General features: G+C 40.9%; 2 protein-coding genes across 4 annotated transcripts; one reads left to right on the forward strand and one right to left on the reverse strand.

Moving 5' to 3' along the window:
• Nucleotides 1–6,986: 6,986 nt before the first annotated feature.
• On the forward strand, nucleotides 6,987–14,987 carry CLTA (clathrin, light chain A; the record flags this gene model as incomplete). The annotated part of the gene is made up of 7 exons (XM_009997571.1): nucleotides 6,987–7,037; nucleotides 7,898–7,935; nucleotides 9,597–9,714; nucleotides 10,660–10,771; nucleotides 12,183–12,236; nucleotides 13,466–13,501; nucleotides 14,533–14,987. Coding segments are annotated over 7 exons (581 nt in total), but the record flags the coding sequence as incomplete, so codon positions are not given.
• Nucleotides 14,988–23,657: 8,670 nt separating this feature from the next.
• On the reverse strand, nucleotides 23,658–39,109 carry GNE (glucosamine (UDP-N-acetyl)-2-epimerase/N-acetylmannosamine kinase). 3 transcript variants are annotated; one of them, XM_009997568.1, is made up of 11 exons: nucleotides 38,904–39,109; nucleotides 37,110–37,561; nucleotides 35,844–35,996; nucleotides 35,177–35,389; nucleotides 34,424–34,511; nucleotides 33,154–33,364; nucleotides 29,836–29,965; nucleotides 27,207–27,428; nucleotides 26,384–26,566; nucleotides 25,619–25,735; nucleotides 23,658–24,906 (listed from the first exon to the last, which is right to left on the reverse strand). In XM_009997568.1, exons 1-11 carry the CDS (start codon nucleotides 39,065–39,067, stop codon nucleotides 24,671–24,673), a joined length of 2,169 nt encoding a protein of 722 aa, XP_009995870.1. In that variant the 5' UTR covers nucleotides 39,068–39,109; the 3' UTR covers nucleotides 23,658–24,670. The 3 variants fall into 3 exon arrangements, with proteins under 3 accessions (XP_009995870.1, XP_009995871.1, XP_009995872.1); XM_009997569.1 differs by lacking the exon at nucleotides 27,207–27,428 and having other exon boundaries at nucleotides 24,671–24,906; nucleotides 38,904–39,106; XM_009997570.1 differs by lacking the exons at nucleotides 35,844–35,996; nucleotides 38,904–39,109 and having other exon boundaries at nucleotides 24,671–24,906; nucleotides 37,110–37,548.
• Between the last annotated feature and the right edge of the window lie 13,608 nt (nucleotides 39,110–52,717).

Below are 52,717 nucleotides of genomic sequence, written 5' to 3' on the forward strand. Positions count from 1 at the left end.
CTGCTTGCAAAAGGTTTGGGGTTTCTAACTGAAGTCTGTGTGGAAAGGATGGTGCTGTGCTTCACTGATATTCCAGCACTCCTGGAAGGCTTTGCTTGTGTGTCACTGGGTCTGTAGGAACACATTGTGCTGTTGTGTGACATTCCTTTGTCAATTCAGGAAGATGCTATTCTTACTTGGAGTAAGTTCGGTTCACTTCTGGAATAGTGTTCACATCTTTAGAATTAAGTTTTCGTTATTCAAGCTTATTTCTGTAATTACTGACATATCTTATTTAAGAGGATGCAGGTTCATAGTCTGTCTTGTAATAAAGCCCAACTAGATAAACTGAGTAATGGAAGCCTGTTGCTTTCAGTGCTTGTTCAGTGGTAGCTCAGCCCTTAGAGTCATCTGGTTTGTGAAGTTCAAAACACGCTGACTATACACTTCCTCCTACAGAGGAGGAACTTGCTCAGGCACTGGAACATGAGGGTAGTAATTCTCAGAACACCATCCTGTTTTGATAACAGACATAACTTGACTTCTGCAGTCTACGTATAATCCAGAAACAGGCACAGTGGACACTTCCCCTCTCTGGGAAGCCTCAGACATGTATTGTGCCTTATATGGTCTTTGCATTTCAAACACTCTGGAATATTAAAGTAGCTTTTCGAGGACTAATTTCTGTGGAGAAAGTTCTGATATTAGTCTTTCTCACAGAGTGGGAGAACCAACTAGATTCATACCTTCTCTACATGCATGCAATGTAGCTATTGCAGAGGAATTCCTTGTTAGAAACTCAGCATTTTCAATACTTTCCTAAAAGTAGTTCTTAAGCTGCTTTCGGATTTTTTTCTCAATCTATTTGAGTTCACTTGTCTTGGAATTTAAAACTGTTATTGGAGAGCTTTCTTTAGAAAGAGAGTCATAAAACAATCTGATAATATGATCTGGGAAGTCTAAGACTGATTTCTGGGTAATCTTGCTTTCTTATATGTACTGGGATTGCTTTTGTGCCGTAGCCTGTTAAATAGGCTTAGAAGATTGTGCTTGTCAACTTTTGGTGGTCCCATTTTCTAACAAAACATCCATTTGTGGACTGTCAGAGCCTGTTACAAAGTTCACACTACAGGAGTGCAAAATACACTGGCTCAGGCAGGGTGACAAATGTACTAATGAATTCTGTTACCATCTGTGTTTGACACTTCTTATTATCTGATCTGCTTTGTGATGAAGTTAATAGTTAAATGCAGATTTCTTCCTGAAGCAGTACAAATTCTTACGTAAATCCTTAAGCATCATGGTCAGGGATTTGTGGATTTTCTTTTTTTAACTGTAACCTTTTTGAACTCTCTATTTCCAGGTCTGTTGGATAATTTTGCTTTCCAAATACTCAGCCAAAAGTCATAACTCAGGCAGCTCTCAACTGAAGTTTGAAGATCTTAACTTCAAATATTGTGAGAAGCAGTCACCAACTTACTGAAATATACTTGTAAGAAATGTGGTGTCTCATACAACAGTTTTTAACTTGCAGCCTCTTAAAAAAAAAGATTGGTCAAATACATGGACAGTAGTGAACTCCATGAACTGTTAATATCAGGAAACTGGTATTACTGTGTATTTCTGGTAATTGCAGTAATGGTGGGTACTGGGTGCATGTGGGGAGAATGGCAGAATGTTGCTGGGCTCACATGTTTCACTCAGCATCACTTAATTTTGGCATGGTCTGGATTGGAATAGTGGCCTGAAGCAGCAGGTAATTTATTATGTAAATAGCCATCCTGTTCAGGCCTCTGGGTGTGTGAAAATTAATCTTGCTGCCCTTGAATGATGAAGCATAATGGTTGCTTCAGAAGACAGAACATATTGTTGTCAGGGTTTAAGGCTGGGCCATCAGTTAAGCAGCTGATGGATGCTCTGTGTTAACCGCTGTCCCTTCCCAGAAAGGTTAACCCCCGTCCCTTCCCAGAAAGGGAATGGAAAGAGAAAAAGGGAGAGAGACTTATGGGTTGGAAGCTAAACTACACAGCTTTAGTGAAACAATAATGATTAAAAGGAAAATGATGGAATATGTACAAATATGTACAAAACCAGTATCACGCTCTCTGACAATAACACTCACGTCACCACTGAGGCTGCAGACAGACCCTGGGAAAGTCCCAGACTGGGCTCCTGGAGTCAGCAGCAGATGGGAGCTGGCTGCAGGAACACAGGGATGGGGATCAAAGGCAGATGAACTGATGAGGTCCTCCCAATACGCCAGCCATGATGAAAAGACCCTTGTGATCTCTCAGCTTTACTCCAAGTATGATGTGTGTGGGACAGAATACTTTGGCCAATTTTGGGTCACCTGTCCAGTTAGCTAATTTCTGCAGGAGGGCTGCAGGTGTGACCCCTTTACTCCCTTTTGTTTCGTGAGCATAAGATGTTTTGCAGAACCAACCACTGGCCTTGGTTCTGCATACCATTCTCCAGCTAGAACTATAAACATCGAGCCTCATTGGTGCTAGAAGCAGACATTGTTTGGAAAACATGCTGTTAGTTTCAGCAAGTGCAGAAGGGACTTAACTGAGAAGTAAAATTACAAAAAAGAAAATTGGTTCTGTCCTGGGTCAAAGCAGAACACTGGCATGTGCTGCTGGAGAGCTGCAAAGCTAGGTGTTAGTGCAACTGACTTGATCAAAAACCAGAGAAATGCAGTTACCGAGAAGGGACTTAATTGAAAACTAAAATTCCAAAAAAGAAAATTGCTTCAAATTGATCCTGGCTCAAACCAGGATAACTGAATAGGTCAAGAAATACTGTGTTGTTGCCTAGTTGTTAATAACTTGGTCTTCTATTGCATCTAATTTTCAGTGATAAATCAATTCCTGCATTTATTTACAGTCAAATTCTTAAATTCTGTCCAGTTTGACAGTATTAGATCTTCTGGTTGTAGCAGTTCACTTGCTATGTCTTCTGAGTAGGAGAGTGACTTCAGGTTGAAGTGTATGTCTTCTAGAACCTGTATGTCAATATAAAATCCTTGTGACAGCTTGTCAGGTTGTTTCTTATGGAGAGTTACATGCAAAGACACGTAGTTTTGTGCATTATCAATCATGGAAGTACACACAAGTTTAATGTAGGTTGCCTGGTCTTAAGCATTGCCTTCACAATTTTATGTTCTGTCATTTTTATATAAACTTGAATGAATTATGTTTCTCCATCTTCTGAAAAGGCTCATGAGCCTCTCTTGGAATTAAGAAACTCAGTTGCTTTGTCCATAAACCAGATTTAATAGCCTTTTGGAGACTTAATTAGCTGGAAAATATCATTAGGACGTAGTTGTTTCCTCCTGTCTCTCTAGTTAGCACCACAGACAGAGTTACTTGTTTGTGGCTATTGATACTTTTTCTTGTTTGATCAGCCTTGTTCTGAGGTTTGCCATACAATCAGTATCTCAAGGCTTCAGAGCATGCTCACTGAGAAAGGTATAATAAAGGGATGACTTCTGTTTAACTTGTTTTTGCTGTCTCATGGTGATACTGCATTACTCTGAAGCTCACAGCAGAAATAAATGTTTTCTGCTTACAAGAGAATACTCTGTTTACTAGGAAGTTTCAGAAGGTCTAATGTCACAACATTGTTGCAGATAGCAGAAAGTGAGGCTTTTGTTATGGCAGCAGATTAAAAATGAAATAGGAAAAATCACTCCTCTTGACCTGCTTGTCTTTATTTTGTACACAGGTGTGAGAATGAGTTATGGCTAGGAAAAGTGTTTATTTCTCAGTTTCTTGCATGACTATCTAAACAAAAACTTCAGAGAAGATTCTTCTTTCTCATCCTCTTATGAATGAGAGGTAGGTGAAAGGGAAGCATGCCCAAAAGAAGAAGAATGGGAAGGCCTTGCATGGTGAAATGACTTAACTTTATACTAGAATATATTAAACTTGGTTATATTCTTTGGTTGCTTTAACTATAGCTACTAGTTAGTTTGCTCAAAGTAGCAATGAAGTAGTGTACTTGTTATTTAGAAGAGATGCTGAAAGTAGCTCCTTAAAAATGCTTTAAGGTATGGTGATACTGGGGTCCAAAGCATAGCTGGACAGAAGGACCTTATGGGGAGCTAGTCTATGAAATAGGAAATGGTTGGACTTGTGTTAGAAGAGCTACCTCTGCAAAGTCCTCCGACTGTTCTGATGGCCGTCTTCTTTTGCATTGAGAGTAGGACTTCGGAAAGGCTAGTCAACAAGGCTAAGCAAACTTCCTTTAGCACCAAGCAGTACTGAGTCCAATATCAGTGCCAAGTGGTTGTCCTCAGAGTAGTTGATGATCACAGTGATAAGCCTCTTAAGTCATACTGTGAAGCAAGTTGGCTTGTAGGGCTGAAGTGATGAAATTGTTGTCTTTATCTTCAAGCTACCCAGCACTTTGTGTTGTAAGCTGTAGTACATGTGGAGGGCACTAACTCTAGCTGTCTGTTTCTGACAAGCTTCGCTGTTGGTTGTCTTCTGGGAATGCAGGGTAGCTGATAGGGCTTATCCTCTTTGAACCCTTCCAGACTCTAAAAACTATCTGAGTTGCTCTTGATGGTGACAAAGACAGGTCAGCATGACTGATGGAAGGGAGTGTTTACTGAGTTCATCTTGGTGTGAAGAGGAGTTGGATAGAAGATACTAATCAGAAATGTCTTTAGTCTTAAGTCTAGTTATAAGAAGTAGAATGGCTAGCAAAAAGCACTGCCTACGTGAACTTACCTCATTAGTGTGCTGAAATGCCCTCCCTCCCTTTGGCTGGAAGGACCCTCTATTCATTACAGTTCCCTACCTTCTGAGTATGCGTCGTAAAATGTAGAAGCAATACCACTTTAAGGGAAGGAGAAGGACTAGTTAGTCATGTAGGCAAATTATATTGGTATACTTAGAGATAAGGTGATTTTGCATTTTTTAGTGTATAAAAGAAATCCTGTGTTACAGGGAAGGTCTGCTAGCTTTGTGGATTTACCACCTAGGCCCTGCTTTCTGCACAGAATGAGAATAAAGCAAGTACCTCGATTCTGTGTGTGGTTTGGTATTGCACACTGGGTAAATGGACTCTGCCTTGGGACAACACTGTGAGGAAGATCATTATTACATTGTTGTCAGCGTATGTTATAAAACTATAGGTGCTTGGATATGTCTTTTGCAACAGTATCCTTAGAAATTAACCTTTATTTTAAGTTCAGAAGCAGATACCAAACAGTATGGATCATTACTAACTAGAATAGTTCTAAATGTACAGTGTTGACTTCAGGAGATTCAAGATGGAATACAGTGATGGAGTTGGATTGACTCTGAAGCCAGTAGAGAGATATCATTGTTCATGTCCAGTGAAAACAAGATGATACCAGTAACAGTATTTAGGCTTTTTCCATGGGAAGTCAGGTACAAAACTGCATTTTTTCTGTGAACAAAGACATCTGATACACAGCTAGCGTTGTTTTTTGATATGAAGGCTGGCAAGCAGATAGTTTTTCTAGACTTGCTGAATTATACAAATACTTAGACTGAGGAGCTGAAATGAGAGAACTATTTGTCTGATTCCAGTTAGCATACTTGTATTGGCATATGTCAGCATGCTGGTACAATGCTATTTCCTCTTCTGCATGCAGTATGCTCAGTCAGCATGCTGACTCTGCATCTTAATCTTAAGTTCTAGGGAGCTCAAAACAGATGGAAAGTTTGTTGTAATACTTCTAATGAATCTGACCTGGGTGCCCTCTGGCAACACTTACTTCTGTGCCAATTAGTGACTTTCTTTTCAGAAGAAAAGCAGTCTGAAGATAAACACATCTGTTTTAACTCAGCTGCAGCCCTCAGCAATGATGTTGTTCCTTTTACCTCAGCAGACTACCAGCCTGAGTACTAAAGACCTTAATTAATGTTTTATTTTGTGTAATGAGAAACCATAATCTTATTATCACAGTTCTTGGAAGAATCTGCAAGATCTATTAGCCTCACCTAGCTGGTTAGTCAGTGCTTCCCAAGGCATCTCTCCCATGAAGCAGCTGATTTCCTTATGGAGAAAAGAACTATGTATATTTAAATGGTAGCCTCTCTTGGTTATTGCAGCAATAAACTGCCTCCAGCTTGAGAGACATGTTCTTTGTGAACATGTTAGTTTCTCTCTGCTCTTCCAAGGCAGGCAGAGTGAGCACCTGGCTTATTCAAGCTGCTAATGTCAGTAAGAGTTATAGACCCCAGCTTAGTTTCAATTCCAGCCTTGTCAAAACAAGGTGGACAGCTGCAGTGTGCCTACATAGTGCAGATGGGCTTAAACTGAAGGAGAGTGAAGTGTAAGCATGTTTTCTTTGTGGGCTTTAGTCTTCATAAACCTATTTAGCTGAAGTGTTAACTGTAGTTGTAACTGCCCAAGTCCATGAAGGTGCAGTGCTCTCTACAACTCTGCTTTGAGGGTGTTTCCAAACAGATGTTAAGTGATGTGCAGGGCAGCTCCACAGAAGTAAACAGATGCTCTTAGCTTTGTGTGCCTCTCAAGCCACTTCCTTTTGGCTCCTGCAACTTACAGAGGAGTAGCAGCCCTACAAAGTATCTATCTACCATCTTGCAGGCATAGGAGTCTAGTTATAAAATGCTATGTTCTCGTAACTGAAAAGCTAGTTTTAACTTGAGTTTCCTCTATTGGAGGCAGTAAAAATGTTCTTGGAGACTAGTATCTTCCAGCTGAACTGCCATATTTGACTTGGTGACTTAACTGTTCTCTACATAACACTGTTGATTATTGCTATTCACAGCTTTTAGATAAGGACTTAATACTTGCCTAGTTCCGTGATAAAGGAGTATGGAGAGCTTCCTTTGTGCTATTAACACTAGTGTGAAACTGGGGCACACATACCCACAAAGAAATAGAGGATACAGCAGCATAATGCTCTTAGTTTTAAATTACTTCTGTTTTATTTATGAGGGTCGTGCAAACCTGATTTTTTGCCTGCTATTAGGTGACTTTGTAAGTCTCTTCTTTCATTGAAGAGTGTATTAACGTGCTGGAGACGCTGAAGTTTAACCATGGTAGCAATATGGGTGAGAGACAAAAGTTGTAACATGATTTGTTGTATCTTTCAGCAGATATTATGTATCACTGTTCAGAGAGCTGCCTTGCTGAGATGTAGCAGTTTTAAAAAAATCTTTGTGTGTTTTATCTAGTCTGTAGATTTAAATTCTTTCATAAACACAAATTTTAATATTTTTATTTTTCTCATAACTGACATGTTCCCTGTAGCTGTGTTTGGAAAATAATAAATTTTAGGGTTCTGTGGCAAAGAATCCTGGCTGATCCTGTTGCTGAGGCTCTCCTGCCAGTGTCACTTCAGAGGGAGTAGCACTGCAGCTAAAGTAAAGAGGTATCAAACATATCTTCACAGAAGGTAATAGAAAGGAGACTTTGCTAGGAATGTTAGCTGTAGCTTTTGAGCTAATCAGAAATCAGGAAGCAGCCAAGCTAGGATAAGAATTATAAAGTGTTTGCTGCAGGGTTAATTTTCCAAGTAGATGCTAAAACAGTGAGAGTCATGCTTCTTAACTTCTGAACAGTTGTCTAGTAGTCAGCTTGTAAGACAGGGAGGAGAAGGTGGGAGTGACTTCAGAACACTGCTTCTCAGCAGTATCAGCTCTGCTGTCTGTGTAGCCTGAAGCACCATCTCATGATGAAGGAATGACCTTGTCTTACTGGTTCTGCAGAATAATGGCTCGCTTGGTGTCTTGTGCCTCTCAGGGAAAGTGTAGAGATAAGAAAGTTACCCTGCAGAGTATCAAGTAACACTAGCTTCCATAACTCCCATAGTAGATACTGCAGTGAAGCTTTCCATACAAGTTACTGAAATCAGTAAATCTGGCTGTTCTGTCTTCTTTCAAATGACTAAACTACAGTCACTTCTTTACAGGTGCTGTTGACGGAGTGGTTAATGGAGATGCATATGAGGTAAGGTAGAAGTATTCTGTACTTAGAATGTGGTATTTTACTCTGAGAACTTTAATCTAGACTAATACTTCTCATTTCTTGCCTCTAATGTTCTTCTGTCTCATCTCTGAAGAGGGACTTCTTTTCTGATAGCTCATCTTATAAAAAGCTGTTAATGCTCTTTATGTGCCCCTCCTCTGAACTTACAGGCAACTTAAAGCATCAGTTCCTTTTGAATACGGGGCTTAATAGGATGTGACTGCTGTAAGCAGAGTGACAGACTCTATGGTATGACTTAACATTGACTTGCCACTGGCTAATAAACTGAAAGCATGCTCTGACTACCTAGTTTAAATCTAGTTACTGCTAGTTTAAAGCAGAGTTTTCTAAACTGTTTGTTTTTTATGGATAATTAATGTGGCCTGGTTGTCTAATCAAGATGTGTCTTACAAGGAACTGACTGAAAAGACATTATATACTTCTTAGTGACATAAAGCACGTTAGTCAGCCATGGTGATGACAAAAGGGGGAGGCAGTTGTTTTTTCAAGCATCAGAGAGGTATGAGGCATGCTAAAGCAATCACTGTGTTGTATCTGAACTTCACAGCAGTCTGGCTAAGGCATTGTCATTGCCTGGTATCAGAGTGGGCTGGATAGCCCTGATTAAATGAATGCTTGGGAAGTGGGCAGCATAAGAGCTGTGGAGGACCACAGCTTTAATTGAACACTGAGCTTTGTGAAGACAGAAGCAGATTGCACTCCTACTAACATTTTTATATCCTCACCATTGCTATCAGATTGATGGGAAAATTGTATCTTACAGGCCCTTTGTGCTTCCTTATACAACAGAAAGTAAAAGAAATACCTTGATTTTGTGTTTCCAATTCTAAGTGACCGGCTGCTCTGGTTGGTGGAGCTTCCTCTTAAAGAGGAAGAACAGACCGAATGGGCTACATGTAACTTGTTTTAGCTACTTGTAACTAGTTTGGGTCTGCAACCAGCCAGTTTATTTTGTTTTGGATTGAATGTGAAGCTAATTCCAGCCTAGCTCCTTCTTTTTGCATTATTCCTTTGTGGAGGGCTTCAGGAGGTCCAAAGAAGGGCAAGATGCAAACAGTTTGCATTGTTTTGATGGTTAAATATTGAAATGCCTCTTGTGTTCCAAGCTGTGTACAGCAATCCAAATTCTGTAGGTTAAAGAATTTTAGAATTCTTTAAAGAACATTGGCTTTTAATATCAGTTCAGTTTGCAAATATCCCTGAGGTAATTGTTACAGAGGACACTTTAAAGTCTTATGTACAAAACTGTAAAGAAAATAAATTACTTTCATGGCAAATACTTAAGGTGAAATGAACTAGGCCTACAGCTGCATAGGGAGGTGCTAGGTATTGTCTACTGCTTTCTTCAGGCGTAAATCTCTCGCACACTTTGACTTGCCAGTCAACTTGAATTTGTGTTTGATCCCACCTTGCTAGAGGCAGTCCTGTATTAATTTGCTTCAGTCCTTCTGTAATTTATTGCAAGAAGTTCTTCATGTTAATTGTGATGAAATGCAGTGTAACATCAGATGAATGTGTTATGTGCTTTCTTCATATAGAGTTAAATTTTATCTAGCTTGCAGGCAGTTATCTGAAATACTCAGCTGTCATATATAAATGCTGTTATTGTTCCTTCCTTGAAGGAGAGTAATGGTCCAACAGACTCATATGCTGCCATATCCCAAGCTGATCAACTGCAGTCAGAACCAGAAAGTATTCGTAAGTGGAGAGAAGAGCAAAAGGAGCGCCTGGAGCAACTTGGTAAGGTGGTTGTTTGTTGCAGTAGTGCTCCTGCTTGTGAGTAACTTAGTGGCAGCATTTTAAACAGCAGAATTCTCAACCGTGGCTTTTGGCTTTTGGGAGTCTAATATGCTTCTTGAGTTTGAGCAGTGAGTCTAGATGAGTCTTCCAGTAAGCAGACTCAATACTGGTGTAGGAGTCAGCAAGCAAGTGGCTCCCTGAACCTCAGGAGTATTCATGTGGCCTGCCCTTTACTTACAAACAAGCTGACAGAAAATGAGCAGCTTTTATTAGCAGAAGAGAGTGAATAAATACCAATCAGTACTTTTTTCAAAGGATAAATGTTGCTCATTTTGTAATTGCTGAGACTGTTGTCATATGGATCTTACCTAATAGCTTACTAGTGGGCTAGTAACTAAACTAACTACAGCTAGGAGAAGCTGTCCACAGGTAAGTGTCATTGCATTTAAGAGGCTACAAACTGGTATGCTTTCTACTTGGGTTAGGGAGGAGGCTTTTGCTTAGGGAAGAGCCTTCAGTACAGTGTAATTCTGGATAGAGCTCCTCTTCTGAGCTGTAGGCTGAGTGTAAAAGCATGCCAAGTGCCAGAATCTCTCACGTTGGAGAGACTTCACTGAGCTTTGTCTTAGCACTAGCATAGCATGGTGACTGTTCCTGGTTTTGAACAGTTTGCAGGCCAGCAGGCTTACTTAACCTGAGTAAGTCTACAAATGCCTATCCTAAACTGAAGTGGACTGTCCTGGTTCTGCAGCACAGGCATTCTGTTTAACTAATTATCTGAATGTTCATGGTACTTAGAGTTCTTATGACCTAGATAAGGAGTTCTACCCTTATCGTAGATGAAGCAACTGTCTGCACTAGATTGCTCTCTGAGCCATCACCTGAAATGTTAGCAAGGTGCAGCTGGAACAAATGTGACTAACAAATCAGTTCTTAAATCTTCAGATGCAAACTCGCGAAAACAGGAAGCAGAATGGAAAGAGAAAGCAATAAAGGAGTTGGAGGAGTGGTATGCAAGGCAAGATGAGAAGCTCCAGAAAACAAAAGTGAGCAACAGGTAAGGTTTCTGCAGCCATCTGGAGAGTTGTGGATATGAAGGTAATGAGAGAGAGAGAGGATAAAATACTTCTAGTGTGTTTTAAGGCAGTGATCCTTCAGGTCATTAAAATAGCCTCTCCTACTAAGAAATGTGTCACAAGTGGTACACTGTCTCCTGAAGTTTTCTTAGAATCTAGATGAAGTGTCCAACAATGGCAACAGGAATTCATTAATATAATGAACCAGAATTACTGAATATTTCTTAAGACATGAAGTTTGAATGTTGCTAGGAGGAGCCTTAGTGTCCTCACATGCTCCTTAGTCTCCTTGTTTGCATGCTACTAGGTGAACAGGTCTTCAGTGACTGTAATTACCAACCTTGAGACTAGCAATTTTACTTGTTACCTTTAGAACACATGGAAGTGGCCTTCTAGTTAGTCTTTCCTACAAGTTATTTCATTAGATATCTTAAAACCTTCGGCTGCTCAATTTGGAAGCATTTCAGAAATACCCTGACTCAGTTCTGCTATTAAAGAATTAAATGCTGTGTCTGTATTGGGTTTTGTCTAATTATGGGCCCTGAGGCAGAAACCGATGACTTGGCTTCTTGCCTAATAAGCTCTTGTACTTTCTTAGATGTTCCCTGTGGAATTTTGCCTTCAAGCTACATAAAGTAAGATAGTACTGACTTAATACAGCTTAGATTTCTACTTCTGACCTAGGGCTGGCAGTGTCATTCTGTCCAGGTAATAATCAGGGCTAGTACTTTGGGAACCCACAGACTTCAAGATGAACTGTTGTTTTTTTTTGAAACACCATTTTTCTTCTCAAAATGCCCAGCAGATTTGTCTTAAGCAAAGTCCTAGGCATACTCTCCTTCTTACTAAAGGAGGAAAGGAGGCCCACACTTCCTACAAAATTATGGATTTGACGCTTCCATTCACTGAGATACAGTCTTCTGGTTGCGCCCAGACATGGAAATAGGAGTGGCACACTACTAATTGGTGACCAGAGATGGTGATACACCCATAGCTTCATTGTGGCGAGTGCAGTGTACGCATTCTGGAGAAGGGTCCCTTTAACAAATGTTGCACAGAAGGTGTTTGTCATTCTCATCAGCCTGGTGACATCTCTCTCCTGCTGGTAGTATCTGTTCACTGGTACTAGCCTAATGCTAACACCAGGACTCCAGTCCTGAACTAGCTGGTCCCAGCTTCTAGGATCTAGCAGAGCTTTTGTGTCACCCCTGTAAGTCAGTGGTCTAATTGATACATGCCATGTGGTAGCTGCTTTCCTGTTACAGTAAGTCGAGGTAATACAAGGTTAATGTGCTTGTTAGAACTGCCTTCAGCTCTGTTTCTTACTTCTCATCCTTATCTCTTTTCTCCTGCCTGCTTGCCTGCCTGCCTGTTGGACTACTTGCTACCTAGGGTGGCAGATGAAGCTTTCTACAAACAACCCTTCGCTGACGTGATTGGTTATGTGTATGTTGCTTAACTACTAATTCTGTTTGCTAGTCAACTAGGTAATGAGGAGGATCAGAAATAGTGCTGAATGTCTGAAGGTGACTTCTGAATGTTTCAGGGCAGTATAAGCTAAGATACGTAAGTCGCCTTTACTTTTTGGACTGACTCTGATCTGCAGTATAAAGTGCAGTTTTCCTGTAAGAATCCCATACACTGCACAACATCCAGTACTTTCAGATCAAGTCATGTAGTATGCATACTACTGGACTTTTGGTAATGACTTCAGTAGTGGTTTGATGTTGGAGTTTACAGTTGTCTCCAGGGCAGTGAACACTGCTTAGCAAGATGCTTTGCTGGGTGTGTGGGATAGTGTCTGCAGTCTCGTATGAGTGCTGTGTTTAGCCCTAGTCACTTCCACAGGGAAGCATGATGTTTAAGTCTGCAGAAGGCATTGAGCTCCTGACCTGTGCTCATTTACCTATGTAATTGGAAAAATATTCAAGCAGTGCTTGCAGGTAAAGCTCTGCAAGCAAAGGAAAGGAGAGGATTCACCTGTCATAAATCAGGGTAGAAGAGGTGTGTGCATATAGAATTAGGATGCTAATAGAGAACAGATGAAAAGTACAAGAAGTTGATAATGGAAAATCAGCATTAGCTGCTGGGACAAAATTTAGGCTCAGCTTTGTGTAGTAATTTTTCCAGCCTGTGGATCAGTGAGGATACAGCCATGAGTTTCAAGCCTCCAGGAGTATGCTAGTCTCTGTGGGACTGGAGGATTGCAATGTTTATTGACTTGTTCATGTGTTTTAATTTCTTCCCTTAATTTGTAGAGTTGAATTGAAAGATGGCCATGTCACAGATTCTAAGGTGACACCTCTAGAAGGTGTATTGGTGAGCCATGGTTTGGCTCTATTACTATTGAAGGTCCAGTGTGGAATTTGTTACCTATAACTGTAGGTGGATGTAAATCAAGACTTGTGAAATGCTGGATTTACAGGTGGTGTGTGACTTTTCTGAAGTCTTCTGGAGTTGATTTTAATGCGTTTTTCCAATAGAACCCTTATTTTCATACATCCAGTGCAAATGTGCAGTATAAGAGCTGCAGAGTGAAACTGGCAGCCTGTTTCTTGAATGTAGACTAAGCTACTAGTGCATGTTCAGCCAGCTGATCATCTGCATTAAACTCATTCTCATTTTCTATATCTGACTTAAACTTTCTCTCCTTGTTTCTTCTCTTCACCTTTAAGCACAAACATAAATCATCCTTGCTACAGCCTAGAACAGTTAAGTAAAAAAATCTTCACTGCCCCTTAAAAGTGTCATGTCACATAAAGTAGAAGTGTTGTAGTGACCCTTGTCTTCAGTGGTGTCTGTAACCTTTCCATCCCTGTGAACAGTGCTGAACCCCCATGGGAGACTCATCTTCACTGCTTTTTCTGTACTGCTTGTTGGAGTAGATGGATTTGGTTTGATCTCTTGATGCTTACTGCTCTTGCACTCAGGCAGCTACCAGGGCCCCACAGTTCACATAAACTAGATGCTGGAATGTTATCCATGCATTGAAGCAATGGTGTTGGCAGCATAGCATTGCCAAAAGAATACAGCTGTGAAGCCACTGGCACTAACCTGTGCATAATGTAAAAAGCCTCCTGAAAGTCTCTTTAGGGTGAGAGCAGGGGAAATGTATTTATCCTGTGACCTAACCTCAGAAAAGTAATCTCCTCTGCTAAGTTGTGATTTAGTCTATAGCACCCACAAGCACGGGATTCGTGACATAAATTCCTTTTGAATCATGCTGCTTTACTACAGCATTGGGAATCATCAGCAGATAGTTTTATGGTGGCCTGTAAGCCTTGGGGCTGATTTAAATGCTCACATTGAGTCTGTTCTAAGACATGCTTGCAGGGAGCTGTAAATTTCCAGTTGGCAAGTGTCCAATATAAGCCATCAAGTGGCAGAGGCATAACTAGTTCCAACTTGGGCAGTTCTCCATAAATAAAATACCTACATAGGAGTACCTTCCTGACAGTTTGTGTGGTGGCTCCTTAGACAAATACTCAACAAGTATTTTTAAAACCAAACACCTGTATTCCAACATTTTACACAGCAATCCTCTGCACTGCTTGTGCATAGCATACTACTGCAACCAACTTTCATCTCCAGGGTTGGGGCAGTGGGAGCTTAAGAAGCCATGATGTTCACAAGCAGCTGTCAGGTCACATGAAACATGCTGCAAGAAACTGCATCTTGTAAGAGAGAAAGGTGTGCCTTAAATGCTGGGGCATTAACACAAGGTGCATTGCATTGCTTTTAGGGCAGCTGAAGAAGCCTTTGTGAATGATGCAGAAGACATTTTTCCGGGCACTGAATGGGAACGTGTGGCTCAACTCTGTGACTTTAATCCCAAGTCTAGTAAGCAGGCAAAAGACGTGTCCCGCATGCGTTCAGTCCTCATCTCACTCAAGCAGGCTCCGCTGGTTCGCTGAAGGAAAGCATAATGGAAACACTACAAATGCAATATCTTAACCTTACTCAGAGAAGCTATGTTTGCAGTAATTGGATTAATTGTTTCAATGTGGGGATCTTTTTGTTTTTTTGGACCAAACTCATGATGTATCTAGAGCTGATCATTGTTTGATTGCATGTTCCTCCTCATGTTTTCTTCCTGTGTCTGAAATGGGAGAACCTCCAAAACTGTAGTCTGTGCGATTGTGCACCGAGATGCCATTTCCTGTATTACTGATATTAAAGATCTGTTAAACAGCAAAATGTGTTGACTTTGGATGAAGAAGCTCTTCTGCTCCCTTTTGACGTGGGATGTTTGAATTGAGTGTTGAGCAAATGTTTCTCTTAATTGCCAGTGATTTCATGTTGCTGGTGACTGACCAGCCAGCAATGCTCCTGAGTCTCTGAGAGGCTGTCCTGCATGTCTCTTTAAGCTTTCTTAAAGCTCTTGAGAGCTTTAGTTTCAAAAATTGTCTCCCTATCCAATTTATCACACAAGATAAAAGCGCTATGAAACTGGAGCAGCTTGTTAAGGAGCTTATCTCACTTCTAGTAAAACTGAGGACACTGGCTTCTGTGGGTAAGCAGTTCTGTGCAGTTTCCTGCTGTCACTCCAGCTGCAGATCTTAGGCTAGAAGTGCAGAACAGGGCACTGTACAGTTAAAGCCTTTGCTGTTCTACTGCATGTTCCACTCTGCCTTGCATTCAATGTTGGCTTCATACACCGAGTCCTGTTGTGCGGAGGCTGTCTGCATGTTTTTGAACTGTGTCCTTGTCCATACTGAATCTTGCAGACACTTTCTCCCACCAGGGTAGTGGAGTGGAGATTTGGAGAGCAAGAGAAAGGAAGACTTGCTCTTACTGCTGCTCATCTACTGGCTTGGAGCTCTGTCTGGTGATTGAATTGTAAACAAACCCAGAAAAATCTGTTTTGCTGCTTCCTTGGCTCTCTAATCTTACCCACCATGCACAGGGGCTGTACACCAGCCTTTCTATGGTAAGACTTACCTTAGCTGTCTGTCTTGTAAAAATAGTCTCACACTCTACCATTTTTATCACAGAGACAGTAGCTTAACTGCTGTGTAGAAGAATTGCTTTAATACCTTTTGTGTCTGGATGTTAGTCCAGGCAGTTTGAAGAGCACTGCAGATGCAGATTAGAATTTACTAAGATTCAGGGAGTTGCTGTACAGCAGCAGTCTTATTAGCATTTGTGTCTGTTTGGTGGATAAAATACTGAGTAAGTGATTGCTTGTTGGGCTTCAGTAGTTAAGCTGAACGTTAATGTTGTCTGTAGTGACTGCAGCCATTTTCATTTTTGCGAGTGTATTTACAAGCTACTGATGAGTGGTGATGAGAATGAAAATATATTATGGGTCTGGAAGCTTAATTCTGTTGAAGATTCAAGCAGGAACAGTATTTTCTGAACTGCACAGGGATAACAGGTAAGTTTGGTAGGGCTGAAGCACAGAGCAAGTCCGTGGAACACTGATAGTGCTAGCCTTGCCCAGTTACTGACTGAAAACTTCCTTTCTTCCACTGAACCCTCTACAAAAAAAGGTAATTTAGTAAAGAAAACTCCACTGCATTAAATAATGTTTAAAATATTAATATGTACTGTAATTCGACAGATCAGCAGATGAGAGGGGTTCCTGTGCACTTAAGTTATGGAATTCATTAATCATCACATTGTTCTGTCTCACAGAACTTTTTACCTGTGCTAAGGAAATGGATTTGAGCTAGAAAATGGGAGAAGACTCTCTGATGGAAGGACAAAGCAATGTTGAAGTGATGTGAAGGGGGAAGGGGAGAAAACCAGGTCTGTTAGGGACAAGCACAAGAGGAACACACCATGGCCCAAAGTCAGGTCGTCTAAGGAGGATTTAGTCCCACCGGTGTGCTCTGTTCATTTCCTGAAATGCTTGTATGCTAATGCACGCAGCATGGGGAACAAGCAGGAAGAGTTAGAGGTCTGTGTGCAGGCTAAGGTTTATGATCTAGTAGCAATAACAGAGACATGGTGGGACAGCTCACATGACTGGAATGTGGCCATGGATGGATATGTGCTTTTTAGGAAAGATAGGGCAGGGAAGCGAGGTGGTGGAGTTGCTCTTTATGTGAGAGAGCAACTAGAATGTATTGAGTTTCGTGCAGGGGCTGATGAGGGGCAAGTTGAAAGTCTGTGGGTAAGAATTAAGGGGCAAGCAGGTGCGGGTGACACAGTTGTGGGGGTCTACTACAGACCTCCTGATCAAGGTGAGGAGGTTGATGAGGCTTTCTACAGGCAACTGAAAGCAGCCTCACAACTACAGTCCCTGGTCCTCATGGGAGATTTCAACTACCCTGATATCTGCTGGAAGACTCACACAGCCAGCCTTTCACAGTCTAGGAGGTTCCTCCAGTGCATTGATGATAACTTCTTAATGCAAATGGTGGACAAGCCGACTAGAAGAGGAGCGCTGCTGGATCTTGTACTAACCAGCAAGGAGGGCCTTGTTGAAGCAGTGGTGGTCAATGGCAGCCTTGGCTGCAGTGATCATGAGATGGTGGAGTTCAGGATCCTGTGTGGAAGGAACAAAATACCCAGCAGGACCAGAACCCTGGACTTCCACAGGGCAAACTTTGGTCTCCTCAATCATCTATTAAGGGAAATCCCATGGGACAGGGTGCTAGAAGATAAAGGAGCTCAAGATAGCTGGTCAACATTCAAGGACCACTTCTTGCAAGCACAGGATCAGAGCGTCCCAATGGTTAGGAAATCTAGTAAGGGTGCTAGGAGACCTGCATGGTTAAAGAAGGAACTACTGGGCAAACTTAAGTGGAAAAGGAAAATCTACAGATCATGGAAGGAGGGGCTGGTCACGTGGGAGGAATATAGGACTGTTGTCAGAGGATGTAGGGAGGCAATTAGGAAAGCTAAGGCCTCCTTGGAACTTAACCTTGCAAGTCAGGTTAAGGATAATAGAAAGGGCTTTTTCAAATACATAGCTAGCAAAACTAGCAATAGAGGCAATATTGGCCCATTGAGGAATGAGGTGGGAGCCCTGGTGACAGAGGATATAAAGAAGGCAGAGGTGCTGAATGCCTTCTTTGCCTCTGTCTTCACTCCTGCAGGGTCTCCCTATGAGCCCCAGATTCATATAGCCCCAGAAGAAGTCAAGATAGAGGAAGAGTTTGACATGGTAGATGAGGATTGGGTTAGGGATCAGTTGAGTAATCTGGACATCCATAAATCAATGGGTCCAGATGGAATGCACCCAAGGGTGCTGAGGGAGCTGGCGGAGGTCATTGCTAGGCCACTCTCCATCATCTTCAGTAAGTCATGGGCAACAGGTGAGGTGCCTGAGGACTGGAGGATAGCAAATGTCACTCCAGTCTACAAGAAGGGCAAGAAGGAGGACCCGGGTAACTATAGACCGGTCAGCCTCACCTCCATCCCTGGAAAGGTGATGGAACAACTTGTTCTTGGCACTATCTCCAGGCACATCAAGGACATGGGGGTCATCAAGAGCAGTCAACATGGTTTTATCAAGGGTAAATCATGTTTGACTAACCTCATAGCCTTCTATGAGGAAATTACTAGGTGGATAGATGATGGTAGAGCGGTAGATGTGGTTTATCTTGATTTCAGTAAAGCATTTGACACCGTCTCCCACAGCATCCTTGTAGAAAAGTTGATCAGGTATGGGTTTGGTGATCAGGAAGTGAGGTGGATTAGGAACTGGTTGAAAGGAAGGAGTCAGAGAGTTGTAGTCAATGGGGCAGAATCTGGTTGGAGGTGTGTGACTAGTGGAGTCCCACAGGGGTCGGTACTGGGACCGGTGTTGTTCAACATCTTCATCAACGACCTGGATGAGGGTATAGAATGTACCCTCAGCAAGTTTGCTGATGACACTAAGCTGGGAGGAGTGGCTGACACACCAGAAGGCTGTGCTGCCATTCAGAGAGACTTAGATAGGTTGGAGAGTTGGGCGGGGAGAAACATGATGAAATTCAACAAGGGGAAGTGCAGAGTTTTACATTTGGGGAAGAACAACACCATGTCCCAGTACAGGTTGGGGGCTGAACTGCTGGAGAGTAGTGTAGGTGAAAGAGACCTGGGGGTCCTGGTAGACAGGAGGATGACCATGAGCCAGCAATGTGCCCTTGTGGCCAAGAAGGCCAATGGCATCCTGGGGTGCATTAGAAAGGGTGTGGTTAGTAGGTCAAGAGAGGTTCTCCTCCCCCTCTATTCTGCATTGGTGAGGCCACATCTGGAATATTGTGTCCAGTTCTGGGCCCCTCAGTTCAAAAAGGACAGGGAACTGCTTGAAAGAGTCCAGCGCAGAGCTACGAAGATGATTAGGGGAGTGGAACATCTCCCTTATGAGGAAAGGCTGAGGGAGCTGGGTCTCTTTAGCTTGGAGAAAAGGAGACTGAGGGGTGACCTCATCAATGTTTACAAATATGTAAGGGGTGAGTGTCAGGGGGACGGAGTTAGGCTTTTCTCAGTGAGGACCAGTGATAGGACAAGGGGTAATGGGTGTAAATTGGAGCATAGGAGGTTCAAGGTGAACATCCGAAAAAAATTTTTTACTGTAAGAGTGACAGAGCCCTGGAACAGACTGCCCAGGGAGGTTGTGGAGTCTCCCTCACTGGAGACATTCAGAACCCACCTGGATGAGTTCCTGTGTGATGTACTCTAGGTGACCCTGCTCTGGCAGGGGGGTTGGACTAGATGATCTCTCGAGGTCCCTTCCAGCCCCTAAGATTCTATGATTCTATGATTCTATGAAGTTAAAGCAGTGTTTTTATAAGCTGGGTTTGTAGGGGCTAACAATGTCTGCAGCTTTTTGTGTGTACACAATCTAGCTGTGGCACTTAAGTGGCTCTGTGTGTTTTCGTTACCTCCTGTAGCTCTTGGGTTGAGATTCTGTAGATTCTGTCTTTATTTTATATTTAGGCATGCTATCTCATTGTCTCCTCCCTACCTCCTGTAGCAGTACTGTCACAGAATCCCAGAAAGGCTGAGTTTGGAAGGGACCTCGAGGTCATGTGGTCCGATCCCCTTCTCAAGCAGGGCCACTTAAGAGCTGCCCATGATCAATTCCAGACAGCTTTTGAAGATTTCCAAGGAGGGAGACTCCACAATCTCTTTAGGCAACCTGTGCTAATGTTTGGTCATCCTCACAGTGGAAAAAGTTTTTCCCTGACATGCAGGAGAAAAACTTGACACTTCCTATCCTTCAAACAGAACCCCAAGTGCCTATGCACAAAAGCATTTGGGAGAGAAGCTGCAGACTCCTGCTGATGCAGATGATAATTGTGATAGAGAAATTGCTTTGTTTAGCTTGTCATTGGATGGCAGCCAGAATCCAGCCAGTCTGAAAAGTTAATGAGCATTTGTAGAGCGGAGGCACGAAGAGACAGTCATTAGAAAGCAGAGAGCCTGAAAACAGTAGCAGTGCAGCTTCATCCTCTTAGCCTGAGAAACATGGGCAACAGTTCAGGTGGCCATAAACTAACATGCTGTAGCTTCTCTTGTTTCTCACTGATGCTTATTTTCTGAACAGCTGGTAAAGAGGGAAATTTATAGTTTACTGTATTTTATTTTAGAAGGGACAAGGTGGGTGTCATTACTGCCAAAAAGGGGATTCCTTCAGTAGTACGTGTCATGGAGAGGGTTATTCCTCGGAAGGGTGGTGCTGCAGCAGCACACTGTGGCACTGGGTGGTGGTGTGTCTGGGGCTGCAGCAGGTCTGCAGGATCCTCAGATGTTAGGTTACTGATAACTGACAACTTTGTTGTCTGACTTTGCTTGGTGTGTTCCCAAGAAAGGAAGGGCTATTCAACACTGTTCAATAGAGGAGGGTTTCCTCGGTCTTGCATCAGTGATGTAACTGTCATTGACACTTATGGTTAGTGTTGCAATGCCTTTGGCTACAGGTACATGCACACAATCTTTCTCTGTGGCTGTTTACTGGTCACAGCTGGTTACTATGTGCAAAAATTCTACCTGGTTGAAGGCATGCGGTATGGATGAAGTATAATCTTACTAGCTTTTATAGAAGTGCTGTGTCCATACTTACAACAGGCATGTGAAATTAAAAAGTTAAGGCATGTGAAGTTAAAAATAAAGGAATCTTGGGGGGAAAAAAATCAGGATATTTCTTCAAAATACAGTCATAATTCACTTTCCATTTAATTAAGCACAAGTTTGGCAATGTATTTGCATTTTAAATATTTATGTAATGTGCTTCATGCAAAAAAAACCCAACAGGCTGGAAGACCTAGTATTCACAACACCTGCAGAAACACCTCCTGCAATTATGACAGCAGCAGAAAGAACTGGCTCTATCACTTCTCATTGCCTTGCTCAATTTGAAAGAGCAGTCATCCTTTTCTGATTTTATACCAAAATGCCATGCACAAGTAGTGGGTGGTTTGAGCACCACAGCAAAGTGTAAGGTTTGATCTTGCTTTGTGTGAACTTGCCACCCACAAGTACTACTTAACTTAAACCTGGCTTAAGAAAAATTTGTTTTCTTCAGAATCTCAAGAGAATTTTTAATTACTAAAACACATTATGATGTGCCCACAGTGCAAAGCATCTGCTTTTAAATTAAACAGGGCTTGATGCCAGACTATAAATTTGTACTAAATGGCCTTAGCACCTACATTTCAGCTGCCAAAGCACAAGTTCTAAAGTGCTTTTGAAGAAACCATTTTCTAAAAACAATTATCTGCAATGGTCCAAGGGGTGCATAGTCCAAGTGTTTTACCCTTGCTAATGCCATTAAGCTCTCCACACCAGTTGAATGGGATGCCGTGATCAGATTTTGCTGGTGCAGATTCATATTATCAACTTGTCTGCACCTGACTGTGATGTATCTTCTGTGATACAAACTTGAGAGTGCCTCCATTGATAATATGGCAATTGATGCACATACACGGACAAAGGACAGTGCTTCAACACCACCAGAAGGCTGAGGCGTTTGTTAATTTTGAGTGTCTAGATGGCAGATGAAAGAATCAAAATTCAGTGTTTACTGAATAACTAAACTTGTTGCTCAGGAGACCAAAAAGAAATTCCATACCTTGATGCTGTACTGATTGCCACTAAAAAAGCACCAGCAATCATCTGTAAAAAGCTATAACTCAGCTGGTCTCTCATGGTCCCTCCCAGGTCCTGCCTGGGGGGACAGTTTCTATGCTTAGGCAGAGCTGTAATGGGCAAAGGAGTTTGTTATTTTTACCCACCAGATGCAAGGATGAGGAGCAATATGGTACAGGGACAGATAAAGGACATACATTGGTTATGTGAATTATATGCTACAGCATTAAGAATTCCAGTTTTAAGTCACTTTCCAACCTTTTGGCACTCTGCAGTTTAAGTACCACTTCTTTGCCTCTGAAATGCTAACAACTGCTGTGGAAAGGACATTCAGCTGTTGTCTTGTTCTTGCAGTCTCCTTCTTCCTTCCTAGTAATGGATATAAAGGCTGCTTTGCCCCCACTGGAACCCATGATTTTCATAGTATGGGTTGCTCTAAAGGACATAGGGCCAGTGTCAAGTATCCAAATGGCACAGTACTACCGATGTGTAAACATCTGGTATTTGTTCCCTTTGGGACTGGATACAGCTGGGAAATAAGTGTCCAGAAAGTCTCTGGCCCACAATGAAGTGCCTGAAGCATGAGGGAAGTTTCTGAACAGGGTGGGAAGGAGAAACAAACAAGTAAAATCACTACTATGCTTTAAATATTATTTTTAAATTATTTATTTTATAAACCCACAAACTTTTCAGGGAAAACTGCAAAGACTTCTGTACCACTTCCACATACACAGCAGCTTCTTGTCCAGATGACAGAAAAAAACATTTTCAAAAGCATTTGAAGAACCACTTTTGTAACAGGACTAGACATTAAAGACATTCAGAGTAAACTTTTCAAGTGTTTTTCAGTCTTTCATGGTTCCTCTATCCCCACACCCTCCCTTGACCTGCTAGGGAAAATCATACCTGTAGTCTGAGATACCAGAAATATCCTAACTTCGGGAGGTTTGTAAAGCAAAAGCCTGGTCCCACTTTTAGTCAGGCATTCCTTGTGATGCTAGAGGATGGAAAGATCAAATGACAAGGAGCTTCTCTATTAGAGCCTCAGTACTATTACTCCTGACCTGAGCTACTATCACCATAGATCAAAGCCAGTTTCTCCTTGACCTGCTCTTAGAGCTACTGCTCTGGTATTTAAGTGACTGGGAATCACCGAGTAAACCAAGGCACACAGGAAAAGGAACTAAGAACCCATGTGACATAAAGCCTGCTACAACTTTGGAAATGGCTAAGATCCAGCATTTGCAGATTTTGAGAAAAACTGTGGTATAGAGGCTGTGCAGTTATCCCAGGAGACATCAAAATGATCTGGTGGTGTTTTAAAGTCTCCTATGAAGATGTGAGTTGTCAGTAACCATTCCTTGCTAAAGACAGGATGAAGTGAAGGCAACTCGTGTAGATTATATCCCAGCATTAGCCAGTAGAGTGGCTCACTATATCAGGTCTTCAGCCCAAGATGATTGTATATCAGACAGCAGTGATTGCAGAAGGTTGTTTTCATTTTAGTTGGATAAGTTCAAGTGTGAAAATAGCCCCTTTTATTCTTCTTTACTGGTACATTACTGGCCTTCTGAGAATACCATCAGTGATGGCCGAGCTAGGTGTTAAAATAGACCATTAAATGCAGGACAGAGGATGGTTTTGTGACTGTTCCACCACAGGTCTCTTCTTTCTGGGATAGCAGATCAGTTAGATGGGTCTGTTTTTCAGTTTCTCCTTGCATCAAATTATTGTCTTTGCTACAGTATCTCCAAAGTGTCCTAAAAAGCAGCTGGGTGATATGCATATATAACCAAGTTATATATCAAGGACTAGGTTTACCTAGGAAAGCCTCCACTGGTATTTGACATTCATTGCTTCCAGGTGCCTGAATGTCTGGAAGTTGAGGATGAGGCTCAGATTTGACTTTCCATCCTGTGAACTGAGGGTAAATGCAAGACAAGAAGAGTGTACCTGCAGCAACCAGAATTGCTGAGGAGATGCACTATGTCACCCTGCAGTGGGCAGGTTTCTTGATAGAGTCTTGAGGCTCAGAGATGCCACAGAGCTGAATTTCAGCTAACCAGCTACCAAAAAATAAGCAGTTCCCTCTCTGCTAATTTGGCAGACAAAATAGTAGATTAAGTCCCTTAAGAAAACCCCAAACAATAAAATTAAAATAATTTATTGTTGGCCATAGCCAGAAGACAGAGATGCTAAATGCTACACTTGTCAGTTTGCTTGGAGAGCTCTGCAGGCTGTAAGCTCATTTTCCTTCATATGCAAAGTTTCTAAAATGAGGTTCTGCCAACTAAAGATGATGTAATAAATAACTGCCTCCACCAAGTCCTTCATGAACCACAATTTTAAGATGCAGCCTTTTTGACTGTAGAGGCAACTTCTCTTGTTTCCACCCACTGAAATGACTACCTGCTATTGATTACATCATATTTACTTTGTGGGTAGAAGCCTGGAAATAGAGCAGCTGGTCACATTGTAGACTTCTCATTTCACCCAAGCAGGAAATGAGATGTAGATCCCCAAATGATAGCCATGGTTTGACACACCATACATATATTCTGCACCATGCATCAAGATATGCTCATAAATAATTCAAATGCACTAAAAGCAACATACGGGCTTACCAACAGAGGTGATTAAAAACAACAGAATTGCACAGTTACTATGAAGTCAGATGAAATTTAGGAAAAATACAAAAGATCATACCCCTATTAGGAAATGCTAAAGTAGTCACTAACCATTCAGAACACTACTCTGATTCAGTAGCTGCGCTCATCAAAGAAAAACGTTGGGCAAAGTATTCCCTCCACCCATTAGGAATTTGAATAGTCCATTTCTGTGTTTTTTCCAGGTTCCTAGTATATCCTACGTGTAGTATAATCCAGTACTAGGCTAGCAGCTCCAAGAAGAGCAGGATCTGCTAGATTTGAGACAACCACATCCACAGTTTTAACAGAGGACAGAGCCTGTCGGTGTATCACATCTTTGACAGCATTAACATAGTGGCTAGCTAGAACTCCAGAAAGGATCACAAGAGAGGGGTTCACCGTGTGCAGAATGTTCACAACTCCAAGGCCTAATGCTGTCCCAGCTGAAAAGATAAGAAGAAATTAGAATACTCTAAGCAGTCCAAGCATCAGTTGTTGAAATAGATCTGTTAGCAGCAAATGACACTGTCAGTAATCTGTTCTATTCCATGTGGCAGACAGTTTTGAGTTTATATCAGACAATATAATTTTTTTCTTTCAGAAGTAAAAGAAAAAAAAAAGATAATTTCATTGCACAACAATGCATTATCCAATGATACAGATGTGAAAGACAAAGCAGTATGTTACCACTCTTGTAAGCTAAAAGAAAATGGAAAAGCATTATTCTACCATCTTAGTGCTATCAGCTATGTATGAGGACAAGGACCATTTTTTTTTCAAAGCTAGCTAAACAGTAAAATATCCCATGTAAAGTAACATGTAAATTGCCTTTGCTTACTCAGACTAGCCACTCGCTTGTCTACAGTGAAATGTATCCAGATTTTCCAGTATGAGAATGTTGAGACCTCACTTTATACAAACTGATCATTGCAGACATTTTTCATCTTCTCATTCATTGGAACAGGAACTTCTAATACACTCTTCTACTCACCTTTCTTCCCACATTTATATTTAAACTTTCATAACCATTAGTAATTTTACAGAGAGAGGTTGTCAACATACAGTTGTGTTTGTTGTGTCACACTGCATTACCGTTTACATATACCCAAAAAATCTCATCACAGGAGGGTTACAGACTTTGGGCTATGTTCTTACCTGTTCTGAGAATGCTGTTGGCTTTTGTGTTCCCAAGTTTAGCTGCTTGAATGAGATGTGCAGCACTCACAACCTCCTCATTCTTCATCGACATTCCTTCTACTAAAAGCAGATCCTCTATTTGAAGAGAAGGAGAGAAAATCAAGAGAAATTCATGGTGAGATGATTAAGCCAGTAATTGGAGGGTGACCTTGTATTTATTTCATGTGCACACTGAAGCCTGAATCCTGAGGAACCTGAGTTTGACAAAAGTGTCATATCCACATTATTCAGGGAACTACTTGTAGAAGCGGAGTATCAAACATGAACAGTTACAGGATGGTAATTCACTATTCTTGTCAGCCCCAAAAGTTAAAAAAATACAATATAAATGTTCTCAAGCTTATATAAGACTGAGAAGCTATTGCTGAAAGACAGTCACTGTGAAATCAAACTCACAGAATGCTCTTCAGATTACTTTACAGTACGTTTAAAAAGAAGAGACTACACTCTGCTACATGTTTTTGGTAATTTTCAGACCAGTGGTTCCAAATGCAGTTTTGCCTGGGTATTGCCATCACTGAAAAAAACCTGAATTGTATTGCACAGGTTGTGGCAGGTCCTGCCCTGGGCATACACAGGATTCTTAAATGGTTGCCTATACACCTACTTTTGAGTCCTCCCATAAAAAGATGGCAAGTCTATTTTTCTTAATATCATCTTTGCACATTTCTTCCTATACTGCAGTTTAGTCATCATGCTTACAAAAATAAAGTATGTAGATACCATCATGCAGTTTCTTAGCTTCTCTCTGTAATGCTATTCCAGAAGCATATGCTTCTATACATCCTTGGCTACCACACAGGCACTCTGGTCCATCTAGAGATACAACAATATGCCCAAGCTCAGCAGCACAGAAAGAACTGCCATGGATCAGTTCGTGTTGATGAACAATTCCACCTCCGATTCCTGCAAAGATACAAAAACTTCAGCAATTAAAGCACAGTTTTTAAAGGTTCTTATTCTGCAGGACATTGATATTTGCTTATTTTAATACAGACAATATATGCATTAGTGGTCCTCTATCCTGGAAACCAGAAACTACTAGTTATTGAACTGTTCTGTTTGGCACACCTAATAACTAAGCTTATAGCTCCCTCCTATTTATTTAAGTATCAAAATGGTATGTAATGCTTCTCCTTTCCTAGGGATGGTACTGAAGTACAACAGATCTTTTAAGCTTATGAGTCATGCTCTAAATGCACAAAACTAACCTTTCAAATTGCCTTAAAATTGCACATTTCAGAAGAGATGTTTTAATGCTGTACTTTCCTTATTTTGAAAAGTTTGCCTGCATAGCTCTGTCAGCAGAAATTATTTCATCAGGAAGCTTATACTGCGCAAACAGTTTCACTTGCCTGAATAAATGAGAAAGTACCCTAGAAGAATCAAATAGATATAGTGGCAAAAGGAATTTTGGTTTAAGAGAGCAATATATTAGGGTTTTGCAGGCACAGTGGTGGTGTTTATGCTTTTAAGATCAACTGAGCCTCTGAATGATGGTGCTGGTGTTCTGACTGTGAGTTTCACTTTACTATAACACACCCACCTGTACCAGTGATAAGTGTTACAAAATTTTCTACTCCTTTTCCATGACCAAATTTCCTCTCTGCTAGAGCAGCACAGTTTCCATCATTGTCCACCCAGACTGGCAGATGCAGAGCATCAGATATTGGAGTTCTGAGATCCACAGAGCTCCACTCCTGAATGAGTTTTGTAGAGTGAAGCACAATTCCTTCTCGGGGGTTTACCCGTCCACCTGTGGAAATACCTAAGTCCCAGAAATACAAAAAGGAAAAATCAAAGTCTGTGTAATACTTTTAAGTAAAAGATCCATTTTTAATATGCATGATGACAAGTATTTTTATTTCTAATGCCAGGCTTTGAAGCAGAACATTAAAATAAGAATTTCTAAGTAGGCAGTGCAATTTCTGACTTATAAAGACAATTCCTAGAACTCCACTGCTTTGATCACAACTCACCCAATAGCTTAAGATTAACTAGATGGGTAATGGTTAGTGTTAGTCAGAGAGTTAATGTTGTGACTTCAGGCAAGACCACAGCAAATACCCTGACAACATATTAATTGATGAGCTGGATGAGGGGACAGAGTGTATACTCAGCAAGTTCACTGATGATTCCAAACTGGGAGTTGGTGACACTCCACTGGGCTGTGCTGCCATCCAGTGCCACCTGCACAGACTGGAGAATTGGGCAGAGAAGAACCTAATGAGGTTCAACAAGGGGAAATGTAGGGTCCTGCACCTGGGAGGAAGAACCCCATGCACCAATATAGGTTAGGGGTGGACCTGCTGGAAAGCAGTTCTGAGGAGAAGGATCTGGGAGTCCTGGCAGACAGTAAATTATCCACAAGCCAGCAGTGTGTCCTTGTTGCCAAGAGGGACAATAGAATTCTCATATGCCTAAGGAAAAGTGTGGCTAGTAGGTCAAGAGAGGTCATTCTCCCCCTCTACTCTGCCCTGTTGAGGCCATATCTGGAATACTGCATCCAGTCCTAGGCTCCCCCGTTCAAGAGAGACAGGGAACTACTGGAGAGAGTCCAGTGGAGGGCACCAAAGATGACTAGGGGACTGGAGCATCTGTTTTATGAGAAAAGGCTGAGAAAGATGGGACTCTTCAGCCTGGAGAAGAGAATGCTGAGGGAAGACCTTATTAATGCCTGTAAGTATTTATACGGTGGGTGCAAGGAGGATGGAACCAGACTCCTTTCAGTAGTTCCTAGTGACAGGACGAGGGAAAATGGGAACAGGCTGCCCAAGAAGGTTGCGGAGTCGCTTTCTCTGGACATACTCAAAACCCAGCTGGACACATTCCTGAGTAATGTGCTCTAGGGGATCCTGCTTTAGTGGGGGGATTGGACTAGATGATTTCTAGAGGCCCCTTCCAATTCTCACAATTCTGGGATTCTTTGATTCTGTGAAATTGCCAGATACTTGAATTTCTTTTTAGTCATGTATGAAAAATGTACAGTAGCAAACTATACTAAACATATTGTTGAAACCCTGAAACTGTACAAGTTCCTGACATTTTCTTTAATTCTTAAGATTTAGAATGATTCAAAATTATCTGGATTTTGAGTAGAAATTTCTACTTAAAATTACACTGTTTTCCAGAAAAATCAAGCCTGTGTTCAAAGATTTATCTACCAAATGGAATAATGGCTAGTAATAGGCACAATTAGACAAACCAGTTTTCTCTATCTGGAGAGGCTTCCAGAGTTCATGAAGTCTGCCAGTCCCTCCCCTGCTTTCCTGTAGGCCCCCTTCAGGTACAAAAGGTGCTCTAAGGTTTCCCTGGAGCCTTCTCTTCTCCAGGCTGAACAGCCCCAACTCTCTCAGCCATGTAGGAGAGGTGCTCCTGGCCTCAGATCGTCTTCATGACCCTCCTCTAGACCCTCTCCATGAGCTCCATCTCCTTGTTATGTTGGGGGCTCCAGAATTGGACACTGATTAAGAACCAAATGTTTATTACAATGAAATCTTATTTAGTACTTAGTAGGCAACTCAGCAATAGCTTAGTAAAACATGTCTGCTTTTTCTAAATGCCAGAATTCTGTAACGGATGTACATCAGTGTGGGAATTAGCAGAACCTGTACCTTCATCCTCTTTTCTCTACTATCAGTTCCAAAAGGTAACTTAAATACTGCCTAATAGTGGTAAGCAGATAGCTTTGACAACTGCCTCTGTATAACATTTGTTTAGAGATCTAGGCATCCTTTGGTTTAGGATTTGTATATTGTAGGAGTAAAAACCAATTTCAGTAACTGCTGCTACTGTTCTTTGGGACTGATAGTCCTTACTTTTCTCTTATTTTTGTAAAGCTGTTTATAGTATGTATGTTTTGCATGAGGAAACCCCAACAAAAACAACAGAATTGAAACTAACCTAACATTTTAGATACAGTTTAGAAAGCAATCTATAGTTTAGAAAACAACTTAGCAGGTTGCTTTGCTTTCATGGCTGTTACATACTGGGGCAATGTCAGTCTTTACAGTCAGCTTCTCATTTTCAGAGACACTTAAAGAAGTTTTTGTGTTAAGAATATAATTTAAGAGTTTAAAATACTCAAGAGTCTTTTTAGAAAGGTGTTCTAAAGAACTAGGTAGTGGTTTCATTCCGTGAAACTTACATGAAAAAGTTAGTATTTGTTAACTTACCTACTCCCAAAATTCTGCAGTTCACATTTACTGCCTCTGATGCAGCCTCTACACACATCTTCAGGATTAATTCTAGTCTGTCCTCATAAGTTTTAGGGTTGAGCTGGGTGTATTTCTTAACTATTTCACCCTAGAAATTAAAAGCAACAAAATAAGCCCTATAGAAATATAATTCATATGATGAAGTTTTAGTTTAAACTACAGGTCAACTTGAAAATAGAGCCTCTGTTTTAAAAAAAAATATGGATGTTTGTCTTAGATCTTGGTCTCACAGGGTTTTCAGTGCAAGATTCCTGACAAGTCTGGGGGACAAGTTTGCAAGATTAGGCATTACATTCTGCTTTTGTGATCAACCTCCCCTGTCTGGAATAAAATACCTATTTTAAGGAACACATGAATTGTTTAAGGAAATCTCACAGAAGCTACTGGAATTGTGATACAGCACTGAACTTAAGCTCAATACTATGAAGTGTTAAAAAAAAAAAAGAGTAGCAATTGCTAAGAAAATCCATAATGCTTGAAGACTAAAATGTTTTTAATTTGACTACATTAAAGTTTTCCATGGTTACACAGACTAAACTTCAGAAATAACTTCTACACAATTATACTTCTGAGTCACTTGAAATATTTCTGGAGTAGTGTCTCTTGAGATGTATGATGTATGGGGGAGGGAGGATCCAGGAGGAAGAGATTATTTTCAGCCCTAGGAGTCAGGCAGTTGGAATGAAAGCATTCATTTTGTGTGCCTGAATCTGTGGGTACTAAGGAAATAATCTTAATGTAATGTTAATATTGCAGGATTAGGCCAGGAAAACTGCAGAAAATATGCTTTCCCTATTAAATCCCCAATACTCTACAATGCATCTAGGTGAACAGCAGTTTATTAAAAGAACCAAGCAAAAAGGAGGAACAAAGTTTATATGCAACATGGATGAGTCACTGCTGCAAAAACAACTTGGAAAATTCCACCACATCAATGGTTTGACTCTTACATCCCACCATCTCAGCCTCACATCAGCAATAGTGTTTGGGGATATTTAATTATAGTTTCCTCTTCATTTTGGTTTGGGGTGGGCAGGGAATCAGAGGCAGTTATTCTGGAAGGGAAGCCAGCAGTAAACACTATCAAAAGACACCTTTAAAAAGGAGCTGTTGAAAACTCATTTTGTTCATGACAAGGAAACCATGCCTTCACCTCTGCCACTTCCTGTTAAATGCTTACATTTGTTGTGTAAATTTTATTATCAAAGTGTTGGCAGAAAATGGGGTGTCAGTTTTACTTCTAATACAATTGTATTTTAAAAAGTTAAGACCTTAAAGATCTGCCAGACATCTCCTTTTAAATGATTGCAGAAATTCTGAACCACATCAGGTCAATTTACATAGCACTTCATCTTTATGAGTGCATTTTACTTTTCTTTCTGGGTAACTATGTCTAACTGATTAGTTATCTGGAAGTATGCAGTGTAATGGTAGGAGTAGTTGTCCAATACTGATTAGAATAAAAGCCAAAGACTACTCAACATGAGCTTTATTCACATCTTTTAGGTGTTGCAGAATTTAGAATTTTTAAGGGGCTGTTCATCCCCCCAAACCCCAGGCAGGAAGACTGGTATCTAAATGACTTAAAATTCTTCAGTCTTAACTATCCTGTCATTTACCAACCTGGATTAAGAATGATTTCAAATGTTTTTAGACCACCAGTAAGTAATTTTTATCCCATAAACCTGAACCTCACAAATTTAAATACAAATTTTGTGGTGTTTTTTTTTTTTTTAATTTTCTTGATAATTAGCTGATGGTCATGGGTGTATTTCCTTGTTTCACTATATGATGCCTCTGCAAGTGATCTGGCACCAGACTGATACTGATGTCATCTGGTAGCCTCCCTTGCTGTTTTTTAAGATTTAATTTTTTGTTATGTTTACCAAGTATGAACTGTCATCTTTCTAAGTTAGCTGTCAAACATTTTTAGTATGTTGTCTATTACTGGCAGAGCTATACAAGCAATGCATACTTCTCACTGCTAAGACACAGGCAAAGGAAAGTTTCCTGCAGTGCCATTACCAGACATATGGGTTGAGGAACTTCTAAGCATGGAGGCCATTAATTAAATCACACAGTATTTCAAAGTGATTACTTCTACTGTAAGACAGGCACTTCAGACTTAAAACTCACTCAATTTTTAAAGTCTCTGTGAATTTTAGTGTATGTATCAAATTCTACCTGTTCTGATTATGATCATCATGATTAAGATCATCATACAACTCAAATTCACCACCTTTTTCAAATGCAAGATCAACAAACTACAATTCAGCTGGTTTTAAGAGACCTTTCAAACTGGTACCTAATATTGACAACGAAGACACCAAAACCTTCCAGACTATCTAAGTCCAGCCTTCTCTTGCATTGACAGTGAAGATGGATAATAAGAAAAACTTTAATCTTCTCTTCTATTGTTTTAAAAATTTACTACTTGTTCATGTACAAGTATATATGTTTTTTCTTTTCAGGGAAAAGGCTTCTACATAGCTGAAGGCTCCCCCCTCCCATACCCAGTCAGTTTCCTCTTCTCTAGACTAAACAATTCTAGTTTCTTCAACTTTTCTCTGTTTTCCATGTCTGCAATAATTACTGTTGTTTTTCTCCTCATTCCCTTTCCAACTGGTCTGTATCTCTGGTGTGACGCATGACAATGAACACTGTTCTGGCTGAGGCTTCGTATTGTCTTACTGATTGTGCTTCTATGCAGGAAGATACCGAGAATTTTGATTACTGGCTGTTCTTCTCTTGTTAGAAGAGATTAAAAATTCTGTATCCTACACCCACCCAGCATGATCCCATCACTCTCCCTCAGTATCTGCTGTGCTAGATGCTAATTGTTGCTCCATCACATTGCTGCGTAAAGCAGTGGGAAAGTAAAAAGACTGCTTTTAGATCCTTTCCTTTTTTTGCTTGACATATAAAAAGTTACCAGGTAAACTGAATCCACTTTTACAAGGAACCAACTCACCTGAAAGTTAGCCTTTTCTTTGAGGCCTGTATGACTTCCCACTGAGAGGGAGCAGCTGAGATCATGCCCCAGCAATGGGCTCTGCTGGTTTAACAGCAGCCTTAGAATAGGAAGTCCGCAGGCAGATTGTATCAGGACTGTATGCGAGGTGCAGCAAATGAGGGAAAATCTACTGCACCCCTCAAGAGCAAAAGCCCGTAGGGCTGCTTTCTTTTGCAGCTTTTTTGGATCATAAGCAACTGTAGGAACAAAACCAAAGCCCAAAATAGTCTACAGAATACCTAAAAGCACAACAGAATATTTACCTTCATACTGACAATGGCTACTCGGAGATTTGTTCCGCCTAGATCCACAGCCAGAGCACTCTGTGTCTCTAGAATATGGTCAATATCTTGAGAGATATTATCTTTGACAGGAGGAAAACAGAATTTCTTTTGCAACGGCTCTTTGAGGTCAATAGATTTGAGGAACTTCAAAATCCTTGGAACAGCATTACCATCTCCATATATTTTTGAGCTAGAATATGAAAAAAGAATCAGTTTGATTTGAAATAACATTGCAACCTATAAAGTTCTTCATAGGCTGTAGCACTGTGTCATGACAAAATTATGTCTACTATGAAAATACTGCTCACACTAGTTGAGTCTACCATGGGATATGGTACATAGTGTTAGTAGTTTGAAGATCAAACAATAGATTGTGCAAGTTGGGCATTAGCTCCATTTTGGAACATGAAACATTGAATCTATAAAACTGGAAAGCTAATAATGCCAAAAAATAAGTAAATTAAGAGTTCATTGGAAGGACCCATATAATATAGCTCACAAATGACGGAAAGTCTACGTGTGTGCTACATGTCCAGACAAGATGTACTCATCACACAGATGACACTATATTGATGGTACCTTCATGACAGTTTGAAGCATCTAAGTCTGGTTTTAAAATATGGTTTCAGACATTTACTATTAGAAAAAACAGTTTTATTATGCTACTGAGGTTATTAAGAAATATACTTTTGATTCTTGTCCTTACTTAAGACAGGTATTATCTCTTGAAATTTATATGAACTTATACATGGAAGAACTGAAGTTCACTACTGTATGGCTGAAGAGTAACAAAAATCTTGCTATAATCCTGCAGCTCCCCTGGAAGCTTGCACTCAGGACTTTCTACCTGTCATGCCTAAGGTTGATCCAGCTATATAAAGGAATGTGTCCTTCAGGCACAAGCAGAGGTAGGCAGACAGGATGTCTTGCTGCTGTTCCTATGGAACAAGCTCTCTTAATCATGCTAGTCTAAGCTAACATAGAAATTTTATCCTCTTGACTTTCTGTTTGCTGTTACATTACTAGTTATATCAAAATATTACTAGTAATGTTTTGCTCTACAAATACTAATCTGCATACTGCATATTGTACTATCATTCTGAATGAGACACGTGAAATGAAAAATAATGTGTAACTTCACATTAGTGCACTAAAAGCACTCCAATCAAATATAATGACCTCAGGATTAAATGCCTTTTACTCCACTCCTTCAACATACCCTGCAATGAAGCAAGATGAATGTACTTACCATGGATACTGTTTACCAAACTGCAGCTGTAGAGCATGCAGAATCTTATCCTGTGTATCAGCATCACGAACATGAAGAACATTTTCACCTAGATGACAAACGTTAATGTAATTGGACAGGCTTACTCCTCAAATTACCTTAGAGGGTAGGAACTGATTCAGAAATGAAGAAATAATTATTATTGTTTCCTCTCAGCAAGAAATAATTCAGCTAGACTGACATCACTCTTCATCAGTTATGTGCCTTCTCTTGCTCCCAATAAAGCAATGATGACTCCTATGATAAGCTGTCATGCATTACAGAACAATAGAGAGCAGAGTATTAGCCTTCAACAGAATATTATTATTAATTCTGAAATATGCAAGTGGAAACAGGAGGTAAGTGGCTATTTTTGTAATATCCGTGCTCCTGTGAAATACCACAATACAGTGGTAAAGAGCTTTTAAAGATATTTTTAAATGAAATTTTAATATCAGCCTAGCTGCAAAAGAAAACAACTACTTGTGTATTCTGCTAAATGCAATCCATTGCAAATTGAGACAAATTTTACCTTCTATATAGATAAAAACATCATCATCTTACATAATACACACAAACAGCACTAACATGATACCGGAATAGCCAGTGAAGCTGTAAAATGGGTCAAAAATATGTTGCCCTGATCCTGCAAGACTGCGTCTGTCAAGCATTCATTGTTCCTGTGGAACAAGAGCCTCAGAGCCATGAAGAAATTATAGTTAAGCAAACATGTACCTGTTTCTCTTCCTGTCTGACGTGTCCCCAGGTTGATTACAGGTGTCCCGAATGCTCCCACTTCTCTGACACCACAGCTGCTGTTACCAATCATACAGCCAGCGTGAGCAACTAGCTGAATGAACTGGTCAAACGGGACGTGCTTTACTGCCCGAAAGTTGGGATGATGCTCTATACCCTTCTTCCTCATCACCCGAACCATCTCTTTGCTTCCTACAGAAAAACAAGAGGTAAAATATATGCTTCAGTTCTACCATTAATCTGAGAGTCCAAGCACACAAAGAAGCTAATAGCTGCTCACTGAGTTGCCAGCTCTGCTATGTTCTTGTTCTCTTTTTATCCTCACAGAGTAAGTTACAGAGCTGGGTATGTAAGCCCAAGTTTGATCCCCAAATCCACTGCAAAAACCCTTCTTGTAGTGTTTAGTTCATGTAAGAAGCACTAGTATTGCTTCTACATGTCACATGGCTTCCCTTCATTTTCCTCTCCACACTGAAAAGTTGAAATATCCTCCAGCAATGTGAACATGGAGCTGCACCAGATGCACATCTGATGCTGAGACCATCCAGCTATTCCCATCTGGCTGGATGTTCTTGCACTCCATACAAACCAATGTATGCTTGACAATCTACTGTGCATTCCTCAGACACGAAGGTATTTTACTCACCTGCATCCACATTAGGGAATAGAACAAGTGTTCTCTTGTTGAAGGAGATGAGTGCATCTAGTGTCAGCTCAAACATCTTTATGGAATGTTTAATATCTGTGGTTACAGGATGCTGCAGAGCAACTATGTAATCTCTGGTTTTGACATCTTCACCTGTCCAAATGGAGCCCAAGAAACGGTTTTTATTGCCATAGGATAGTAAAAGCAAGGGAGGACATGCTTTTGAAACTACTAGTGTGAAAGTCTGAACAGTGAAGGATCTGAATAGGATATCTAACACATAAATTTCAGTGTTAAAATAAAACTCAAGGAACTACCTGGAGGATCTAGCTTGTTATCTGCCTCTCTAAGCAAGTGTTGTAACTTTAGAAACCACTACCCTAACAAACTGCTAACTGGCAAGTCTACATCTAAAACTTCACAACACTGTGCCAGGGTCAGAGCCTGTTCTCATACCAGTGTAAAGCTGCAATAACATCAAAGTCTTGAAGCTGCTCAGGTTTCCTGTCAGTTCTCCATCCTCAAGCAAAAACTTAATTCCCATTGCTATAAAAGAGTCAGTCATACAATGTTTTAGTACATTGCCTAAAAAAGTAGCTGCAGAATATCACCTACTGATACAAGATTTCAGCTTTCAACTACATGTTAATGTGCCACAGAGGAGACTGCTTTGTGAAAGATAAAAACCAAACACAAATCCCTGTTGCTTACAGGAATTATCTGTAAGCCAAAAGCCTTTGCTGTGTGCTGCCCTGTTGCATTGCATTTCTCAAAATTATATTTGTAATATCAATTTCCTTTGATATTTTTGGATTAGCCCTGAGTGACTCTGATTATATTTAAATATATAATTTACACAAAAATAATCTGTTCCTGTAAGTTTTGTTTTTAAATTGTTTAGCTTTGACAAATTACCCCTCTAACAAGTTATTTTTTTCTTTTGGCAAAAGGACCAGATGTGTTTACTAGCACAGATTTTTAGCTTTCCAACTATACATGGCAGAACACAGATCAAAAGAAAAACATAGAAAGAAATAAATATTAGATACTATTATCAAATATACTAGTTTTTTGAGAAGAAAAAGGCTCATACTTCATAATCACCTCCAGTTAAGTTAACAAACTTACTAGCAACAAGTCCATCTATTTCTTTCCTGTACTGTTCTCAGAGCCACTGGTCAACAGATCCCGCAGACTGATAACCTAGTTATTGACTTTGTCTAGTGTTGAGAGTCATATGACAATCACAAAAGGTGGACTGCTTACCTAGCCACATGCGTATAACACTCATGTAGTCCTTATTTTTGGCAGAGAGAAGCTTGTCATATGAGGGACAGCCTGCTAAAAGGATGCGGTCATGGTCTTCACACATGGCTATCAAGTGCTGCTCTGCACTCCTTGTGCAGCACACGTGGTAATGGGCCAGTTTGGTTATAGCATGTCTGATAGAGTCATCAATGGTCCCGCTGACTTCCCCACCTTCAATGTGAAGAATGCGAATATTCATCAGGGCTGCAGATGTGGCCAGAGCCAAAGCATCAAATCTGTCCCCGTGAACTATCATTATGTCAGGTTTCAGGCGGTTTAGGACATCTGGTAGCTTGACTAATGCAAGGCCCACTGACTCCACCATAGCTGCCTCATCCTCCCCTCTCACAATGGTGTGCAGTCTCGTATGAATATCAAAGTCATCTTGTTCAATCATGCGATAGGTGTTACTGAAGGAAAGAGGAAACGAGTTAGAGTAAGTACAACTTGGTTCTACAGTAACAGAGCTTGACAAAGTAACTGTATACTAGAGTACTTGTACTGGGTTTGAACAAAGGCCCACTTACCCTATCTCCTTCACTGAGAAAACTAGGTTTTAAGATTTTAACAGAACATTCTCATTCATATGGACATCCTCCCTCATATTTAAAGCATCAAGTTTTTCTAGACAACTTTAGTGAGAAGCTTTGCTGAACATGTTCTGGAAACCCTCAGAAATCAAACCTTTTGCTCATGTGTTTGCAGAGCTTTCTGGAGAACAGTTATGGCATGATTTAATTTCAATAAAGGTATGTTGACTCCTCACAAATATATTGACTTTACTGGACAGGTGTGTAAATACAACACATATGATGCAAAGCAGAAGCTTGTATGTTCAAGATAAACATCATGCAGCTAGCATCCATTTTTCAGATTCTGTATTTGAATTGCATCATCCTGTATAATCATAGACTTAAGAAATCACCGCACAGACAGGCCTTACATTCAGAGGAAAGTCTTAGCCACTAAAGAAGAGTTTTCCACACCTACTACAAGCTCCAGTCCATAACAAGAAAATTAAAACATTCCTTCAAGTCTGAGAACAATTATTGTTTACAGTTACATCCTTGAAATATGAAAGATCACATGTCTATATAAGATTACTTGTCTTTCACATTCACTGAACCCAACCTAAGTAGTCTGCACACTCTGGCTGGAATAAAAGAGAAAAAAACCCCAGAGGTTTCAAATTTTGTCCTCAACCTACCTGACACTTTAATTATCTTATTCAAAAGACTACATTTTTTAACTGATTTAAATCAGATTTATTTTTCATTAAATCCACTCTGCTACTCACATTCTACAAATTAAAATCTCACTATGTGCAAGATGAGCAAAGACAGCAAAGACTGTAAAGTGCTCCACCTTAAGTAAAGAAGCAATCTCAATTCTGCTCACTACTGTAGAACACAGCATATATCCCTACAAGTAATTTGTCAGGCAACTTGTTTTTTTCAAAAGGTAAATCCATTTCATGCAACTGAGTGAAGCAGCTCTGATTTTTGTAGCATAAACTGTGTTACACTTCCAAATCCTTTCACAATTACCCTTCATAGACCTTCCTTTTTCCCTACTACGTGCATTTAACTCAGAAAACTTTCTTCTCTCCTGTATTCTCTTCCTTCTGAAAGGTCAAAATCAAGGGAACAAAAAGGACTGCATTTTTTGTGTTATTTAGCAATAACATTCACCATGTTATTTGGTAACACCCAAAAAACAGATTACTGGTAGAGATATAAAAATTCACCTTACCCATAGTCATCAATCAGGTGGGAACCAAGCACTACAACATCCAGCTCAAAGAACTGTGGTTCTGCCTTAATACCAAACATAATGGGAGCTAATTTCGAATAATCAGCACGGTTGCAAGTAGCAACACAAACACGAAGCTTCTGGTTGTTTCCATTCTTCTCCATGACTTCCTTTTGTTTCTGTTTTGAAAGATTCTTGAAATACACTTCCTGAATTGACAGAGGTGGGGGAAAAAGTGCATTAGTAATAATCTTTATAGCAAGTAAATGGTATGCTTCATGATGAGCTCACGCAAGTGCAGCCCAGAAATGTGGACACATACTAGCCCATCCATTCTTAACTGACAACTTATACCTTACCGTACCTAAAATGAGAAGATTTTAGAAAAGGACAGATTTTTTAATGCTTTTTTCATTAAAATTCACTTATTTTTAATACCTCTATTTCTATAAATAACATATATAAATTCTTTGTAAACAAAATTCAAGTATTATGAAGCTCAAGTGTAATTAAACGGTAAAATGACATTTCCCTGTTCAGATGAAAATTTCTGTGTAAGTGGAAAAATTATTGATGCCTTCATAAATGAAAAAGATTCTTATGTTCCAAAACAACACGATGGAAAAACTGCTGAAAGTTGCACCCACTGACAGACCTTGTGAACAAAAAGAGAAAGCTTTTGCTCAAGTTAGTTTATGTTTCTGTTAAACACACTTTGGTGAGCTACCATGAGTTAAACATTGACTTCTAAACCTTTCCATACTTCACAGGCCAAAGTACAGAAACATGTTCAATATTACAATAATAAAATCATAGAATGGTTTGGGCTGGAAGAGACTTTAAATATCATCTAGTTCTAACCACCCTGCACGGGCAGAGACACCCCCCACTGGACCAGGTTGCTCAAAGTCCCCTCCAACCTGGCCTTGCACACTTTCAGGGATGGAGCTTCCACAACCTCCCTGGGCAACCTGTTCCAATGACTCACCACCTTCACACTAAATAATTCTTCCTAATGTATAATTTAAATGTTGTCTTACTAGGCAACAACTTTTGGAGACAAGCAGACAAATAAAGACAATTATTAGAATCGGGCAATTTGGCGGATATTAAAAAAAAAGTTTTTTGAAAACTGAAATGCCGAACACTCAGTATTTTTACAAGCAGTATCAAGTTACTGTAACAAGTGTTTTCTCTAATGCAATTTTACAGCTTGTTCAGTAGATTATTAAACTATGTAATTAATAATTTTTAATGTTTACTGTTTTGCCCTGCTGTTTTTAGTGTGAGGTATTTTTTAATTTAGCAATTGGAAAAAACCTTTTTGAGAGAAAGAAAAGAATACATCAATAATCCCCCCCAAATAACCCAAATTTCCTGTCCCCCAAAAGAGAAACTACTAAGTTGTTAGTAGAGGGTATCAGACCAGCTATTTATAGTTTTCTGGTTTTCTCTTTCTGAAAATAGCTGGATTTTAAGTAAGTACCATCCATTTGGCATGAAATCTAATGTTATGTTAGATTTTTACTTCCATTTAATGGAAGTAAACTTTTTCCAGATTTAATGCATAAGGGCTGCTCATCTCTGACTCAGATAGAGCAGTATCAATTCCCCTACTGGTTTTGATAGCTAGGGAGAAGCTTCTGAGAAGCTGTGACACAGGTGTGAAAAACTGACACCTAATCTCACAGTCCTTTTATATTGCACTTATCACTTATACAGATCCAGCCATAAAGGAATAGGTATTATTTGGTTTATATAAGGCGAATTAATTATTTCCTCATGGTGAAAACATCTGCAGTTATCTGCATCTATGATGACTGTTTTCATTTAATCTTTTTGTCCAACAGTCTTGTAATATTTTAAAGGTATGTAAGCAACTCAGTACCTCATGTTGAAAATGGAGAGAGAATTTTACAAGATTTTAGATGCTGTATAAAGGTAGGTGAGAGAGCACATCACCTGTATCACTGAGGGAAACCTGAAACCACAGCAGCTAGATTCAGATCTAACAGAACCACTGCTTGCTTTTTCCATTTCTAAGCCAACCTCTTTTTGGAGACAGTTCTGAGCAGGACATCCTGTCACTGCATATGTAAAAACAGCTCCCAATTAAAACAAAATAGTATTCAAGATGTGAAGGCCACTTCTGACCTCCCTATAAGCTTGTCTTTAAAACTGCATGAATAATATTAGTACAGTTAGAAGCAAACCTCTCACAGGACTCTCCCAGTGAGCCACTGCTGCATGCATTTCTGAACTGTATAAGCTGAGAAGCCAAAGTAAAAGGGCACAGAATAAGGAAGTGAAAAGTCAGCCTGCTCAGAGTCTGTTTACACCAAGTTACCTGCCTGAACTAGAACCAATACTTTCCCTCTGACAAAGCAGTTAGCTTTGCATATATGCAAAGCAGGCTTTTAAAAAGCAGACTCCTTGACCTTCAAGCAGTGTCTAAAATTCCAGAACCTTTCAATCAAAATCCAGAAAATACTGCCTCTTAAAATACTATTAAGCTGTAAAATAAAATAAATTAAAAAAAAGAAAAGAAAAGAAAAAGAAACCTCATGATTCACCATAAGTATAGATCTAACAAAACTGAACTGCTAGATCACACATCTTCTGGGTCTCATAGATCACATGTAACTCCAGTTGCTATTGGCTGCATTAATGGTCTCTTTTTCGTTGGTAGATGTGAAGATGTCTCACAGACATGTGAACTGACCAGAATCAAAAACCAATTCATGCTATTTGTGCATTTTACCTTCTGTTAACAAAAGGTTTCAGTAAGCCTCACAGCAGAATTATTTTTAGTACTGCCTTAAACCTCTCAAACACAAGAGTTTCAAAAAGTTGCAAGTAAGCCACACACAGGCCTTGGTGCAAAGTTTTTCTTCTGCTCTCAGTTTAACACCTGTTTTTCTAAAGAACCAAAATATTTACCCTAGCAAAAGGACTGATAACAGTCCAATATAAGTGTTACCTACACAGAGAAATGTACCATTAATTAAACTGATCTCTTACTTTTCAGGTTAAGTTGGATGATGATTTCTAAAGAGGTTTGTGATGTATTTCTACATCACAGTTTAAAAACAGAATCCTATCTTGACCCTGACCTATTCTGTGCCTGTAAATCCAAAAATAATTCTGCATTTTCAGATAGCATTCACTATCAACAAGTATTGGCAAAGTCCCTTCAACCATTAACACTATATTCCTTCAAGGAGAGCTGTAACGTCCTAGCTATACAATTTTAAGCTTGTTGCCACAATTATTTTAATATTAACAGTTTTTGAAGGCTAATAATCTCTTTTCAGACCTGTCCATTAAAATTCTTTAATATAATTAATCACCAACAGTTTCCTCTTAGTTTACAGGTGTTTGACAATATACTGAGTTTGATCTACAGTCTTCTCTAGTCTGGGACCTTGTGTTCTACCTCTTCCATCTTGCTGGGACTGGTAATCTTCAGCAGAAAGGAGAAGAAATAAAACAGTGCTCCATGAAATAATGAATCTCTTATTTTTGTTTACTGCTCTTCTATAATCCATCTTAAGGCTTTTAGACTATTAGATGTCCAAGGACTTTTTAAGACTGGGGAATTCTGAACCAGGTTTTACATCAACCAAGTAGCTACTGCTATCAGCCTATGAAGATGACTAGGGAACAGGAGCATCTCTCTTATGAGGGAGGTGATGGAGAGAAGGGATGCCATCCAGAGGGACCCAGACAGGCTTGAGAAGCCGGCTTGTGCAAACCAGATAAGGTTCAACAAGACCAAGTACAAGGTTCTGCACCTGAGTCAGGGCAATCCCAGGCAAACACAGGTTGGGTGCAGAATGGATGGGTAACAGCCTGAGGAGGACTTGGGGGTGATGGTAGATGAGAAGCTCAACACAGGCCATCAGTGTGTGCTTGCAAGCCAAAAAGCCAACCATGTCCTGGGCTGCATCAAAATAAGTATGGCCAGCAGGTCAAGGGAGGTGATTCTTCCTCTCTGCTCTCATGAGACCCCACCTGGAGTGCTGTGTCCAGTTCTGGAGCCTCTGGACAGAGTCCAGAGGAGGGCCACAAAGATGATCCGAGGGCTAGAGGACCTTTCCTATGAAGACAGGCTGAGAGAGCTGGGGTTGTTTCAGCCCGGAGAAGAGAAGGCTCCAGGGAGACCTCACAGCAGCTTTCCACTACCTGAAGGGGCTACAGGAAAGCTGAGGAGGGGCTTTTTATAAAAGCTTGTAGTGACAGGACAAAGGGTAATGGATTGAAACTGGATAAGGGAAGATTTAGGTTAGACATTAGGAGGAAATTCTTCACCATGGGGGTGGTGAGACACTGGAACAGGCTGTCCAGGAAAGTCGTGGAAGCCCCATCCCCGGAAGTGTTCAAGGGCAGGTTGGATGGGGCTTGGAGCAACCTGGCCTAGTGAGAGCTGTCCCTGCCCATGCAGGGGTGGTGGAACTAGATGAACTTTAAGGTCCATTCCAACCCCACCCATTCTATGCTTGGTGACAATGTCTGAACATCACAGCCCAAACAAGGCCTGTAACCTAGTTAGAGCACTCTCCCTGCACAGGGCTCCAGGTTTTCAGCAGTGAAGGACACATATAATCTCCTGGAGTGATTATTAATTTTATTTGGAGGTTGTTGGAATAAGGACTAATTCTTAGTTGGGGCAAGCTCAGGCTCCACAGGGTGCAAGTGCTCAGAGAGCATGAGCTGCTTCTAGGTGATATTCAAGTGGTTGTTCCCCTTCCTTTGGACTGAAGCTTTTAGTAAGCAAAGGCTCTCACCTTTGGTCCTTGCTTGTACTAAACTGCAGCAGCCTGGACATGTACCCTGCTAATCCCAACCCTGACTTCCAAAACAACCTTCTTAACTTGGACTTAGACTTGCTTCCTAACTGTGGATCAGCCTGGTGACCTGCACTCTTGTTTGAACCTGGCTACCATAAGTGATCTGGATGCTCCTTTGCTGGGGTGCTAGGGATAAGCCCTGGCTGGTGAGGTCCCTGCCCTCCCAGCTCCCTTGCTGCACCCTGACATTCAGGGACCTGGCCTTCAAACATAATTACAGCTTTGTGTGTCTAAAATACCACCTCCAGCCTGAGCCTTACCTGCAGCCAAACCACACACAGCACTTTTGATCCCAAAATCATAAAATCGTACAATGTTTGGGGTTGGAAGGGACCTTAGAGATCATCTAGTTCCAACCTCCCTGCAATGAGCAGGGACACCTCCCACTAGACCAGGTTGCTCAGAGCCCCATCCAACCTGGTCTTGAGCACTTCCAGGGATGGGGCAGCCACAGCTTCTCTGGGCAACCTGTGCCAGTGTCTCATCACTCTCATAGTGGAGAATTTGTCTCTAATATCTCATCTAAATCTACTCTATTTCAGTTTGAAATTGTTCCCTCATGCTATCACTCTGTGCACTTGTAAAAAGCCCCTCCCCAGCTTTCCTGTAGCCCCTGCAGGTAGTGGAAGGCCGCTATGAGGTGTCCCTGGAGCCCTCTCTCCGGGCTGAGCAGCCCCAGCTCAGCCTGTCCCCCGCAGGAGAGGTGTTCCAGCCCTCCTGCCATCACCTCTGGGCTCCCTGCACCAGCTCCAGCCCTCCTGCCATCACCTCTGGGCTCCCTGCACCAGCTCCGCGTCCTGCCTGTGCTGGGAGCTCCGGAACAGCACCCAGAACCTCAGGTGGGTCTCACGAGAGCGGAGCGGGGTGGAATAACCCGATGCAACAGGCATCAATCCAGTTAAAGCTGCTGAATGATCTTACAGCCCCAGTGGGGATGGCCGTCGTATGAACAGCTTTTAAAATGAGGGCTGTCTGAAAACTATGATGTGAGGTTGCCGTCAGGTGATGCAGAGCGAGGACAGAAACATCCCACGGGAATGCACGAAGGAATAAGGAGGTTGCCCCAACTTGCAGGCCGTGAGGAACTGTAGGCTTCTACGGCTGGAGCACCCACCTGCAAATCATGAAGAGCTTCTGGGTGTGCTGCAGAATTATACTATTTTGGTGTTAATTCAGCCAAGAATGCGTGTATTTCCTTAAATCCTGTTGACTTCATTGGCATATAATGTAATTAAGAAAAATGTTTAACCAGCTGCCAAGTATTGATCATCATCTATGTGTTTCAGTGGACTGCAAAAGAGATGAGTTTTGTTTTCACACACTGGGTGTGTTCAGGGGTCAAAGCAGTCTCTTATTAACGCAATTACTTTGACTACCTGCAACGTGAGCAACCTATGCCCACTATATTTTGTTATGAAAGCACCTAAAGAAAACATCTTCGCAGCTACTGCCACACAATCCTACTAAAATAAGAATTCTTCACCCATTTTTCTCCCTCTGATCTCAGATTAGTGTGGCTGAAACCTGACAGTCTAATATGGTAGGACCGTATTAGATCCTAGTAGATCCATCTGATCAAGCCTGTGCCATGTTTAGCTGTTTGGTACTTGTATTCTGACATAGTCTGTCAGTCCAAAATGTATCTTTGTTCCGTCATATAACATATAATGTGTCTCAACTCCTTTTTGCTTTTGCTCTCTACTTCTTTGAAAAATTAGCCTTAATACTGACTCCTGTGTCTGACACCTAAAAGAAAACAGATGCAAGGAATGGGAACGGTTGCATTCTTGTCATTTCCTAGGGAAAAAAATGTGGAGTTTTCTAGCAGTTACAAGTATTTGTTTAGAAAGACTTTGAGGAACAAATACTGAAGTTTTAAACTAGAAGAACAAATCTTAAATGCCAATTGAGGAAATATAATTTAAAAAGTAAGACAATTTAAGACTTGCCTGGGGTAATTTAAAATTTTGAATGGAGTGTTTCCCAAGAGAGATAGAAAGAACATCTTATGGTGACATTCAGAAAGCCCTGACAGCTGTGGTCTACTGAGTCATAGCTTCTGAAAACCTCAGTGTTCTGAGAATATTGCACACACCCACTTCTCAGGGGATATTGCTTCTTTCTAGAGATCATGCTGCTTAAGATTTGAACAAAAGGACCAAGATCACGTGGTTTGGTTTGCAGCTGGTTCTTTGGAAACCCATCCTGAAAGAGGTGAAAAGTGTTAAACTGGTCTGAAGGGATTTGTCAGTGGATCACTGTTGTCCAGGAGATGGGTAGTGTGGACAGACAAGGGTCAGTAGCACTGTGATCTTCTGCACTGAGACAATGAACTGTGTTACTTCTTCCCTCCTGAGAGCAAAGAAGTATGTCTACATGTACACTATGTACATGTAGACTTACATGGTAGAGCTTTAATTACTTCTTTCCTTAGCTCTGCATTTACGTCCACCTTATTTATGTCAAAACCATAGATGTCAAACCAGCTGCTGAGTGTAAGAAAGCGAAAACTTAGGCTTAGCTTTTCAAAACTGGAACTAGGAGCAGCTGTCCGTGTCAATTACGTACTTGAAAGCATCTTGAATTTAAAGGTAAGGGTCACAGTACTTTCAGAAGAGCAGGTCCTTCTGACACAGACAAATTAAGAACTTCTGAAGCTTCTGGCACGGCAGTGCTCAGCTGCTGTGAGTGCACTCAACTATGAATATCCCTTTTAGGAAAAGACCAAGCAACACACTCTATATGATGTAAGGAAAATATAAGCAGATACACACACTAAGGACAGCGTAACATGTTATTACCTTCCTGCATTTTCTTCTTTGTGCTTCCCAGTTAAAACTACCAGGTGAGCTGTGCAGTTAATAGTAACTGTAAGCAACCACAGCGGTGTGTTAGATAGGCCAGTATAACATTAAGCTTGATATAAGCTTAATTAAGCTTACAGCCTATATCTGATGTTTCAGAGAAAGGGAAGAGATGGAAGATAGGACAATTACATACATGCTATGCAAAGGGAAATTTAGGGATTTATTCTGTCTGCACCATGACAGAGACATGGCCACCGTACTAACCTTTGGTCAGTGTCTTATTCTAACACAAAAAAGAGGACCCGCATGTAGATAAGATTGTTAGGCACAAAATTCCCAGCCAAGGGTAAGGAAATACAAAACTATGTGAAAATGTGTTACCTGTCTCAGGGAGGTGATGTGTCCAAAGAAGAGGAACAAAGATGGGGAATATAAGGAGTGGCTGAGGGAACTGGGGTTATTTAGCCTGGAGAAAAGCAAACTGAGGGGAAACATTGCTCTCTACAAATACCTGAAAGGAGCATGCAGTGAGGTGGGGCTCAGTCTCTTCTTCCAAATAAAAAGTGATAGTACAAGAGAAAACAGCCTCAAGTTGCACCAGTGGAGGTTTAGATTGGATATTAGGAAAAATTTCTTCACCAAAAGAGTTATCAAGCATTGAAGCAGGCTGTGCAGAAGTGGCAGAGTCACCACCCCTGGAGCTTATTTAAAAAACATGTAGATGTGGTACTCGGGGACATGGTTTAGTGGTGGAGTTGGCAGTGCTAGGTTAGCAATTGGGGTTGATGAGCTTAGGGGTCCTTTCCAACCGAAATGATCCTATGATTTTATGCTAAAACCAAGTGCATCAAATTCCAAGTAACAAACAGAGTTGTGAATCTCATTGAAATAATTAGGAATTAGCTAAGAAAGAACCCCACAGGATTTTCTTTAGAGCTGCCAGTTTCCTCTAACAGATTAACAGCCTCTTCTTTTTTTATTGGAAAGATGGCATACACTGAAGCCTGGTGTATTTCAATAGAATTGCATTTGCCTATATCCCATACAATTTGAGTAAAGTTTCCAGTAGCAGTTCAAGTTGTAGGATACAACAAAGGCATGGTATGAAAAGCAATCTCTATTCTAGAGGATTCCTTGCTTGGGGGCAAGAGGGTGAGCTAATATCCATTTAAAACCTACACAGAGTGCTGGCAACCTCAACAGAATTTTTTTTCAGTTTGTTCAATCTCTAACAACTTGAGCCTTTATCTTAATTTCAGCTGCAAAGAATGACAAACTCTTCCACTCTCTCTCTGAAAATAAAATAGTGGAACTGACCCAGTTTTTGCTGTCATCATGTGATTCACACTGCCTATGTGATGTTTAGTCCTTCAGAAGGGTCTGTTTTCTTTACTTGGATTAAAAACTCTTAAGGGTATGTTTTGTCTGTTTCTTCTGAAGCTCCACTCTGTTTGGTTCTGCTGGAGAAAACATGATTGCTGTTGCTGATTGTTGACACACATTGAAAACCCACTGGGGAATATGACACAGTTCAACATACCCAAGCTGCCTTCAAACCAGTTGGTCTTTAACAGTGATGGCAGCGTAGGCTGGGGTGATTCTTGTGATGGAATTCTTCCTGTGCTGTGCATTGAAACCCCTTGATCAGTAGACAACGCAGTTTACTTAGAACAACTTAGGGTATGTTTAGACAGGAATTAATAGAGCTGCTGTATATGCTCAGACTATTTGGCCAAAAGCCAGTGAGGAATCAGCTTGACTGGACACTGCCATCACTAGGTAAGAACAGTAGATAGGTTTGACAAATACCAGATCGCAGGTTCCACCTCAGCTACAGGTGGGAGAGTTTGTTGTGTGTACTTGTTCAAGGAGACAACGCAGAAGGATCAGCCAACTTATCTGAATTCAAACGGCTCTCATATGTGAAAGGCTAGAAAGCAAGTAAGTTCCACTAAGCGGTGTTGGGCTTTTATCACATTAACAAGTTGTTCTGTCTTTCTTTAAAGAGGCAAGTTTGCAAGACTGAGCTTAATTCTCTACCTAGGTTTCAGCAGCAGCTGAACTTGTATTGTTTCTGCTGCATTCCTACTGTATTATCACATTTTTAAAGATGGAAGATACCAGAATTACTGTGTTCTGGTAGTGCTGTGGTTCTAATCTGGTGTTGTGTTCTGCACCAAGCAGCCCTCTGCCCTCATGTCAGTCTTCCTTTCAGTAGGTGCAAGGAGAACTAAGGGTGGTTGTGTTGTCAATCCAGAGAGGAGCAGCAGTGCACCTGGGTCTGTGCAGGCTTGTGAGCTGTAACAGAGGTTCAAAAAGCTGTGCTGTCTGAGAGGAAGAAGTCCAGCAGGCCAGATGCTGGGAAAAAAAGGACGGAAGGAGTCACAGATTAACATCTAGCAAGAAGACTGCCTAATTTTTCCACTGAAAATTGACTTACAGTGTTGAAAAGAAAGTTAAATGGCTGTCAGCAAGGATCAAATTCTGGCCTCTTGCCACTATTAGTAAGTACCTTCTGTGTTGCGAACAGGTCTAGAGGATCCTATTGGCTCTTCTGGACCAACTAGTATCTCTTTTCCACATTTTTCTTATCCCTTCTGAGGCTGTAAGGCATCCTACTTGCATGCAGCTCTGTTTCCAATGTGACTGTCTGCTAACAAATACTTGAAATCTTATGTCTTCACTTAGGTAATTCCTAATTTCTAATTATAGGGGTTAATAATGCTACCACGTAATTACCAAAGAAATCTGTTAAACAGAGATCTAATGTCAGGACTAAAGAATTATAATAGCAAGCATGTATTTCCACATTTTTCCATAATAAAATAATTTGGTTTGTGTGTAGTTTGTGGACTTTTACTTTGGCTATTAACTGCACTAAGACAAAAATACTATTAAATAAGAATATATCATTGTAAAGATAGCTACAGTACAAAGCATACAGTCAGTTTACAGTTTCAAAGACAGATTAGGAAATTTTGAGAGGCAGAGAATATAAAATGGACAAAGAAGTGTAGCTGAAGCTGTTCACTAGGGGTAAATCCTCCTGTCTTGGAAGCTTGTAAGACACTAGGATCATTAGCTGAGTTATTCAAATGTCTTCTTTAATCATGTGATTGTACAGCAATCTCAAATTCTTAACTATTACATGGCTACTATAATTTCTTGAAACAGTTTCAGACTTTCATTTTAGGAAGCTTGCAGAAGGTCAATGCCAGTCAAAAGCACAGTGTCTTCTGTATCAGGCATTACACAAAAGTACGTAGTAGTTTCTAGTTCTGGGTCAAGAATAAAATGTCCTCATTTTTTTGTTTGGAGTATCTATAGCTTTTATTTCCATTACCAGCAATCTCCAGAAATGTGGTTGGTTTTGGTTTTTTTTTTCCCAAATAAGAAACAAGAGTTAAGGAAAAGTAAAAAAAAAAGCACACAACTTTAAAAGAGGAACTGTCTCTAAAGAGTGCATAGAAAGCCTTCAACCAACAAGCCTTCTGTAAATGTGCTTTACTCACACAGAAAGCCAGGACCTTGTAAATGATGAAGAGCAAATCTGTGGAGTTCAGGATGACATTGAGGAAAGAAAGAAACCCTCATGTTAAATGGCCATTTACTTCTTTCCTTCCTTCTTTTGGTACATATGTGGAAAAATCATGTGAAGATTGTCTGAGCAAGCTTTTATTGCTGAAATTATCAGAGATTGAATGAACTGGAAAAAAAAATAAATCCTGTTGAGGTTGCCAGTGCTTTTTCCAGAGCTTTATGTGGGCTTCAGATGGATACTGTCTCACCCACTCAGCCTCGACTAAGGAATCTCCTAAAACGGAGGTTTCTTCTCAGTGCCTCTGCTGCATCCTGCAAGTCAGGACAGTGTAATTTACTCAGCTGGATTTGCTATCCATCTTCATTTATTAAAGCTTTGACTTAATGCTAGATGTCTTAATGGAACATGGTGCACAATTACAAAGAAATAAAAGTGATGCTAAAATATTCTGATTTTGCAGGAAGGGCAGCTCTCCCAACAGATGTTCTAACTTCAACACACACCACCACAGGCTATGCCAGGTCCCTCCAGGAAAGACCATGCAACACTGAGAAACGAGCAGTGTACGTTCCCAAGGCCTTCTACATACCAGGATACTGGAGGTTACTCAATGTTACTCATGTGGTTGCAGATCATTTTCTAACTGGCCTGACTTCTGAAGCAGCATTTTTTAGGAACTCAGCCTGAATGTCCCTGGCATTTGGCTACTGAGACTCCATGTTGTGAAGCTCTCTTTCTTAACTTTCCTGTGCTTTCTGAAACTTCCCTGTGTGTCTCTAAAAGGCACCTATGAAATACTGACATTGTGTAGCAGGCTCTTATGCCTGTATCTTCTCATACAAAGTTCTATGAGCCATCTTCATCTTTTACAATGAAATGGTAAGAAAAAGGATCCAATTTAAACAGGATTTTCAACAGAGCATTTTGTATTTTCAAAGCTGAGTCAGCAGGAAAATCACTGTGATTGGCTTCTACCACATGAAATCATGCTGCTTTATGGAAAATATTACAGGGATCCTTGACTCTGCCCTAGTCTCATTTTAAATTTAAACTCACAAAAATCCCCTTTCTCTGAGCAGCACAGTGTTGATGAGAATGTCCTTTCCTTAATTTCTTCTGTCAGTGTGGGCTACCAACCTTCTTACTAGCTGAAGTTTTCCAGGCTGCAGGCAGACTTGTTAAACATGATACAATAAAGGAGCAGAGGTGAGAACTTTTCAGGTGAGAGTGCTCTCAAGTAAAAAAGTCCAGTTAGTTTTTGTGTACCAACATTCTAATTTAAAGCTTTTGTGGACTTGCAAACATTTTATAATTTCATTGATGCCCTTGATTTCCTTAAATTGAATGGGGAGCTTTGTTTATTTTCACATCTGACCCTAAGCTGGTTTACTCTTTAGCATCTGATGTCCTGACACAATGGTGTCACACTTAGACTGAGAGCACCACAGGGAATCACTACTACAAGAGGGGGCAAAAATGATTAATTTCTGACATAAAAAAATACAAGAGACCCATTTCCAGTGCGTGTTGGAAATCCATTTCTTTAAAGCCTAAATCTGGGTCCTAGATGGAAGCCTTCACTGGAGAACATGCAAGGTGATCATATTTCTCAACACCTCCAGATCTCAGGGAGACTTGGAGCCAAATCTGAAGACTGGGAGGCAAGAGGAGGAAATGTAAAGAAACACTTCACAAAAGGAGGCGTTTCCAAATGACATGATAAGACATTCAGATTCAAATCGTTGCCTTTGTGTAATAGGCACACACCTTTTGTTTTGTATTTTGGCAGATATCACCTCCAATGCCCTTCCTACAAACTTCCCAGTCCACACAACCACATCCCCTGGTAGCATAAAACAGCTGTCAGGCAGCCACGAAACAGCTCTGCAGCTTGGGGCAACAGCATCAGCAGAACTGTTCCCTGCAATGGGAGTGCTGGCTGAGGGGCAAGGAATCAGGACCACCCCCGGCAGGCTTGGCTGGCTCTTGGGGCCTCTCCAGTGCCACCTTCCCAACCTTTCTGAACTTGCCTCCCCCTCAATGTCGTTTTCACTTGTTAGATGAATGCCTCTGAGAAAAGCTACCTAGAAAATTGCCCCACGGAGGTTAAGCCCCCTCGTTAACACTGCTTCCATTCACGTCTTCTCTCTCACCCCCTGCCCATACCCTGCTTGGGTGTGAACCCTTTGAGGGACCGTGCCTTCCACCCCACTGTGCCCGTACAGCCCCAGGTGTGGCGGGACCCATCCTCACTTGTACACGAGTGATCAAAACCCTAAAGCCCTGCCGAGACCCTCCCGCAGGCAACAAACAGCCTCACGTCGGAGCGTCCTCTCATCTCCCAAGTAACAGGCAAGGAAGTCACCGCGACAAGAAGAGCGCTCGCTTCAGGAAGGTCAGCAGCTCCCCGCAGCTTGCTAAGGAGAGAACCGGGAGAAAAGGGGCCCGCACGGCCAACCATTCAGCCCCGCTCTCCGGAGAACTTCTCACCGCCCGGCCCCGCAGCCCCGCACGGCCGCGAATCGCAGAAGCCGGACGGTGCAGCGGGTACAGAGACGTGTCCCGCCTCGTCACCTGCCGCCACATCCTCGCCGCGCGGGCGGCGATGCTGCCCCC

The sequence above is a fragment of the Chaetura pelagica genome, unplaced genomic scaffold (assembly GCF_000747805.2).
Source record: "Chaetura pelagica isolate M959 unplaced genomic scaffold, ChaPel_1.0 scaffold525, whole genome shotgun sequence".
NCBI lineage: Eukaryota > Metazoa > Chordata > Aves > Apodiformes > Apodidae > Chaetura > Chaetura pelagica.

What these genes read in the sequence shown, in the direction of transcription:
- GNE (XM_009997568.1), bottom strand. Translation starts at nt 39,067, where the DNA reads ATGGAGAAGAATGGAAACAACCAGAAGCTTCGTGTTTGTGTTGCTACT. An exon ending in AACACTTATCACTGGTACAG is followed by an intron (nt 26,567 to 27,206) that starts GTGGGTGTGTTA and finishes GTATCTTTGCAG; the next exon opens with GAATCGGAGGTGGAATTGTT. An exon ending in AGCTAAGAAACTGCATGATG is followed by an intron (nt 25,736 to 26,383) that starts GTATCTACATAC and finishes CTCTTCAAATAG; the next exon opens with AGGATCTGCTTTTAGTAGAA.